Source organism: Magnolia sinica, chromosome 4, assembly GCF_029962835.1.
Source record: "Magnolia sinica isolate HGM2019 chromosome 4, MsV1, whole genome shotgun sequence".
Classification (NCBI taxonomy): Eukaryota; Viridiplantae; Streptophyta; class Magnoliopsida; order Magnoliales; family Magnoliaceae; genus Magnolia; species Magnolia sinica.
In genome coordinates this window covers 100391373-100463461 of record NC_080576.1, presented here as the reverse complement: position 1 = coordinate 100463461, position 72089 = coordinate 100391373, and the positions used below count along the sequence as shown (strand labels likewise).

The following is a 72089-nucleotide window of genomic DNA, read 5'->3' as shown; positions in this document are numbered from 1 at the left end:
AAGGAGTTAGAACAGCGGCAACGGCCATGATGCGCCCAAAACTGCTATGGCAAGGGCAAGGAGCTGGCCATGCTGGAACCGCGGCAAGGCGTGGCTGGCCTCATCACCGTCCACGGAGACCATGGTGTTGTTTACGAGTGGTAGCTCTTTGGATGCATTACGATGCCCGCCATTTGATGGTTTCTCACTGCAAAACAAATGAATGAATGTTTAACAACTGCTTCATGGATGTGATGATCCACATGTCTGAGATCTAGACCATTCATTAAGTGGGCCCACATAGAACATGCTTCGATCCAAAAATCATGTGGGCCCATTCATCAGCCCGTCCACAAATGTACATTGCATATTGGACCATTTATGGTTTCTTTAATTTTTTTTTCCACCGTTAATCCATTTCTCCCATGCAAGTATTGTTGCCCATGCATGTGAAGATCTACCGTCCCATCATTCCTGTGTTGTGGCCCACTTGAGCTTTTTACCATCCTGATTTTTTGGGCGACAGGAGAAACTGAGAGGGTACAGAAAATAGATGGATTGGATGTCAGGCGCACAACATAGTGGGCCCCACACACATCGCATTGTAGGTTAATCTTAGCCACCGAGAGGAATTATAACATGCTCAAGACCATATTCAAGAGTACACGTGGCTTGATGTACCTCCAGGGAATCATGGACCACTCTTCACAGGGTATATAACACAACAATCACATACCTTGGAGGATCCTAACCGTCTGATTATTGGACATTTTGCCTGCATAATTTGAGCCGTTGGCTAGTTTTTATTTTTCAACCATATATTTTAACGGGCCTAACAGACATTTATGATCATTTCGGGAAAAGCATTCTGGACCGTACTGAGACCCATGACTTGGACAATTTGGACTAAGGTGTATAGTGTCTGGGTCAATGCCTTGAGTGGGGACAGGTGGGCCTCATGAATTGGTGACCATAATTTTAATGGATCTAAGATACCATTGTTCCTACTAGATGAGTTCACTCATAATTATTAATGCGTTAGGATCCTATAAATACTCATGAGCCAAGCATGATGGTACGAGACACCGTGTTCAAGTTTTGACTTATGCTAGAGTGATGAACTTTCCCGTTGTGACCAATGACCACTGATGGAGGCAACAAATTATTGTTCAAACGGCTCCCATCAAATACCCAGTTGATAGTTCCATGTGAAAGTACCGTTCGAACGACCCTGGCATAAATGAAATTGCGTAATAGGCCATTTTCATTGTATTGATTTAGTTTTGAATAACAAATCTGCACCTCTGAATTGATTATTCGTATTTGGTATTTGGGTGACGACCCTTACCATTAAGGGTGTACATCGAGTCGAACCAAGTCGAGCTGGCCTCAGCTCGACTCAGCTCGGCCACTAGCTGACCTCAGCTCGAACTCAGCTCAACTCAGTCCTCGAGCTGGACTGGCCAGCTCAGCTCCGTTTGGTCAGCAGCTTGGGCCAAGTTTGAGCCAAGATCGAGCCGAGTTCGTCATTAAGGCATTTTCACAAACACCTGAACTGTACCTTCAAAATCTCATTGTATTTGAGATAGCAGCAATGGTTTTACAGGTATTTTATCAAATACCTTCTAAGCAACATAAAAATCAAGAAAAAAAGGGTGTTAGTTTCATATACATACCTTCCTTGCCACCAGCCACAATTCTTTGAGTCATTTCATCAAACACTTGGTGAGCAACATCAATATCAAAGTAACCGAGTCACCAAATTGGTTCGATCCGAATTCGATTCGAGCTGGGTTCGATCCGAGTCGAGTCGAGCTGGGGCCAGCTCGAACTCATTTTCGAGGTCAAAAACTCAGCTCGAACTCAGCTTCGAACCGAGTCGAATCAAGCTTTTTCGAGTCAAGTCGAGCGAGCTAACCGAGCTAGCTCGATTTGTATACACCCCTACTTACCATATTGATTTACATACTATTGGGCATCATGCATGTACCTTTGGAATTATTGATTTATGAGATATAATGGGTGATGAACCTTAATTTAAATCAAGGGATACTGGTGAAGAGACACTATGTGCTGCAATGAGCCACGCGATCCGGATAATGACTCGTGATATAATGACTTTATCCTAACTTCCTCAATATGCTGAAATAAGACTTAATAACTACCGGACTAATCATGCATAACAATTACACTTGTTGGTAATGTTGATGATAACCCACATTACCTTAGGTTAGGTGTTTTGTGAAAGGCATTGGAATCCTGTGACGAGGGAGTGTTGGCATTCTGCAATAGGCGTTAAAGTCGCTTATTGAAGCAGTGTTGGATTGTGAAGATCATGCATCATCTTATCATACCATTCATGCACTTAACAACTATATTAAGAAACTGTTTGTTTTATTATGTCATCATTACCTACACTTGGTTGTGTTGATAATATATGTAACTTGCTTAGTATTTGTACGTTAGAAGTAGCATGCTTAAAAGTATTACATATAAAAACGGACTAATCATGCATAACAATTACACTTGTTGGTAATGTTGATGATAACCCACATTACCTTAGGTTAGGTGTTTTGTGAAAGGCATTGGAATCCTGTGACGAGGGAGTGTTGGCATTCTGCAATAGGCGTTAAAGTCGCTTATTGAAGCAGTGTTGGATTGTGAAGATCATGCATCATCTTATCATACCATTCATGCATAATAATTACACTTGTTGGTAATGTTGATGATGACCCACATTACCTTAGGTTAGGTGTTTTGTGAAAGGCATTGAAGTCGTGTGACGAGGGAGTGTTGGCATTCTGCAATAGGCGTTAAAGTCGCTTATTGAAGCAGTGTTGGATTGTGAAGATCATGCATCATCTTATCATACCATTCATGCACTTAACAACTATATTAAGAAACTGTTTGTTTTATTATGTCATCATTACCTACACTTGGTTGTGTTGATAATATATGTAACTTGCTTAGTATTTGTACGTTAGAAGTAGCATGCTTAAAAGTATTACATATAAAAATATATATTCGTCATGAACCTGCTTATAACTAAAATGTCTCGAGTAAAATTTTAGAGATATTTATTCAGTATATTAGTATTTGACACCTTCTATTTGATATAGACAAATAACTCAGGAAGAGGACCCCAGTAGGTCTCTAATTTCTTCCCACTTGATAGTTGTATTTTCTGTTCGTGTTGCTTTTATTGTGGGTTGTATAATTCTCATATGGGTGGACACCATTTTTGAAATTGTAACTTTTGGGTGTTACCCCTATATTTTTGTATTTAGTTATCTCCGCTTTGCTTTTGATCAGTGTTCGAGTTGTCGGTATCGCTATAAGTTTCGCTGGCTAGAGATAAAGATATAATATCGTTATCGCCGATAATATCACCGATAATCGAAAATACAGGAAAAAAGGGGGAAACATGGAGAAAATGGTGAAATTTTTCAGTAAAACTTCAGGACATGCCTAAATACACATATTTACATATCCAGGAATGAAAAAATTGTAAAAAGAACGCATTAAATAATAAGTTTTCATTTAATGGGGGCTAAAAGGCATGCGTTGTTGTAAGAAATCACTCAAATAGTAATCAAAATGAGTTTATATAATACAAATGCAAGCTTACAAATTTTTATTTGCCTCATTCTTTGGTTCATACCCTAAAATGATATCTACAAATGGATGGACGGTGTGGATATAACACATACATCATAGTGGGCCCACAGAACTTGGTGACGTTACTTCAGTAGTCAACTCGCTACTCAACCTAGCAGTATCTAATCCGTGTCCGTGTACACCGGCGATTCCGTGCCGAAAACGGATTGGCTACCCCCCCTGCCACATGCCCGGTGGGTGGTTGTCGGTGCTCTGTGGGCCCCACCATGATGTATGTGTTTCATCCATGTCATTCATACATTTTTACAAATCATTTTAGGGCTTTATGCAAAAAATGAGAGGGATATAAATCTCAGGTGGACCACACCACAGGCAAATAATAGTGATTGGATATCCACCATTAAAATCCCCCTAAGACCTACTGTACTGTTTATTTGACATCCAATCTGTTGATTAGATCATACGGACCCAGATGAAGGGAAGAAACAAAGATCAGCTTCATCCAAAACTTTTATGGCCCCCGAAAAGTTTTTAATGGTCGACGTTCATTCAAAATTGTTTCTGTTATCTGGTCCACTTGAGATTGGGATATACTTCATTTTTGGTCTGATACAATAACATGATCTAGAAAAATAAATGGACGGCCTGGATGAAACATGTACATCATGATGGGGTCCACATAGCACCGATCACCAGCCATTGGTTGGTGGCAGTGGGAGTAGCTAATCCGATTTCATGCCAAAGGAAGCGGACTGCGTACTGAGTAACTCTAAGCATACTGAGTAAACTTTGTGGGCCCCACCATCGTTCATTCGTTGTATCAACTCCATCCATCCATTTTATCAATATAATTTTAGGTCTTTAAACCAAAAATTAATCATAACCAAAGCTCAAATGGACCACACCACTTGAAACAGCGTGAATCGAAGTCTGCCGTTGAAAAGTTATTGGGGGCCCACAAAAGTTTTACATTAAGATGATATTTGTGTTTTCCCTTCATCCATGTTTGTTTGATCTTATGAAAAGTTTGGATGACAAATAAATATCATTGGGGGCCTTAGAAAGGTTTCGACGGTGGAAATCAATACTTCCACTATTTCCTTTGGTATTGTCTACTTGAGAATTTGATATACTTCGATTTTGGGCTCAACCCTTAAAATGATCTAAAAAAAACGGATGGACGGTGTGGATAAACCATATGAATTCAGAGTGGACCCAACAAAGTTTACTGAGTACCATAAGAGCGTACCGAGTTACTCAATACACATCCATGCGGGAAGGCTTTTGCAGGAATTTCATGCGCTGGGATGCTTATGTGGGGCCCACCATGATATTTTCAAAAAATCCAACCCATCCATCCGTTTTTCCAGATCATTTTAGGACTTGATACCAAGCATCAGATGAATCCAAAACTAAAGTGGGCCATACAAAAAGGAAAACTGTAGAAAGAGTTTGCTACCCTTCAAACCTTCCCGGGCTCCACCTTAATGCTTATATGCCATCCAAAACATTTAAAGTTCATTCCCATCGAGATGAAGTGAAAACACAAAAAGTTTAGCCTGATACGAAACTTTTGTGGTTACATAAATGTTTAAACGATTGTCACCAATCTTCACTGTTTCCTCTCCTATGGTCCCCTTGAGTTTTAAATACACTTGGTTTTTGGGCTCATGTCCTAAAATGATCTAGAAAAACGGATGGACAGGGTGGATTTTTCAAAAAATATCATGGTGGACCCCACTTAAGCATCCCAGTACATTAAGGTTGTGCGTACACAACCCACTTATTTGAAATGGATGCGGATTAGTTACCAACATGTAGCGACTAAGTTACGTCACCGAGTTATGTGGGTCCCACTATGATGTTTTGTATCCACACCGTCCATCCATATGGAGATACCATTTCAGGGCATTAGCCAAAGAATGAGTCAGATCCAAATCTCGAGTGGACCCCACCACAAAAAATAGTGGACAGAGTAATGCCTACCATAAAAAACTTATAAGGGCTACAGAAGTTTTCAATAAAGATGATTTTTGTTAATAGCCTTATTTAATGTCACTGTTAACTTATGAACAGGTTGAATCTCAAATAAACAGTCCAATGGACCTTAGGAAGGTTTCAACAGTAGGGTCAATCTCTCCACAGTTTTCTGTGGTGGGGTTCACTAAAGATTTTGATCTACCTCATTCTTTGGATCATGCCACAAAATGATCTCTCCAAATGGATGGACCATGTGGATACAACACATATGTCACAGTGGGACCCACAGAACTTGGTAACGTTTCAAAGTTATTAGTCGCACGATGAACCTAGGTGTACCTAATCCGCGTCCTCTTAAAATAGGTTAAAAATCGAAAACCTTTCTCCAAATTCCTCCAAAACCAAAAATCCCTCCCCCTCGATCCCAAATTTTAAAAATTTCCTACGAGTCTCCGAATTTTCATAGCCTTGCCAGCGGGTTTCGGGGCTAGCAAGACGGAGAAGTCGCCATCTAAGGTTGCTGCGTCCCTCTGCAAATTGATCAGAGCGAAAAAACAAGTATTTTCTTCTTCTTCTTCTTCTTTTCTTGGATTTCGATGATTTTATCACCAAAAACCGACATTATCGGCGATATTTTGGCGATATCTGGAAGCAAAACGAAAAATTGTGTTTTTGATTTCGTTGAGCCAACGATACCGATATTATCGGCGACAATTCGATATTGTCACCAATAATTACATTGCTTTTACTCCACTAGTTGAAATGTATTAATTTGATTATTTGTGTATGTAATGAATGTATATCCGGATGAGGACACACGTGAATTTTTCTTAAGCTTATACCCAAGAACTTAGGATCGGAGTCTCCATACTCATGTACCAAATTTTGGGACATGATAGTTTTGGATCAAGTTGTTATTTGCATTTTGAACAAGTTGGATGGCAAACCATAGGAAATTTTTAATGGTGGGCATCCAATAACCACTGTTTCATGTGACGTGGTCCTGCTAAGATTTGAATCTATTGCATTTTTTTATCCATGCCCTGAGATAAGCTGATGAAACAAATAAACAATGTGGATACACAACGTATACATTGAGGTGGGCCATATGGTCAAGGTCGCGCCCACCTAACTGGATACGAGGTTGCAGCTAATCTGCGTCCATTTCGATTGCATGTAATCTACACTCGAATTAAGCAGTGACCCCTTCGATGCTGATGTGGTGTTGGTCGGTAGTGGAAAAGCTCTTTGAGCCCACCATGATGTATGTGTTTTATCAATGCCGTCCATCTATTTTTCTAGTCATTTCAAGGCAAGAGCTAAAATGAGGCAAATCCAAATCTCATGTGGACCACACCACAGGAAACAATGGTGATTGAATGCCTACCATTAAAAACTTCATGGGGCCACGACACTTTTTGTGGTGGGTGTTCAATCACCATTGTTTCTTGTGGTGTGGTCCACCTTATTTACACTCGTTTTTGGCACACCTACGTGGATCAATTGGATGCTGCCACGTGTCGGCACTACGCACTAAATGATGGACAGAATCCTACTTGCGTACTAAGAATATTATTTACACTTGGCTTGGTGCAACCACATTAAATTATCCAAAAGATACCATGTGGTAACCATGCCATATGTAGTGCAAATGACTTCAAAGAGGAGTTAGAGATGTGCACGTGAGAGAACATTAAATACTAGCGTTATATCAAAAGTACTCTTTGCAAAAGCAAAGAGTCTTGTTAAAGTAAGTCTCTATCTGCATTAAATGTCAAAATCCTATCAAAGTATATCTCTATGTAACAGTAAATGCTTGTCCTACTAAAAGCCACTTTCTACATATGCCAAAGCTAAGTGACGTAAGGACTCTAACAACTTTTCAATACAAGAGTCCAATAACATGAGGACTCCAACTAACATATGATCTAAATAAGTGAGATTATCTCTCTTATACACGTGATTGTACATGATTGACTACACTGACATATAGAATCAAGAAGATTTTCACAGTTGATCATCGAAATCCTTCATAATGTTGAAGACTATGCAAGGCCACTGTCTCCCAAAAGCCTAAATAAACAACATGTGACGAAGAGCTCCAGGACTCACGCCATTACAATCAAACCCACCTCTACTCTACCCGTCCATCATGTACATTTATCTTTTTATTTTATTGTAGTTTAGCCCTCCATTGATGCTCATTCCATGGGGTCATAGTTTTTAATCATTGGTTTATCTATCCACACTTCATCCACAGCATCCCGCTGGATCACAAGGAAGATCGTTCAATTTCAAACGAAAGGTTATGAGGTTTTCCTGTTACATGCTAGGAGATTCTGCCGGCTATCTCGCCGCAAATTTTGGTCCACACTAGATGAATGAACGGATGGTTGAATAACAACCATCTTGAAGCGACAATGGTATAACTTCAAGATGGCAGAGGGTAGAGATCTGGAGGCTTACATCAGAAACTTTAATAAATTGGTTTGCAAATTGCTGGATATAGAGGAAGTGATGAAAGATGAAGAACAAGCATATATGTTGTTGAATTCCCTTCCGGTGTCATATGAGTCATTCAAGGACACAATGTGCGCCATGAATAAAACTCTAAGTGTCGACACTATTATCTCAGCCCTTCAAAGCTTAACGACGACATGGGGACATCTTCCGATGCACTGATTATGAGGGACAAGAATTCCGAGTAAGGTACAGGATATTCAAGGTCAAGATCTAGGTTAATGGGTAAAGGCAAAGGTAAGTTAAAGTGCTGAAATTGTGGAATGGGAGGACATGTGAAGAAGGATTGTACGGGAGGATATGTGAAGAAGGATTGTACAAATCGTAAATCTAAGAGAGAAGATTCTAAGGCTTCATACCGGGAGGCCAACGTGCCACATCGGATGGATCGAGTGGATGTGATGGTAATGTTTTGTCTGTGTTTACGATTAGACAGTTTTATGATGATAGTAAGGGCGAGTGGATTCTAGACACAGGGGCATCCTTTCATATGACTCATTAACAAAGTTGTTTCGCCAGCTACAAGGAGTGCGATGGTGGACATGTGTTTATGGGCAATGGCATTGCCTGTAATGTTGTGGTTGTTAGTACGGTGCGCATCAAGATGTTTGATGGGGTGGAGCATACCTTGACTGATATTAGGCACGTTCCTAATTTGAAGAAGAATCTGATTTCTCTTAGTGTACTTGAGGCAATGGGCTATAAGTTCACAAGCATTGATGGTGCTCTTAAAGTATCTAAGAGGGTACGAGTAATCATGAAAGCGCAATGACTAGATAATGTTTACATGTTGATCGAGAGCACTTCAATAGGTAGAGCTGTAGTGGCTGTAGCAAATTCCACCTATGCACGTGTGTGGCATGTTGGGCATGGCCACATGAGCGAGCAGGACATGAAGGATGAGACATGAGAACAGGGATATAGACCAGGTAGAGCAGCCACCTGTGAGAAGAATCACACAGCATAATCGCAGGATATCGGCGAGATACATGGACGACTCCAATATTGCAAGGGATCCATCCTCTATTCAGATGACTCTTGGTGAGCTTGGTGCTAAGAAGTGGAAGGTGATTATGGACGATGTAATGGACTCGTTGTACTAGATCGACACATGGGAACTGGTGGAGCTTCCAGTGGGCCTTAAAGTAGTTGGATGCAAGTGGATCTTCAAGAGGATACAACATAGATACAGAGCGAGGTTGGTAACGAAGGGTTATGCTTAGAAAGAATGGATTGGCTTCTCAGAGATATTCGCATTGATCGACGGTATAGCAGGTGTCTATTAGATCTATGATCGGCGTTGATTGGCCAATATGATCTTGTGCTGGAAAGGATGGATGTGGAGTCTACACTTCTGCACCGAAAATTGAAAGAGCAGATCTACATGAAGAACCACAGCGGTTCGAAGTTAAAGAGGCTGAGAAAAAAGTTTGCAGGAGATAGTGATACGACCTGTCGCATAAGCAGTAGTTTGATTCTTTCATGGTAAGTCAGGAATTGTATGATAATGACATGTAGAACGCCAATTATGACATGTCTGAAATCAACGTACTAAAGACTCAATTAAGTGGGACATTCAGGATGAAGGATTGGTGGGCTGCAAAGATGGTTCTCGATAGTGAGACTAAAAGAGGAGTAGGCTTTGGTTATCTCAGACAGAATACCTTGGGTAGGTATTGATCAAGGATGTGATAGACCAGGCAAAGCCGGTGAGCATTCCCTACACATCTCTCCTCAAGTTTTCCTCAGGACATGTCCCAAAACAGATGAGGAAAAGTAAGATATGTCTTGTAAGCCTTGTTCGAATGCGGTTGGCAGTGCATGTCATGATCTGTATTAGACCGATTATTTCACAAGCTATCGGTGTTGTGAGCAAATACCCTGACAAACAATATTGGGTGGCGGTGAGATGGTATAAAGATTACATCTTACTTTTGGGAAGATAGGAGCAAATGTGATTGGGCATGTGGATTTAGATCCGACAGACATGCTTACTAAGGTCGTTCCTACAGAGAAGTTCAAGTTCTGTGTCACTTCTTTAGGCTTGGCGATGACGTAAAAGGAGACGGAGTGTGCACGAGAAGCTATGATATGATGCAGAGACAAGAGAATAGGTCAATAAGCTACACGGTTGAAGATTGAAGACATGGTGGAGATTGTTGTTAAAGGATATCTTAAATCTTGGCGCTGCTTGACCAGTCGAGGAATTGGCTTGACTAGTCAAAGGGGTCTTTCTATTGGTCAAAGATAGCTCGACTTAAAGTCCAGTAATGTTGTATTTGAGATTTCTGGGTCCTTCGACCAGTCGAAGGTTACGCAGATGGTGCGCGGAATGCATAAATTTGAGACGATTTCTGAGAGGTGCGTAAGTGGAGTTTCCTAAACTATAAATAGGGGTCCATAGGGCCTTTCTAAGTAATGTTAAGGCTTCCGAAAGGTATTCCAAGGGTTCCTAAAATGGTTTTAAGGTTTCTAAAAGGTGTAGCAAATGTGAGATTCGAGGTTGTTCGAATGGGGTAAGTCCTTTCTCCTTGTAATTTCTATTTTCATGGTAGAATTCTGTCACTTTGTGTCGTGATTTTTTCCCACAAAGGTTTTTCATGTTAAAATTTTGTGTTCTCTTGTGTGTGCTTAGTAATCTTTGATTGCTATCCTAAATCTAGATCTGTGTGATTCCATGGCACAATTCCCAACAAATATTTATTTGCCATCCAACCTATTCATAAAATTACATGGACCTGGATGGAAAGTAACACATAAATCAGCTCAATACAAAACTTCTGTGGCCTCTTAGCAGTTTTCAACTGTAATAGTTTAATCCCCGTTGTGTGGTCCACTGGTGTCTTGGATTTGTCTCATTTTTATTTTTATTTTTGTTTATATCCTGAAATGATACGGATAAATGGATGGACGGTGTGGATAAAATTCGTACATCACAGTGGCCGCTGAAAGCTCCTCCCCGTTCCGACCCGGAGACGGGGGGAGGAAGGACTCAATCGGCGTTCGCCGATTTTCCACGGACATCTCAGTGGCCCCACACGGCTTCGAGACACAGGAAATTCGTGTCCACGAAATTGCTGAAATGTCAGAAAACGACAAAAGAGTAGGATATTTGTGAGCATATCAGATACGGCCACGGCCACATCCGCGACGGTACATCTCTTACTCTGGGCCCACCGTAATGTATGTATTCTAAATCCGTGCTGTCCATAAGTTTTTTCATATCATTTTAGATCATGTGCCAAAAAATAAAGGAAATCTACTCCAGGTGGATCATACTATAGGAAACAACGGTGATTGAAAGCTCTACCATTAAAAATATCCTAGGCCCACAGTAATTTTTTTCTAAATTTTATTTTACATCTAACATATTGATAAGATCTAAAAAATCTAGATGAAGTGAAAAAACAAATATGATATTGATCTAAAACTTTATTGGCAAACAATAACTTTTTAATTGTCAATCTCCACTATTTCCAAAGGTATGGTTAAATTGAGATTTGGATTTATTTTATTTTTAGGATCATTTGCTAAAATGATCTGTAAAAACGGATGGACGGTGTGGATATAGAATAAATACATAAATGTGGGCCCCACGGTAAGGGCCGCACCGTCTTCAGTAGGGCCCGGGCCACACTTAATCCTTTCCCACGATATTTACTGAAGCGGATTGCCTGCGGCACCCACCGCACGGATATCGTCCAAGCCCTGTGGGGTCCACCTTGATGTGTATGCTTTATCCACGGCGTCCATCAATTTTTCCAGTTCATTTCAGTGCACGAGCCCAAAATTGATGAAAACCCCAAGCTCAAGTGGACCACACCAAAGAAAACATAGGAGATTGAGTGCCCACCGTTGAAAACATCTAAGGGCCAAGATAGCCTCATCGACATGGCCCTCCGTAAACAAAGGGCTAATTAGTTAATTTCGAAGAGAACGCACGTACCTTCCAATGGTAGGGCAGAAGGTGATAACGTACGCCGTGGAGGGGCACGTAAACGTGGTATTCGTGTCGTCGTACTGATTATTGTACGCCCGCGGGCACGCTTCTTTGAAGAACCGCGAATACGAAGTCGTGGTGCAGTTCGTCCCGTAAATACGCCCGCAGCAATGCTGCGGTCCACCGAACGTCTGGCACGCGCTCCTGCAGGCCATGGTCTCATTCCCACCCGCTACCGGCACACGCAGCTCCGAGGGGCATGCCGCGTTGAGGTCCCCCACGCACCCAGTGCTCCTGCAGCTACCATTACCACCCTGCGGGACCACCAAAACAGGCAAATTGAACCCATCCACCAAGCTGACGTCATAAAAGTCGAGACCAGCAAAACCATTCAGCGCAAACTCGACCAGCGTTACAGGTCGCGCAGCGTTGTCGTTGCATTCTAGCTTGCCGGATCCGCAGTCGCCAGTCCCGCAGACGAAATTGCCCAAAGGGTCGACCGAACAATGGGTGCGGCCCCAGAATCTACCGTTCCAGCCGTTGGGAATGGACAGCGCTTTGGACTCGCCCCTTTGGAGGACGAAGCCTGTTGGTGAGGGTGCTTCCCCTCTTTGAGTAGATGCACCGGGCCATACGGTGTATGTGCAGTTGTTGGTTATGGTGAATGAAGCTGATAAAACACCTGAATAAAATAAAACAAGGGAGTTGATATTTATACCCTCCCTATGTTGATTTTGATACGTTTTGTTTTTGTTTTGGGAAATGAAATGGTACATATGTGTAGGGTAATTAAGATGTGAGCGTTGGTTATGTACCTGAGATGAGTACGTGCTTGAGAGAGATGAAGAGAAGAAAATTGTATAGGCTTGTCATTTTCAAGGAAGAATCTGGTTTTTTAGGCAATGAGATTTGTGAGAGAGAGAGAGAGAGAGAGAGAGAGAGAGAGAGAGACAGGTTTTGGAAGCAAAATGGCGGACGAGGGGGGGGGGGGGGGGGGGGTGGTTCGTTTTAGAAAGACGCGGATTGGGTGCTACCCCGCCCATTCCAACCTAGGAACGGACAGGGTCTCTGAGGGGCCACTGTGATTTATGAATGTTATCCACACCGTCCATACATTTTTTAATATTTTTTTAGAGTAATAGATAAAAAATGAGGAACATCCAAAGCTTAATGGACCACACCACAGGAAGTAGCAGTGGTAATGACACTCACCGTTGAAAAAATTCCAGGGTCCACCGTGATGGTTAATTTACATCCATCATGTTCATAAGGTCATATATTCATGGATGAAGGAAAAAAAGAAATATCAGATTGATTGAAAACTTCTGTGACCCTAAAATATATTCAAGTGTAAGTATTTAATCCCTACTGTTTGGTCCACTTGAGCATTTGGTTTTTCTAATTTCATGATTTGTTTACTAAAATGATATGGAAAAATCGATGGACGGTATGGATAAAACAAATACATCATGATGGCCACTCAGATCTCCTATCCGTTACTAGCTAGTTACCGTCGGTATAGTACCAAGTGTGAATTATTTCTTTGAAAGTCAGGAATGCTGACTTGACTTTTGTGTGTCTACGAGTCAATTCGGCCCGAGCGAACTCAGTCTACGAGTCAAACTCAGGCATGCTAGTTAAGGTGGGGTAGCCTCAATAAGTTTTCAACGGTGAGTATTGAATCCCCGCTGTTTTTTGTGGTGCGGTCCATTTTAGTTTTAGATCGGTGTCCATTTATGCTAATGTCCTAAAATTATCTGACAAAATGGATGGACGGCGTGGATAAAACGTAAACATCATGGTGGAGCCCACAAGGCTTTTGACACCAACTAGCTGGCCGGTGCTGGGGTCGGCAACCAAACCGCGTCTGACTGGTGCGCCACCATATGTTGACTTTTAGGCCAAATTGGAACATTCGTCGACTCACCGTGGTATTTATGCAAGCGGATTGCGTACTGAGTAACTCAGTACGGTAAGCGTACTGAGTAAACTCTGTGGGCCCTAGTATCATTCATGCATTGTATCCACTCCTTCTATCTTTTTTAAAACATAATTTTAGATATCTATCCCAAAAATGGAGTATATTCAAAGCTCAAATGGACCACACTACAGGAAAAAGTGTGAATTGAACATTCACCGTTGAAAATTTCTTGGGGGCAACAGAAGTTTTATATCAAGCTGATATTTTTTTTTCCTTCATCCATGTCTTTCTCATCTTATAAACAGGTTGGATGGCAAATAAACATCACTGGGGGCCTTAGAAAGTTTTCAACCGTTGAAATCAATACTTCCACTTTTTCCAGTGGTATGGTCCGCTTGAGCTTTGTATATGCATCAATTTTGGGTTGAAATAATAAAATGATCTGTAAAAACGAATGGACGGCGTGGATAAACCACATGCATTCGCAGTGGACCCAACTGAGTTTACTCAGTACGATAAGAGCGTACTGAGTTACTCAGTTCGCGATCCGATTTCGGTATTTATATCGCATCCAACAGTTCAGTAGATGAACCCATATCTTTTCAAACGCAACTTGCCGGGGCCAACAGAGATGCCCTAGACAAATCCACTCCGTCCATCTGTTTTATAAGACCACAATAGGACAGGAGTCTACAATTCAGGCTGTTCAAAGCTCAAGTGCGCCATGCCACATGAAACAACGGGGATTGAATGCTTACCATTGGAAACTTTGTATCAGGTTGATATTTGTATCTACAATCATCTCTTCATCAAGAACTAAGTTTGAGTAGTTGTCCATTGTTTTCTTAGTGTGGCCCACCAAATGATTGGACAGGCCTGATTCATGGGGCATGCCATAATCATGGTGGTCTCACTCAATGAATAGCTTAGATGGCACACGCACAATATGGAGGGCCCCACATAAGGAATGTAGTGTATAAACATGCAAAGGAATTAATGAATGGATAGATGAATAAGCAGGTGAATTAGCATATCCTACCGAGCCTTGCACGGGTTCGCTCTACGAAGCTCCATGAGGCTCCCAACTTTGAAAAAAGAGTTTAAGAGAATACAAGGTATTTACGTAAAATGAAACTCTGGTATCATATGATTTCATTATATGATCTATTTTCTTATAGAATATTACGCGATATGTTCTTAGGTTAGGATTATATACTTTGTGACATCCACTTGGTCTACCAAACTCACTTTTCAATAGTTGGGTGTTGGGACCAAAAATCATTGCATTTCAATCCTCAAGCGGGCCACACCACTGTGAATAATAGGGATGGGACTTGGAAATTGACGCAGGGAGGATGTATAGAGGTCAGCACCGTTTTCCTCAAGGATAACTACTCCCAATCCATCAAGCATATTTGAACTCATCATAGACACTTCTCGAATTGAAAATAAAAAGGCAAGACTAATAGAAATAAATTCTATAAAATTTGTAACTTGATTGATATATGAATAAACGAGTTTATACCCCTTTAAATAGGAATATTAAGCTAGGAAAGAAGTTTCAGAATTAAACTACAACTAAAACTCCTAGAATTCACGACTTATTAAATAGGAATTCAACCATCGATCCGATGGTATTTCACAAATTCAGAGTAGTGGGGTTGGGTGGCTAAAGTAGCTTGTCCTACTCCAAAATCATATATGGTACGATCTAATAGCTCATTCCGATTTGTAAGATACATGTGTTTTGAGTTCTAACAGTCCGGATCATCTCCATCTCCATCTTCGATCATGCCTTTTTTAATCCATCTTGGCCATGAAAGTGTCCGCAACCCGAGACTAAAACATAAGCCCTTTTATTAGTTGGTCCAGGGTTAGGCCATGTATATAGTGCTGTACACGAACCGAGTTAGCTCGGTTAGCTCGCTCGACTCGACTCAAAAAAGCACAATTTGACTTGGTTTGAAACTGAGTTCAAGCCGACTCAAATTGAACCCAACTCGAATCGAACTCGGATCGAACCAGTTCAGTGACTTGGTTACTTTGATATTGATGTTGCTCATCAAGTGTTTGATGAAATGACTCAACAAAGTGTGGCCGGTGGCAAGGAAGGTATACCCGTTTTTTTTTTTCTTGATTTTTATGTTGCTTAGAAGGCGTTTAATGAAATACCTATAAAACCACTATTGTTGTTTTACATACAGTGAAATTTTGAAGGTGCAGTTCATGTGTTTATGAAAATGTTGCACAGGCCAACTCGGCTCGAACAAGCCCGAGCTGTTGACCAAACCGTGCCAAGCTAGCTAGTCAGGCTCGAGGACCGAGCCGAGCCAAGTTCGACTCGTGTACACCTCTACATGTATAGTAATCTGTTGGCCCACTCTAGCCAATTTAGGGTTTCAAGGGCATTTTTGTCATATACAATGCATGGTGGGTCATGCTTCATTAACGGCTCAAATCTTACACAAAATTGGGTAGCCAAGCTTGGGCTGGTTTCTATAGGCCCATAACGAGCCTGGCCCATCTCAAGCCTAGGTTTCACTTGGTGGGCCCAGCTTGGTTAGACCTTGGCCCAGTCGGGGCCCATTCCTTGGAACCCAAGTCTTCCAAATGGGCCAAAGTCGCATCTAAAGGGTAACAATGTCCACTACCAGATGTTTGGGTAATGGGGAATTATTCACATTAGGAGCTTTTAGACGCATAGATGATGGAATTGATGATCTGGACCGTTCCTTAGGTTTAACTGCTTTTGATGTCCCACCATAAAAAGTCAGTGATTCAGTAACTTTCCTATCGTATCAATGCCATTTAATATATATGGATGGTGGATCAAAACGAATAGAATCTGCTTCTGGATGAAATACTTGCAAGGAATCATTTTGACCTGACCAGCCCCTGGTGGAAAACCAATGGTTACGAAAGGAAAGGCTAAAATTTAAAAGGTTAGCATCCTTTCATGAATGTCACCTTTTTCTTATTGTCCGCCGTGAAAACCGGGAGAACATAATGGACGGTCCACATCAAAAGTCAAACTAGTGTTGTAGATATTTTTACTCCTTAATTAGCTATCCAACGTTTTACCTATAAAGAGCTAATCTCATCAATTGATTTATCCCCATTTCTTAAAACTTTTATGTGTGTGTGTGTGTGTATATACACATATACGGAAACGTTCACCTGCGAACCAGTTCACTTTAGTATGTGTGTGTGTGTACACGGAAACGCTCACCTGCGAACCAGTTCGTACATACTACGTACAAACTTTTTTGAGAACCCATCCTACGTGATGTGGATCCAAAATCTGATCCGTTCATGTGAAGCAGCACCTCGTGAAACCTCCCGGCCCAAGTTTTACTTTGATCTAAAACTTTTATGGCTCATGAAAAATGAAAACATTTTCCTCCCTTGATTTGCATTTCTCTTTGCTATGGCCCAAAAGAATTTTAGATCAGGGTAAAAATTTGTCACATGAGGTTTCATGGAATTCCGCATCACATGGACCGTTCAGATTAGACACCCATGACACGTGTGCAAAGGTGCGCACGTGCGTAGGTGCGCAGGGGAGCATGACTCTATATATATATAATGCATAAACCTTATCACTTGGACAAGGTAAGCTTGTGGTTAGAGTTGGGCACAGGTTGACTCAGACTTGTCCGACTTGTTCAAACCTGTCTCAATCTGAATTGAGTGAGTCGATCCGAACCGAGTAGACTTTGTCTAATCTGAACTCAAACCGAGTTGAATTCGAGTCACCAAGTAACTCGACTCAATCCGAAATCCAACTTGGTACTAACTTGACTTGATCTAAAACCTAACTCGTGTGTGTGTGTGTGTGTGTGTGTGTGTGTAGAGGTGTACATGAACTGAGCTAGCTCGATTGACTTGCTCGACTTGACTCGAAAAAGCTTGATTCGACTCGGTTCAAAGCTGAGTTCTAGCCGAGTCGAGCTGATTCCAGCTCGACTCGACTTGAATTGAACCCAGCTCGAATTGAACTCGGATCGAACCAGTTCGATGACTCGGTTACTTTGATGTTGATGTTGCTCACTAAGTGTTTGATGAAATGACTCAAAGAAGTGTGGCTGGTGGCAAGGAAGGTATGTATATGAAACCAACACTCTTTTTTCTTGATTTTCATGTTGCTTAGAAGGTGTTTGATAAAATACCTATAAAACCATTGTTGTTGTCTCAAATACAATGAGATTTTAAAGATGCGGTCCAGGTGTTTGTGAAAATACTGCAATGGCAAACTCGGCTCGATCTTGGCTCGAACTGGCCCGAGCTGTTGACCGAACCGAGCCGAGCTGACCAGTCAGGATCGAAGACTGAGCCGAACCGAGTTCGAGTTGAGGTCAGCTAGTGGCCGAGCCGAGTCAAGCTGAGGCCAGCTCAACTCGGTTCGACTCAATGGACACCCCTATATATAACCCCATATTTGATGTTTCAAATGTGAGATGCCATATAACCGATAGAGAAGCTACAATTTCAGAGGGTGCATTTAGGTTTTAGCTTGTGATCTCAACCTGTGGATACCCGACTCAGTACCTGTGACTGGGTCAAACTCGCTCTGGATTAGTCTAGGCTAGACATGGACTTGAATCGGGTCAAGCATGATGGGGTCCTTGGTTCTTGTCACATAGGATGACCATAAAACATGATCATAAGTTTCCAAATCGCACTACAGTATTCATGACATTTAGGATATTGAGATTCATGCATGCAACTCTCCCCTGGCTAGTGGTTGTTATGATAACTAGAGGAACACCTCTCTATAACTCATACTATTCAAATTATAATAACTAGAATTACCTGAAGTTAATCACAATGAAAAACCATCATGCCAATAATCCTTTAAACCCAAAGGTCTCTCCTAGATCTATCTTAAATAAAGGAGAAGGTAAGAGCCAATACATCGGCCTTAAGCAAGAACAAATGAGACACAAAGGGTTCTTTAAGGTCAACCCCACATGTGTGAACATGTAATGAAAGAAAGGAGAGAGGCTTCTCCCTCTTTTTCTCTCTCTATAGAAGTGCCCTAGGGGTGGTGCTAGTGTTATGTGCCTTGCAAAACTAATGTATTAATCTTAACAGTGGATTTTATGACGTAACATAATGCCATAAGTGTAAGAACTTTGTTTAGTGGGCCTTACTGATCAACGGTTTGGATTGTCATTCAGTTGGACTGGATGATTGAGTAGAACAGTGGGCTCCACTTCAGGTGATGCGCTGCGCAGTCTATCTGCGTAGCTTTGCGTACTAGGGCTAGAATGTTATAACTGTCTTACGCAGACAGCAATTTGAGTTGTACTAGGATGCTACAATGTGGAGCGTGGGAGAGAGAGTTGTGATGGGTTTCAAACTCTCTCTCTACAGATTCTATAAAAGAGAGCTGGGTCCCCAATCCTACACCACGGCAGAAATTCGAGTCCCATCTTGTGAATTGCAGAAAGGGTGTGAAGAAGAGGAAGATCCTAAGCTCTATAGGTTTTCTGGTATTCTTATCCGGCTTCCATGGCGGCGTCTCAGCTAGGTAAGCTATCCGACCCCTGATCGCCATCTCCCATGCACAGACAGATCCGTGGGCCTATTCCGCATATAGATAAGATCCCACATTTGGTATCAAAGCTGATCTGTGCATAGGTATGGATGATCGCATCCAGCTATATCAGATCAAATTAGGGATTTTTGAATTCCTGAAACAGATCTGCATCAGGGATTTTCGAATTCCTGAAACAGTTGTAGTTAGGGATTATTTTAATCATAAATATTAATTAGGGATTTGAATTCGATAAACCCTAAATACAGTCATACCGATTAGGGATTTCGGATTCAGAATCCCCAAATCACCTACTAAGGATTTCAGATCTGAAACCCTAAATCCAAAAAATTAGGGATTTTCGAATTCCCAAATCCGTTAATTACGGGAATTCCAGATTAGCCCCGATCCAGACAACGAATTAGGGATTTCAATCCAAATCCCTAATTCGAAGTATTGGGCATGCATATTTCGAAACCCACTACCTGTGATTTCGAATCCTAGTCCTATATTAGGAATTTCTATTCCATATAGACCGGATTAGGGATTCGACTTTGAAATCTGGGATTTTGTTTCCCAGATTGGGAATTTTGGATCGGAATCCCATCATCTTCCATCACCTGTACGATCGAGTGGAGGTAGCCATGGATACCCTACCTTCCACCGGTGTCGTCTACTATTCCGGATTCTAGCAGATCCATTGATTATGATCTTTGTTAACGGCCGATTGGATTCCTATCACCTCGCATTGCTGACGGTAGTGTCCTCCAGCCGCGGCAACCTTTGTCACGCCTGGAATCGTGTCTGGAAGCGCTTCATTCGATCTTGAGATTAATGGGGTCGTCCGGTCTTTAGGAAGAAGACAGCGGCGAGGATTCTGCACCAGGAATCCATTTCAGAGGCTGGGGCATTCAGCCCGTTTTGTTTTGGGATTTTAGGTCGTGAACGACCTTAAGACATTACGGGCATTTGGACCCGATGACTTCAAACGGGTCCGGTTGATGGACCGGTATTCTGATATGCAATCTGAGCCTAACACTGTTATCTGGGCCCACATCTAATTCGGATCTACTCAATCAGGTTCTGGATCTGATTCGATTTTTGGGCCCACATCTGATCCATTTATACTATTCATAATGAGAAATCAATGTAGCTGGTTCGCTACATAGATGATGCAAATCAAAACCTTTATTCGAAATATGGGCTGATCCGTTCATATTGTAGACACCCACGAATGGATTTGCACATCTAGTTGTTAAAGGTTAATGCTACTTATCCATCATGTAAATGATATAGGCTAGATCCGTTTTACTCATTAATGAAAACCTGACAAATTGGAGTTTTGACTAGGCCCAACTGTAGGCCCACTACCCATCCTTAAAGGTCTTAATAGACCATTGGATTATAGAGAACGAAACATGTCCGTCTGTTTCTATCAAAAGTTTCTCTATCCTCCAATGATTAATATTGACCATCTTGTGGGCTATGTCAAAATAATATAATTCATTGAGGCAGGATTATAATAGCAATCCTAAAGTCTATATTTGTAGTTTTGGATTTGGTTGTGTTAGCCACCATAATGACCTCAATCAATGAAAACTTTACAAGTACAGACTTGTAACATTGGGATAAAAAGGATTGAATACAGTTGCGTTGACATTTTCCTACGTACGGTAACGAAAACACAGACGATTACTGTTTGGCAGTCACGTGAACGGGTGAAGTAAATGGTGCTGGTAATGTAAGGCTGAAAGACTCATCTCACCCACAGGTGTTGAGTATCTCAGATTTACATGACTGACATTACTTAGCTTCATGTTCGAGAGAATCACTAACATATTATTATTACCACCCACAGGAGGAATGATGATGATGTAACAGATTCTCACCAAGATGAGATGGTTGGGCCCATCTTCATCTTGGATGATTCAGTCAATGCCTCCCTTAGCAACTGAATCAGTTATCTTTGCCTGATATTTTGTTTACTAAACTGTTTTGTGAAATAATGAACTAATGTGAGTATATGTATATCTCTTATATTTCAGTCTCAATTCCAACTAATACGCATCAAGTCCCTGCCTTAAATGGGTCTAATTATACTCAATGGAAGAACGCCATTGAAGTTGTACTGGGCTGTCTTCAATTAGATCTTGCCCTGATAACACCAGAACCACCAAAACCATCTGATAATGCCACTGAAGCTGAATATAATCAATGGGTTGCATGGTTTAGATCAAATGATACATGCCTGAAAGTCATTAAGTATTCAATTTCTGAATCGATGAAGGGTGTCATGCCTGAAACAGATAAGGCTAAAGTTTTCCTGACTGAAATGGGAAAACGATTCAAGAAATCTGATAAATCTGAAGTGGGCATTCTTTTGAATAAATTGACTCACTCGTTTTACGATAGAAAAGGCAACATCCGTGAATACATTGTAGAGCATATCGAAGTTGTTTCTAAGATCCGTGCTCTAGGGCTTGTACTCACTGATGATCAACTGGTTCATTTGATCATGAACAACTTACCTCCCCAATTCGGTACGTTCCTGGTAAACTATAACACTCTGAAGGACATGTGGACATTGGATGAACTCATCACTCAGTGCGTCCAAGAAGAAGACAGGATCAGCAAGGGAATAAAGGTAGAAGGAAGAGGAAACAAGGTTCTAATAATGGATTCTCTGGTCCTCCATTTGGAAACCATGAGAATCAATCTGGAAATGGATCTAAACATAAACGGGTTAAAGGCAAACCGTGTTACTTTTGTAAAAAGACGGGTCATCTAAAGAAAGACTGCGAAGGTTTTAAGGATTGGCTCATAAAGAAAGGTAATCATTCTGTTCTTGTCTGTTTTGAATCTAATCTGACCGATGTGTCAGTGGATTCCTGGTGGATAGATTCAGGAACTACTATTCACATATGCACTTCTATGCAGGAATTACTATAGGCCAGGCCACCAACTGATGTGGAGCGCTCAGTATACGTAGGCAATGGTGTCAAAGTTGACGTGGAGACAATAAGAGTCTATAGGCTTAAGTTGAAGTCTGGTCATTTTTTGAATTTAGTTAATACATTCTGTGTGCCATCTATAAGGCGCAATTTAGTTTCAATTTCCTGTTTAGATAAGTTGGGATATACGTTCCACTTTGGAAATAAAAGTTTTAGTATTTACTTTAATTCGATTAAAGTTGGAACCGGCTCTTTAGTAAACAACTTATACCAGTTAGACTTGATTGCCTCTCACGTCTATAATATTAATACCTTGCATGGAAATGTAGTGGGATCAAAGCGAAGACTAGACTATGAGAATTCCTCCATGTTATGGCATAGGCGGCTATGCCATATATCTCGTGAGAGATTAGACAGGCTTGTGCGAGAAGGAATTTTGCATTCTCTAGACTTCTCTGACTATAAAGTATGCATTGATTGCATAAAAGGGAAACAGACTAGAACGAGAAAGAAAGGTGCAACCAGGAGTGTAGATCTATTAGAGGTTATACATACAGATATCTGTGGACCATTCCCTACAGCCTTATGGAGTGGCCACAAATATTTCATTACCTTTATAGATGACTACTCTTGCTTTGGGTACCTATACCTTATCAGTGAGAAATCAGATGCCCTGGATGCTTTTAAAATCTATAAGGCCGAGGTTGAAAATCAACTCGATAAGAGAATTAAAGTTGTCAGATCTGACCGTGGTGGTGAATACTATGGCAGATATGACGAATCAGGATGCAATCCAGGGCCATTCGCTAAATACTTGCAGGATTGTGGCATTGTTGCTCAGTACACTATGCCTGGTACTCCAGAGCAGAATGGAGTTGCTGAGAGACGTAATCGCACCCTTATGGATATGGTGCGAAGTATGGTCAGAAATTCAACATTGCCAGAATCTCTGTGGGGTGATGCGATTAAAACTGCAGTTCATATATTAAACAGGGTTCCCAGCAAAGCAATAAGCAAAATTCCTTTTGAGTTGTGGAATGGGAGAAAACTAAGTCTCTGATATCTACATGTTTGGGGTTGTTCTGCTGAGGCCAAAATTTATAACCCGCATGAAAAGAAGCTTGATCCTAGAACCATAAGTTGTTTCTTCGTTGGATACCCAGAAAGATCAAAAGGCTATCGATTCTACTGTCTTTCCCACTCCATCAGGATTGTTGAGACTGGGAATGCCAGATTCATTGAGGACACTGAAAACAGTGGGAGCACGAACATAAGAAATTTTGTATTTGAGGAACAAAGGATTGTGACTCCTGTCATAGTCAATCCAAATCACGTGGACATTAATGATGCAGTCGACTCTGCAGTCACTACAGAGCACCACGTAGAACCTCATATACAAACTACTGATAAGAAAAATCAAGATCAAACCCAACAAACTGAACCATTAAGAAGATTTGAAAGAGAGAGAATGCCTGTAAATCGAGACGATTATATCGTATACTTACAGGAACACAACTTTGACATAGGGATGGAAAAGGATCCTGAATCCTTTACATAAGTCAAACAAAGTGCTGATCCTTCTCGTTGGTTTAATGCCATGAAAGATGAGTTGAAATCCATGCAGGACAATAAAGTATGAGATCTTGTAGAGTTACCCACTGGAATAAGGCCGATTGGTTGTAAATGGATATTTAAAACCAAACGGGATTCTAAAGGTAATGTCGAACGATATAAAGCCAGACTTGTTGCCAAGGGTTTTAACCAACATGAGGGCATTGACTTTAAGGAGACTTTCTCACCAGTATCCAAGAAAGACTCATTTAGGATCATAATGGCTCTTGTAGCTCATATGGATTTAGAGTTACATCAGATGGATGTAAAGACTGCATTTCTCAATGGGGATCTAAATGAGAATGTGTACATGTTGTAGCCCGAAGGTTTTGTAGCTACTAGCGCAGAACATTTGGTTTGCAAACTTAAGAAGTCCATCTATGGGTTGAAACAGGTATCGCGGCAGTGGTACCTTAAGTTTCATGAAGTAATTTCTTCATATGGCTTTATAGAAAACACTGCAGATGAATGCATCTACATTAAAACCAGTGGGAGTAAGTTCGTTATGATGATTTTGTATGTTGATGACATTCTATTAGCTAGCAGTGATACCAGGATGTTGAGCGACACCAAGAAATTTTTATCTCAAAAGTTTGAAATGAAAGACCTTGGTGAAGCTTCTTACGTCATCGGCATTGAGATTCACCGTGACAGAACACTTGGACTGCTCAGTTTGTCACAGAGGACCTATATTGCTAGGGTACTCGAAAGGTATGGCATGCAAAATTGTGCTTTAGGAAAGTCGCCCATTGTGAAGGGCGACAAATTTGGTTTATTTCAGTGTCCAAAGAATGATTTAGAAAAGAATCGAATGAAAGAATTTTCGTACGCATCAGTAGCAGGGAGCATCATGTATACTCAAGTCTGTACGCGACCGGACATTGCCTTTGTCACTGGAATGTTGGGAAGATATCTATCTAATCCAGGAATGCAACATTGGATAGCTGCAAAGAAAGTATTAGGTATCTTCAGAGAACAAAAGACTTCGGACTCACATACAGAAGGTCTGATCAGTTGGAGTTGATCGGATATTCAGATGCAGACTTCGCAGGCTGCGTCGATACTAAGAAGTCTACTTCAGGATACATCTTCATGATGGTGGGAGGAGCTGTGTCGTGGAAAAGCGTGAAACAATCTACCACAGCCTCATCTACTATGGAAGCTGAATTTATTGCCTGCCATGAGGCATCTAATCAGGCACTGTGGTTATAGAGTTTCTTTTCAGGTTAGCGGGTACTGGAGCATATCCCGAAACCATTGAGAATATTTTGTGATAATTCGGCTGCTATTTCCTTCTCTAGTAACAACAAGCATTCATCAAGGTCGAGGCATATCGACATCAAGTATCTTGTTGTAAAGGAAAGAGTTCAGAATCATCAAGTGTCCGTGGAATTCATCGGCACTAAGCAGATGATTGCAGATCCGCTCACTAAAGGGCTCCCTATCACGCCATTTTCGGAGCATGTAACATCCATGGGAGTCATTAATCCCACAGATGTTTTCAGTTAGTGGGAGTTGAGCGTACTTTGATTTTCACAGACAAGAGATCTCGTTTTATACAGTTTGTTTGGATGATTTTGATATAAAGATTTATTTCTGCTTATTTATATATATGCGCAAATTTTGAATAAGTGGAACTACAGTTGTGTCTCGTTGGAGACATGAAAAAGCTTCAGGACCTCTTAAGGATAGGCACTTATTATCACACTAAAGTGTGTAATCCTTATACCACATTTCCTAGTTCGTGATCTATGTCGTTAAGATTGAAAGTATTTGTGATTGCGCTTAGACTCACTTCGCCTAAATTAAATGTTGTGATGACTACCGCGTTTCGATACTAACTGTCTTAATGGACCAGATTGAATAGCATTACTCATACTGTCCAACTGTTTCATTGGTTAACCATTTAGATATTTTCTTAAATGATCAAAACTTGTTTTCAAAATTATTCTATATGACCATCATTGACGTTGCTCAATGAGGCCCAAGTGGGAGAATATAAGAACTCTGTTTAGTGGGCCTTAATGATCAACGGTTTGGATTGTCATTCAGTTGGACTGGATGATTGAGTAGAACAGTGTGCCCCACTTCAGGTGATGCGCCGTGCAGTCTATCTGCGCAGCTTTGCGTACTAGGGCTGGAATGCTATAACTGTCTTACGCAGACAGCAATTTGAGTTGTATAGGATGCTACAATGTGGAGCGTGGGAGAGAGAGTTGTGATGGGTTTCAAACTCTCTCTCTCTACAGATTCTATAAAAGAGAGCTGGGTCCCCAATCCTACACCACGGCAGAAATTCGAGTCCCATCTTGTGAATTGCAGAAAGGGTGTGAAGGAGAGGAAGATCCTAAGCTCTACAGGTTTTCTGGTATTCTTATCCGGCTTCCATGGCGGCGTCTCAGCTAGGTAAGCTATCCGACCCCTGATCGTCATGTCCCATGCACAAACAGATTCGTAAGCCTATTCCGCATATAGATAAGATCCCACAATAAGTAGTATATAGGAATATCTTAAATAGTACATCTTAAATAGTACATGCGGATGAGATGGATTTCTCTAGTTGTCATTGGAAATTATAGATTGGACACAATGGTCATTGGTTAAGGTAGAGTTGTGTTCCACGAATTCCAGTGTCCTATTGTTCTATGACCACTAGCAGATTGTATAATAGTCATGTAGTTGTTATGATTTTTATGCGATCATCCTTGGTGAAAGAATGCCGATGAAGTGGGATGGAAGATCTTTCTCATCGGGTTTGATGATGAGTTGGTATGATTGTATCCTACCCTATATAAGATTGTAAGTGTATCATGGGAATAAGCTCCTAATATTGGACTTGTTGAATGCTTGCATTGGAGGATCAATTCAAGTCTCTAGATCGAGAGACACATCATGCCTAGAGTATGATTGACTTGTATATGTACTAGCTTTGAATATTTTTTAGACCTAAAAACGTATAGGGAGTTCAAGTTTTTGATGTAATATGCTTGACCATCTTACAAAGTTAATTTGCAATGGTTCTTATGTTCGTGTTACTCGGTTCAACCATTAGGATATGGTGGAGGTCTATATGATCTAACAGGGATCCACTAGTTTCCTAGGGATACTCTTATGGCCAAGATCTAGTAAATTAGACCACCCATCAAGAGTGATTAAAACATTTTTCAATGGTTAAACAAAAGTTTAATAATTAAAAATATTTATAAAGCTTTATAAAATCTTTTGAACGTTGTGTTAGAAAAAACTACTTGACAAATGTCTATTTCTAAGATCCAAGCCATAGGATAGTTCATAGGAAACTAGGTGATTCTTTGTTAGTTCATGTGAGCCACAACCGAATCTTGATGTATGTGTATAACTGCATTCAGTTTTATTAACCACATTTTGACTTTGTAAAGTGAGCCAGTGCACATGTACTCAAGGCCTTGAACTCCTCACATGTTCTCAGGTTTAAGAATTAATAAAATAAATAAATCATCAAGTCAATTATATAATGCAAGCAGGATGGGTCTTCCAATCTAGAGACTTGAACTTGATCCACTAATGTAACTGCCCAAAAGTTTCAAAATCAAGAGCCTATTTTTAAGACACTATCTTACTCATAGAGCTTTGATGGTTAAGACATTCTATCTTGACTTATGGTCATTCCCGCACACAGGATGACCACGTAATAATAATAACCACAGGTCCATCTTATAGCTTGCTAGTTGGTCATAGAACACTAAAATATTGAAATCCATAACTCCCAACTCTTTCTTGGAGTGACCATTATGTTTACTTTAAGTTCTCAAAGACAACCAGAGGAATACCTCTCCTTATCACCCATTTTATGCATGTTTAAGATACTCCTACATATTAATTGTGGCATTATAACATGTCCACTTCTAACCCACGACCACGATCTACAAATAAGATCATTAATATTACATCAACATCACCAATAGACAAGTTCCATATTAGTATTTCAGGAACAACTCCAGCATTTTGACTTCATTATGTAATGTCAATCACCTCTCAATCTTAAGAGGGAAATGGCCCTTAGTTCTCTTACATAACTCTATGAATTTCAATTAAATCCTCAAAAACTCAATTACAATGCAAGGATATCCCTTTTATACAACTCCTATGGTCTTCATGATATAAATGATCACTATACTAACCCTAAGAATCTCATCAAATCCGAATAATTTTGATAAAAACCACCACCAAACCATCATTACAACTAACCTAACAAACTAAAACAGAAAGTAACAGAAGTCAAGGACCTGATCCAACCATCATATGAAGCCACTGGCAGGTAAGAATCTGTTTCCTACCAACTAGAAGTAGTTCACTAGTGAGCCCAAAACAGATTTCGCCTGCTAATGACCCCTTGGTTTGGTACATTTTGCGTTATGGAATGACCGTCCATCATAGGTCCACTTGGCTCAATCTCAACCCTCCACGTAGTTGCATGCGATGTGGCCGGTTCACATCAGTCTCCTTGAGGTGGCGAGAACTCACCGCCAAACTAACGCCACCCTCATTACTTGTGGAGTCTTCATGGTACGACATTAAGTGTTTGATGTCGTTGATTTTCTCAGTAACCTAATAAAGATCAATTTTTGTGATCTAAAGTCTATTATATTCATCAATGGGGAAGCTTTGATCATGAGTCAATACATCCCAAATGCATTCATCAATGCCAAATACAATTCGATTTGGCCGCTTCTCTGAATTTTCCCTATACTCTGCATTACTTGCTTTGATTTGGCATTGCACTGCCTATGAATACAGTCGATATACTCTAGCCACATCTTCCACCTTGCTCTTTGAAGCTCTTCGGTGCAATTTTACATTGTTCCTGCTAGTGTAACTCATGTAAGTTTTTATTGGATTAATCTTCTGTATGTTTGGTGAAAATAAGGGTTATGATATGATGGATAGATTGGATTTTGCATATACAACATAATGGATAGATAAAGCTATTCCAGTCCTCTATCTATGCATATCCAGGTTTTTGTGCTCCTTGCAGATATTTACACTTTCTGCAAAGGTAGATGATATATAGTAAAGCAATTGCTGCATTACATGAGGAAGGGAGCATCCTTCAATCAAGATTATCCATATAGTAGGACCCACTATATATAAAATTTGATTAAAGATAAATATAGATTGTATGATCTTAGCCATCTAAACAATGGTCTTCAAATTGATTAATGGTGATATTTCTAAAGCAGGCAAGGAGAATTTAAGTCATTTTAACAGTTTGGGAGATGGCTGAGATTTTATCCTCTCAGCCCTTTTCTATTGTTTAAGCATACAAACAGCTAGTGGCTCTCTTCTCATTGCATGTACTGTAAATGAGGCATATTAATATATTACTAGGCAACAGGTAACAGGGTTAAGACACAACAAGGCCAACATGTGAGGATATTATCTAAGGCCGAACATAATATCAAGAAAATAAGATAAATGGGTCACCCACCATTGAAAACGTTCCACTTCCCTTCATACAAAGTCAAGCTTTCAGTTTGGACAAACCGGGCCATGGCTCAGTGATCAAAATGGATGGACCAATACTCAAAAATATTTGTTGGGTCCCAACAGACCAATTGCCTGGATCAATGAAATAGTGGGCCCCACTTAAGACTTTAAGCATACATGGCATGTGTAGGACACATCCAACCTGCCCCACTATGCAGAGTGACCTGACCCAAAAGTCGAGCCAGTAAATTCATCAATGAAAGATCAAGAAAGCTTGGATTAACGTACTGATTTCTCCAAAAATAGGGATGAAGAGTATTTTTACTACAGATTTTCCAGATATCACTGGGAGAAGACCACCCTCACATTTTACAATTTTTTCTGAACATTTTAATTGTATCCCTATCTCATGCAGTAATTTCAAGCCGTCGAATCAATAATCAGCAACTATCTAAGGCCATATATATTGTCCACATATATACACACATGTACCTACAATCAGGCCTTATCACATCTGCCAAAATGGTGGGCCACAGCCTAATGTATCACATGTACAAGCTTTCTTAAACTAACACGGATTTAGAACAGCGGCAACGGCCACGATGCGCCCAAAACTGCTACGGCGAGGACAAGGAGCTGGCCATGCTGGAACCGCGGCAAGGCGTGGCTGGCATCGTGACCGTCCACGGAGACCATGGTGTTGTTTACGAGCGGTAGCTCTTTGGGTGCATTAGATGGTTTCTCACTGCAAAACAAATGAATGAATGTTTAACAACTGCTTGATGGATGTGATGATCCACATGTTTGAGATCCAGACCATTCATTAAGTGGGCCCACATGCAACATGCTTTCGTCCAAAATTCATGTGGGCCCATTCATCAGCCTGTCCACAAATGTACATTGACTATTGGACCATTTATGGTTTCTTTAATTTTCTTTCCACCGTTAATCCGTTTCTCCCATGCAAGTATTATTGTTGCCCATGTGAAGATCCACCATCCTAATTTTCCTGTGTTGTGGCCCACTTGGGTTTTTGACCATCCTGATTTTTTGGGGGCCAGGAGAAACTGAGAGGGTACACAGAATAGATGGATTGGATGACAGGCCCACAATATAGTGGGCCCCACACACATTGCATTGTAGGTTAATCTTAGAGCCGGAGAGGAATTTAATTATAACATGCTCAAGGCATATAGTGCTCATGACCATGCTCAAAAGTACACGTGGCTTGATGTACCTCCAGGGAATCATGGCCCACTCTTCACAGGGTATATAATACAGCAATCACATACCTTGGAGGATTATAACCGTCCAATTATTGGACATTTTGCCTGCATAATGTGATCCGTTGGGTAGTTTTTATTTTTCAACCATATATATTTAACGGGCCTAACAGACATTTAGGATCATTTCAGGAAAGGCATTCTGGACCGTACTGAGACCCATGATTTGGACAGTTTGGAGTAAGAAAATGCCACGTGTACAGTGGCTGGGTCCATGCGTGTGTTATTCCCTCCTAGTGGAGCGAGCATATGCACAGCATACTTTCCTTGTGCCTTCAACAGGTGAGCATCATGGATGGGTGACCATACTTTCAATAGATCTAGGATACTATTGTTCTTACTAGATAAGTCCACTCATAATCATTAGTGCGTTGTGATCCTATAAATATTTGTGAGCTGAGCATGATGATATGAGACACTATATTCAAGTTTTGGCCTATGATAGAGTGATAAGATTTTCCGTAGTGGCCAGTGAGCACTGATGGAGGCAACAGATTGTTGTTTAAATGGCTCTCATCAAATACCTAGTCGATGGTTTTATGCAAAAGTAGTGTTCAAAGAACTCAAGCATGAATGGAATTACATGATGAGTCATTTTCATTGTATTGATTTAGTTTTGAATGACAAGCCCTCACCTCTGAATTAATTATTTATATTTGGTATTTGGGTGACGACCCTTACCCATATTGATTTACATACTATTGGGCACCATACATGTACCTTTGAAATTATTAATTTATGAGGTATAACGGGTGATGAACCTTAATTTAAATCAAGAGGCACTAGTAAGGAGCCACTACGTGCCATAACGAACCACGTGATCCGGATAATGACTCATAATATAATGATGGTATCCTAACTTTCTCAATATGTTGCTTGAATAAGACTTAATAACTATCAGGCTAATCATACATAAGAATCGCACTTGTTGGTAATGCTAGTGATGAGCGACATTACCTTAGGTTATGTGTTTTATGAAAGGCATTGGAATCGTGTGACGATGGAGTATTGGCTTTCTACAATAGGCGTTAAAATCGTTTATTGAGGGAGTGTTGGATTGTGAGGATCATGCATTATCTTATCATACCATTCATGCACCTAACAACTAGATTAGGAAACTCTTTGTTTTATTATGTCATCATTATTTATGCTTAATTGTGTTGATAATATGTGTAACTTGCTTAGAATCTATGCGTTAGAAGTAGCTTGCTTAAAAGTATTCCATGTATAAATATATATTTGTCATGAAGCTGCTTATAACTAAAATGTCTTAAATAAAATTTTGTAGATATTTCTTCGCTATGTTGGTATTTAACACATTCTATTTGATATATGCAAATGACTCAGGAATAGAATCAGATGGTGGCACGCTTGGGGCGCCCCAATAGGTCTCTAATTTCTTCTCACTTGATAGTTGTATCTTCCGTTCGTGTTGCTTTTATTGTGAGTTATATAATTCTCATATAGGTGGACATCATTTTTTAAATTGTAACTTTTGAGTGTTAGCCCTATATTTTTATATTTAGTTATCTCCGCTTTACTTTTGATCCGATAGTTGAAATGTATTAATTTGATTATTTGTGTACAGAATGAATGTGAATTTGAATGAGGACACACGTGGATTTTTCTTAAACTTATACCCGAGAACTCGGGATCAAAGTCTTTATACTAAGGTATCGAATTTTGGGATATGACAGTTTTGGATCAAGTTGCTATTTGCATTTTGAACAGGTTGGATGGCAAATAAACACTACAGCCAACCCTATGAAGTTTTTAATGGTGGGCGTCCAATAACCACTGTTTCATGTGATGTGGTCCTACTAAGATTTGAATCCACTACATTTTTTTATCCATGCCCTGAGATAAGCTGAAGAAACAAATAAACAGCGTGGATACACAATGTATACATTAAGGTAGGCCATATGGTCAAGGTCGCACCCACCTAACTGGATACGAGGTTACAGCTAATCTGCGTCCATTTCAATTGCATGTAATCTACATTCAAATTAAGTAGTGACACCTCCAATGCTAACGTGGTGTTGGTCAGTAGTGGAAAAGCTCTTTGAGCCTACCATGATGTATGTGTTTTTATCAATGTCATCCATCCATATTTCCAGTCATTTCAAGGCAAGAGCGAAAATGAGGCAGACCCAAATCTCATGTGGACCACACTACAGGAAACAATGGTGATTAAATGCCCACCATTAAAAATTTCGTGAGGCCACAAAAATTTTTGTAGTGGGTGTTCAATCACCACTGTTTCTTGTGTTGTGGTCCACCTTATTTATACTCGTTTTTAGCACACCTTGTGGATCAATTGGATGCCGCTACTAGTCAGCAGTATGCACTAAATGATGGATAGAATCTTACGGGCATACCAAAAATATTGTTTACACTTGGCCTAGTGCAACCACATCAAATTATCCAAAAGACACCATGTGGAAACCATGCCATATGTAATGTAGATGACTTCAAAGAGAAGTTAGAGATGTACACATAAGAGAACATTAAATGCTAGAGTTGTATCAAAAGTACTCTCTGTAAAAGCAAAAAGTCTCATTAAAGCGAGTCTCTATCTGCATTAAATGTCAAGAGCAGTTGAGTTCCAGAACTCAATCTTAATTGGTCCATCTCAATGCGAGAGACACCAATGTTTAATAAGACATTAAGTCAAGTACAACTCTAGCACACCTACCCTTCCTAATAACTCGCAAATTCAAATACAAGTTGTTAACACGTGTGGTCTAGTCTTTGATTGAATTACACAAACACACCAAGTCAATGCTAGAAAAGCTCAGTTGGACCCACCATGATATATGGTGTGACCCATTTATGGTAGAGTTACAAGCAGGTCAAGAGAGTGGGAAAGACAATACTGCATGTGATCAGCACCCCATAATGTCCCATTAAAATAGGAGCGCATTAGCTGTCACCCCAACCTCACCCAACATACTGTCGTCCAGACCGTGGGGCTCATTTTAGGGCAACATGTGACCTTACCAACAGGTTGGATGACGAAAAACATTACCACGGGCATTACAGTAAGCCTTAGGAAGTTTTTAGTGGTAAGATTTCAATCACCACTATTTCTTGTGGTGTGGTCTACCTGGGACTTAGCCTCACCCGACACGGTGTCATCCTGACCATGGAGGCTCACCTTAATTTGTATATCGTATATACACACCATTGACCCATTTTAAGAGCTCATTTTAAGGCATCGCATGACCTTACCAACAGGTTGGATGACAAAAAACATTACCATGGGCATTACGGTAAGCCTTAGGAAGTTTTTAATGGTAGGATTTCAATCACCACTATTTCTTGTGGTGTGGTCTACTTGGGACTTAGCCTCACCAAACACGGTGTCATCCTGACCATGGAGGCTCACTTTAATTTGTATATCGTATATACACACCATTGCCCCATTTTAAGAGCTCATTTTAAGGCATCGCATGACCTTACCAACAGGCTGGATGACAAAAAACATTACCATGTGCATTACGGTAAGCCTTAGGAAGTTTTTTATGGTAGGATTTCAATTACCACTATTTCTTGTGGTGTGGTTTGCTTGGGACTTAGCCTCACCCAACATGGTGTCATCCTGACCATGGAGGCTCACTTTAATTTGTATATCGTGTATACACACCATTGACCCATTTTAAGAGCTCATTTTAAGGCATCGCATGACCTTACCAACAGGTTGGATGACAAAAAACATTACCATGTGCATTACGGTAAGCCTTAGGAAGTTTTTTATGGTAGGATTTCAATCACCACTATTTCTTGTGGTGTGGTCTACCTGGGACTTAGCCTCACCCGACACGGTGTCATCCTGACCATGGAGGCTCTCCTTAATTTGTATATCGTATATACACACCATTGACCCATTTTAAGGCATCGCATGACCTTACCAACAGGTTGGATGACAAAAAACATTACCATGGGCATTACAGTAAGCCTTAGGAAGTTTTTAATGGTAGGATTTCAATCACCACTATTTCTTGTGGTGTGGTCTACTTGGGACTTAGCCTCACCCAACAAGGTGTCATCTTGACCATGGAGGCTCACCTTAATTTGTATATCGTATATATACACTATTGACCCATTTTAAGAGCTCATTTTAAGGCATCGCATGACCTTACCAACAAGTTGGATGATGAAAAACATTACCATGGGCATTACGGTAAGCCTTAAGAAGTTTTTAATGGTGGGATTTCAATCACCACTATTTCTTGTGGCGTGGTCTACCTAGGACTTAGCCTCACCTAACACGGTGTCATCCTGACCATGGAGGCTCACTCTAATTTGTATATCGTATGTACACACCATTGACCCATTTTAAGAGCTCATTTTAAGGCATCACATGACCTTACCACCAGGTTGGATGACAAAAAACATTACCACCTTAGAAAGTTTTTAATACTAGAATTTCAATCATTACTATTTCTTGTCACATGGTCTACCTGAGACTTAGCCTCACCAAACATGGTGTCCTCTTGACCATGAGCCATTGTATATCCACACCGTTGACCCATTTTAAGAGCTCGTTTTAAGGCATCGCATGACCTTACTAACAGGTTTGATGACGAAAAACATGAACATCAGGGTTAAGGTAAGCCTTGGAAAGTTTTTAACAGTAAGATTTCAATCGCTGCTATTTCCCGTGGTGTACCCCTCACCAAACACGGTGTCATCCTGACCGTGGAGCTCACCTTAATTTGTATATTGTATATCCACACGGTTGACCCATTTTAACAGCTCATTTTAAGGCACCTTACCAAAATGTTGGATGACAAAAAAACATTACTATGGGCATTACAACAAGCCTTAATAAGTTTCTAATGGTAGGATTTCAATCACCTATTTCCTTTCGTGTGGTCTACCGGAGACCTAGCCTCACCTACCACGGTGTTGTCCTGACCGTGGGGGAAACCTTAATTTGTATATTCTATATCCACACCGTTGATATGTTTTACCAGCTCATTTTAAGGCATCCCACGACCTCAATATTGAAACTTTTCTAGGGCCCACCATTATGTTTATTTGCCATCCAACCTATTCATAACATTACAGACCTGGATGGAGAGTTACACATATATCAGCTCAATCCAAAACTTCCGTGGCCTCCAAGAAGTTTCAACGGTAAGAGTTTAATCCCCATTGTGTGGTCCACCTGTTTCTTGGATTTGTCTCATTTTTTGGTTTGTATCATGAAATGATACTGATAAATGAATGGAGGGTGTGGATAAAATTCATACATCACAGTGGCCGCTGATAGCTCCTCCCCGTTCCCAGCTGGAGACAGGCGGAGGCAGGAGTCAATCCGCGTTCGCGGATTTTCCACGGACATCTCAGTGGCCCCACACGGCTTCGAGACACAGGAAATCCGTGTCCACGAAATTGCTGAAATGACAGAAAACGACAAAAGAGTAGGGCATATCAAATGCGGCCATGGCCACACCCATGACGGTACATCTCTTACTCTGGGCCCACCGTGATGTATGTATTCTAAATCCGTGCTGTCCATACGTTTTTTCATATCATTTTAGATCATCTGCCACAAACTAAAGGAAATCTAAATCTCAGGTGGACGATAATATAGGAAAGATTGAAAGATCGACCATTAAAAATATCCTAAGGCACACCGTGATGTTTTCCTAAATTGTATTTTACATCTAAACTCTTGATAAGATTACATAAACCTAGATGAAGTTAAAAAAAAAATATATGAGATTGATCTAAAACTTTTTTGGGCCACGATAACTTTTTAATGGTCAGTCACCATTATTTCCAATGGTATGGTCGAATTGAGCTTTGGATCTATTTCCATTTTTGGATCATATGCTAAAATGATCTGTAAAAACGGGTGGACGGCGTGGATATAGAATAAATACATCAACATGGGCCCACATGGTAAGGGCCGCACTGTCTTGGGTAAGGCCCGGGCCACACTCAATCCGTTCCCACGATATTTACTGAACCGGATTGCCTGCGGCACCCACCGCACGGATATCGTCCAAGCTCTATGGGGCCCACCGTGATGTATATGCTTTATCTACGGCGTCCATCAATTTTTCCAGTTCATTTCAGTGCACGAGCCCAAAATTGATGAAAACCCCAAGCTCAAGTGGACCACACCAAAGAAAACATAGGAGATTGAGTGCCCACCGTTGAAAACATCTAAGGGCCAAGATAGCCTCATCGACATGGCCCTCCGTAAACAAAGGGCTAATTAGTTAATTTCGAAGAGAACGCACGTACCTTCCAATGGTAGGGCAGAAGGTGATAACGTACGCCGTGGAGGCGCATCTAAACGTTGTATCCGTGGCGTCGAACTGATTATTGTACGCCCGCGGGCACGCTTCTTTGAAGAAATTCGAATACGAAGTCGTGGTGCAGTTCGTCCCGTAAATACGCCCGCAGCAATGCTGCGGTCCACCGAACGTCTGGCACGCGCTCCTGCAGGCCATGATCTCATTCCCGCCCTCAACCGGCACACGCAGCTCGGAGGGGCACGCCACGTTGAGGTCCTCCACGCATCCAGTGCTCCTGCAGCTACCATTACCACCCTGCGGGACCACCAAAACAGGCAAATTGAACCCGTCCACCAAGCTGACGTCATAAAAGTCGGGATCACTAAAACCATTCAGCGAAAACTCGACCAGCGTAACAGGTTCCCCACCGGTCTGAGTGCATTCTAGCTTGCCGGATTCGCAATCGCCAGTCCCGCAGACGAAATTGCCCAAAGGGTCGACCGTACAATGGGTGCGGCCCCAGAATGTACCGCTCCAGCTGTTGGGAATGGAGAGCGTTTTGGACTCGCCCCTTTGGAGGACGAAGCCTGTTGGTGAGAGTGGCTCTTTGGTTTGAGGATATACACCGGGCCATACGGTGTATGTGCAGTTGTTGGTTAAGGTGAATGAAGCTGATAAAACACCTGAATAAAATTTTAAAAAAAAAATTGAAAAACAAGGGAGTTGATAATTACACCCACCTATTTTGATTTTGATACGTATTGTTTCTGTTTTGGGAAATGAAATGGTACATATGTGTAGGGTAATTAAGATGGGAGTGTTGGTTATGTACCTGAGATGAATACGTGCTGGAGAGAGATGAAGAGAAGAAAATCGGATACGCTTGTCATTTTGAACGAAGAATCTGGTTTTTTAGGCAATGAGATTTTGTACAGAGAGAGAGAGAGAGAGAGAGAGAGAAATGGCGGACGAAGGGGGTTGATTTAGAAGGAGGTGGATTGGGTGTTACCCCGCCCATCCCTAGCTAGGAACGGACAGGGGCTTTGAGGGCCCACTGTGATGTATGAATGCTATCCACACCGTCCATCCATTTTTTTCATATTATTTTAGTGTAATCAGACAAAAAATGAGGAGCATGCAAGCCTCAAGTGGACCACACCACGGGAAGCAGCGGTGGTAATGACACTCACCGTTGAAATATTTCTAGGGCCCACTGTAATGGTGAATTTACATCCAACATGTTCATAAGGCCATATATATACATGGATGAAGGGAAATCCGAAATATCAGATTGATTGAAAACTTCTGTGGCCCCAAAATGTTTTCAAGGGTAGGTCTTTAATCCCTACTGTTTGGTTTACTTGAGCATTGTATCTTTCTAGTTTTAGGGCTTGTGTCCTTAATGACATGAAAAAATCGATGTACGGTGTGGATAAAACCAATATATTGTGATGGCCACTCAGAGCCCCTGTCCGTTACTAGATAAGTTACATACGGGGTAGTACCAAGGGTGAATTATTTCTTTGAAAGTCAAGCATTCTGACTTGGCTTGGTCAGTCTACGAGTCAATTCGACCCGAGCGAACTCAGTCTGAGTTGGGACAAGTCGACCCAATGCCGGTGTTTGCGACTCGTTCATTTAAACATAAGAGGCCAAGTTTTGTACCATTACTGTATAGGCCATAGGGGTGTAAATCGAGTCCAACCGAGTCGAGCTGGCCTCAGCTCGACTTGGTTCGGCCACTAGTTGACTTCAACTCGAACTCGACTCGGCTCGGTCATCGAGCCTAACTAGCCAACTCGGCTCAGTTCGATCAACAGCTCGGGCCAGTTCAAGCCAAGTTTGAGCCAATATCGAGCTGAGTTCGCCATTACAGCATTTTCACAAACACTTTGATTGCACCTTCAAAATCTCACTATATTTGAGACAGCAGCAATGGTTTTACAGGTATTTTATCAAAAACCTTCTAAGCAACATAAAAATCAAGAAAAAATAGTGTTGTTTTCATATATCTACCTTCATTGCCACCAGCCGCACCTCTTTGAGTCATTTTATCAAACACTTGGTGAGCAACATCAATATCAACGTAACCGAGTCACCGAACTGGTCTGATCCGAGTTTGATTCGACCTAGGTTCGATTCGAGTCGAGTCGAACTGGGCCAGCTCGAACTCATTTTCGAGCTCAAAAAATCAGCTCGACTCGACTCAAACTCAGCTTCGAACCGAGTCGAATTGAGCTTTTTCGAGTCGAGTCGAGCGACCTAATCGAGCTAGCTCAGTTCGTGCACTCCTCTAGTGGTCCCACACCATGATCTGCATCTCAAAGCCATTCCATTCCAGAAACGAGGCCGATGGTCGATGCTCTGTGGGCCCCACCATGATGTATGTGTTTCATCCATTCCGTTCATCCATTTTTTCAGATCATTTTATGGCTTGATCTAAAAAATGAGAGGGATATAAATCTCAGGTGAACCACACCACGGGAAAACAATAGTGATTGGATATCCACCTTTAAAAGTCTCCTAAGGCCCACTACACTTTTTATTTGACATCCAATCTGTTGATAAGGTCATAAAGACCTAGATGAAGGGAAAAAATAAAGATTAGCTTAATCCAAAACTTTTATGGCAATCATAAAGTTTTAAATTGTCAATGTTCATTCAACATTGTTTCCTATAATGTGGTCCACTTGAGATTGGTGTATACCTCATTTTCGTCTCATACCCTAAAATGTTCTTAAAAATTAGATGGACAACATGGATGAAACACAGACATCATGGTGGGGCCCACAGATCACCTACACCAGCTATTGGTCGGTGGCAGGGGGAGTAGCCAATTCGTTTCCATTCCATTCATATTTTGAGGATGCGGTTTGGATGATGACTCGAACACGATCCACCTAGCTAGTGTCAAAGCTCTGTGGACCTCACCATGATCTATGTGTTTTATCCATGCTATCCACTCATTTTTCCACCTCATTTTAGCTCATGAGCCCAAAAATGAGGTAGATCCAACACTCTGGTGGACCCACACCATACGAAACACTAAGGAGGAGGATGTCCACAATTGACACCTTCCTAGGGCCAACAGTGATGTTTATTTGTCATCCAACCTGTTGATAAGGCCACACATATCTCGATGAAGTCAAAACACACATATAAACTTAAACGGAAACTTTTGTGACCCTCATGAAGTTTTCAACGATGAGCCTTCAATCCCCACTGTTTCTTGTGGTGTAGTCCACTTTAGCTTTGGATCTACCTCTCTTTTTTTCTTAAAAAAAAATAATGAATGGACAACGTGGATTAACACAAACATTGTGGGCCCACAAAGCTTGGACAACCGCTAGCTAGTGTTGAGGGTCAAATATTGCATATTAGACCCCAGTTATTGCTTGAATTTACGAACATGGTACCGTTTAATGGCCCGCTTTAATCATGTTTGTGATGCAGAGTGTATTTACGAGCATGGACTGAAAAGGAAGCTTAAAGCATGGATTTAACGCTCTGATGACACTAAAGGCAAGGAGACTCCAGGGGACCAAGATCGACGGAATTACACGCTAGGGATCTGTGAAAATCGAGAAACTGAAGCTCAAGCGACCTGAAAGTCAGCCAGAATGCAAGATCACTGGGTTCCCACCATCCGCTCAGCTCAAAACTTCATAGATGGCCTAAGGAACATAAATTAACCGTACATGTCGAATTTCATCCGTTCGATCCCTGTGAAAATGGCCCAACGAACAGATCAGCCCCAAAACTCTGATTTTGGGCCTAGCTGCTATTTGGATATGCTTCAAATCTGCTCTCAACTGTTGAAATGAGATGAGAAAATGGACGAACGGAGCGGATTTCTCGAATACATCACCTGGGACCCACACATGTGATGCATGTGCATAGCACACACACTAGTCGCGCCGCACCGGACGGTCAGCCCAGTCAAAGCCGGGCTGACCCGACTCTTACCAGGACTCAAACAGCGTCCGACGCTGTTTCCGCCGGGTGATTGTTATGGGCCTCACTCATTATCCAGTTCGATGATCCGACCCGTTCACTTGTCTTAAAAGATGGCCAAGACTAGCGCCTAGGTGTCCTTTTGCCACTATGCAAGCGTCTTCACGATCCCAGCCGTTAAACGCAAGATGGACAGCGGAGTAGAAGATCTTGTGTACCCCACCGATTTCACTCCAAAAATCACCATTCCCGAATGGTTTTTCGAGCATAATGCAGTGGACGACGTCGATTTCTCAAAAAAAGTAGTAAAGTGGGCCCCACCAACGTCACAACGCCGACTGCATAGGCTCTGTTCGCAACATGAAAATCCGGGCGAAGCTCGGTGGGCCACTACTATCATACCATTCAATGATCCAATCCGTTCATTGAAACTAGGGGGTCAAACCGACCGTACAGTGATCGACAGCCTGAGTATCTCGAACGTTGCACGAGCATGTAGTAGCAAATGTTAATCGAATGGTAGAAGCACGAATCCCCTGGGCCACTTCAACGGACAACCAAAACCATCCCTTCCTAGCTTAATTTCCGAGACAGAAATAATGATCGGACTGGATTTCCAATCCAGCAACGATCAGGGACCCCATATCTAACACAAAGTGGCTCGGTTGCATGTGTTACGCAGAAGGCTTCGCGTCTGCGGAAACCGAACGTTTCGTGTCCGTTCTACGACCATGGCTAGGATCGGCCCAATGATCCTGGCCGTCCAACCCCTTCATATGGGGCAATCGATCACCCCCAAGAAGACTGAACGGAGCAGATCACGTGATTAGTTCCCCGTTTCTGTTTCTACTGGTTGCTGTGCAAGAAGGTTTCTGGAGTTGTAGCTGCGCACCGACTCCAGCTGTCCACGTCCGATTTCCAATCCACCTCCAGCAGCTACAAAAGGGAGGGACGTGAAGAGAGAAGGGATTCACTTTTCTATCCAACCGGGGGGGGGGGGAGATCAGATTCAAGGAGGAGGCTTGACTTGGGGAGGCCGTCAGATAGAGAGCAAGTTTTCTATTTTGTTTTGCTTTATTGTCTTCTATTATGAGTTTTGAGAGATCTAGCCTTCCCATGTCAGGGTAAACCTCTTAGCTAGGGCTAAGAGGTGAAGCTTGTATCTGATGGGAGAGACTTTGCTTGTGCCTCTTATTTAGACTGACTGATGTTGATTTTAGTTCAATTAAAGAGATACTTTCAGTTTTTTAATGGTTTGTTGTGATTGAAATTACAATAGATCTGCGATGGCTTTGAATATTTCTTCCTCCTTTTGATGTTTATGACGTCAGGAAGCCCTGTTGTTCACCATCGTTTCATGGGCATAGTCGGATGACGGTATCCTTCCTAACCTTCATGCATTGTTGATTGGTTGGTAATTAGTTTAATTCTGTTGTTTGCTTTGTCTTCTGGGCATGGTTTGGTGATGGAATCCATTCTAATTCATATACCTTTCATCTCGTGAAAACTAGATCAAGTAAGTTCAGTTTAATTTCCATGATTCTTGATGCAGGCATAAGATCTCCCTGATCTCAACAAGTGGATCCTCTGAATCCCTAGTTTCCTTCCTCTGAATTTCTTAAGTTTTACATTAATCTCTCACCATCATTCATCAATTTATATTGATTTAGATTTCATCTTAGACTAGTTCTATTTCTATCTAGTTTCAGGTAACATACAAGTATCAGTCCGTTGGGATTCGACCTCGGTCTCACCGAGTTTATTACTATATCACAACCCTATACTTGGGGAGTGAACAGCCGGCCCTTGCAGGGTCACTAGTAAGGGTGTACACCGAGTTAAACCAAGTCGAGCTGGCCTCGGCTCGGGCACCAGTTAACCCCAGCTTGAACTCAGCTTGGCTTGGTCTCCGAGCCTGACTGGCCAGGTCTGCTCAAGTCAATCAACAGCTCGAGCCAATTCAAGTCGAGTTCAAGCCAAACTCGAGTTTTGCGGCATTTTCACAAACACATGCTATGCACTTTCAATTTCTCATTGTATGTAAAATATCAGCAACTATTTACAAGTATTTCATCAAACACCTTGTAGGCAATATCAAAATAAAAAAAAATATTGATATTTGTTTCATATACATATATTCATTACCACAAGCCGATACTTTTCGTTGAGTCTTTTCATCAAATACTTGCTAAGCAACATCAATGTCAAAGAAACTAAGTCACTGAACTAGTTCGATTCGAGTTGGGGTTCGATCCAAGTCGAGTCAAGCTTAGGCAAGCTCGAACTCGGATGGAAATTTTTTCGAGCTAAAAAAATCAGCTCGACTCGACTCGAACTCAGCTTTGAACCATGTCGAGTCGAGTCGAGTCGAGTGAGCCAACCGAGCTAACATGGTTCGTGTACACCACTCAACCGGTAAACCGCGTCCACCTTATTCCGCCTCCATATGTTGACTTTCATTCCACAAATTGGGTCAAATTAGGACTTTTGTGGGCCCTTATTGGCCTCCATATGTTGACTTTGATTCACAAATTGGGTCAAATTAGAACTTTTGTGGGCCCACCAAGGCATTTATATGGCATCCAACAGTTCATTAGATTAACCCCACCGGTATTAAGAAAACACTAAAAAAAATTAAATTAAATTAAATTTAAAAAAAAAAAAGAAAAAAAAAACAAGTGTTAGTTTCGCACCATCTGATAATGGTGGTGATTCTCACGCGTGGCGTTTATTTGTTGTTATCCAGGCCATCCAAACTGTGGGTCCCATTATGGATAGAGAATATCTCTAAAGTTACACAGATCAAGCAATCACAGCTGTCCCACTAGTTGCTATAAAATGGATGTTCTTTTAACCATGGAATGTCTGGTTAAAGATAAAATGCTGAGTGGATCAAAGTGGGAGGGAAAAATCAAACGGTTCTTTTTTATCTTCTTAATAAATAAATCAATTATGCTCCACTTGTAGTTGAATCAGCAATTTGGACGGCCTAGATTGAAGTACAATTATGACATCCTTTTACTACTGAGGAATCCACATCAATTTCTAAACTGTGTAAAACTAACACACAGAATTAGGTCGTATGTTCTATCAATTTGGTAAAACTCACTTTTGGTGCATCGATAGAACGATCCACACCGTTCATCCGATTTGCCCGATTTGATTGGATTGTTTCCAAAAAACCCTTTTGGAATTATGATCATCCAGAACAATTGAATTAGACAATTTGTATTTCTCTTCTTAACCGTCTATCCATGGGCCACAAATTAAAAGTGTTAAAAAAGTCGCACGGATGAAATTTTCTTGGAATAGTTGATCTACGGTGGACCCAACAAAACAATGTTCTGAATAGACACAGCATCGAAACCGTTCATAATGTCTTCTTACTGGATTCGGATTCGGTAGTGGTCGGTACTGGTCTGAGCTGGAAAAGCTATGTAGGCCTCTCTAAGACGTGTTTGTTTTATCCATTACGTCTACCCATTTTCCCATCTCCTGTTAGGACATGAGTCAAAAATTGAGGTAGATCTATATCTCGGATGGACCACAATACAAGAAACAGTGGTGATTGAACACCCATCATTGAAAACTTCTCTGGAGCATCCAAGAGTTTTGGATGAAGCTGATGTTTGTGTTTTCCGTTGGTCTAGGTCATTGTGATCTTATCAACAGGTTGGATGGCAAATAAACATTACATCAGCCTCAGGAAGTTTTTAACGTTGGACATTCAATCACCACTATTTCTTGTAGTCTGGTCCACCCAGGGTTTAGATCTACCTCTTTTTTTATTATGATATGGTAAAATAGATAAACCTTACGGATAAAACACATACCTTATGGTGGGCCCACAGCATCGACAAGTACTGAGATCTCAGGTCACTACTCCGAGTCCCTTCCCACTAGGATGAACTGAAAACACAAAAAGTAATAGCCCTCCACAAAACTTCAGTGGTCCAAGAATGTTTCAGTGGTTGGCATTTCCCTCCCTACGTTTTCTTGTCGTGTGGTCCACTTGAGTTTTGGATCATCTTCATTTTTGGGCTCATGGTGTAAAATGAGCTGGCAAAATGGATAGAGGGAGTGGATATCTCACAAAAATCGTGGTGGCCCCACCTAGCTTCTGACCAGAGTCTCAGGAATCCGCGTCCCTCGTCTGTTGAATTAATCTCAGCGAGGGTCCTATCATTCAACCGTCTGATCAAAACCAAGCCAACTTCAGATACAGATCCCTCTACGGCGACCCCACTCTTCCCATTAAATACCCACCTTACAATGCTCGTGGCTCATTAAATGAACATGTCGGCTCATCGAACGACACCCAACATCATCCAGCTAATCCCAGAGCAGATTCGGTGAGGCTGTGACCCACCGTGATGTATGTGTCATATATCCATGCCGTCCATCTGTTTTTCCATCTCATTTTAGGGCATGATCCCAAAAATGAAGCATATCAAAATCTCAGGTGGACCACACCATAGAAAATAGTAATGATCGAACACCTACTATTTATTTGCCATCCGACCTGTTTATAAAGCCACACGAACCTTAATGAAAGGAAAATATAATATCATCAGCTTATACAAAACTCTTGTGGCCCACAAGAAGTTTTTAATGGTGGTCATTCAATCACCACAGTTTCCTGTGGTGCGGTCCACCTCAAATATTTCGATCTGCTTCATTTTTTGGCTCATGCTTTAAAATGAGCTGGCAAAACAGATGGACAGTGTCGCCATACAACACAGAGATCAAGGTGCCATGGATCCCTGGCAGTGTGGCCCTACATCCACTCCGTCCATCCATTTTGCCCGCTCATTTTAGGACATGATCCTAAAATCAAAAGAGATATAACTATATGGTGGATCACACCACAGGAAAAAGTGGTGAATGACCGTAAGATCAAGCTGATATTTGTGTGGTCCCTTCATCCGGTTACCCCCAGGAAGTTTTAATGGTGGGATTAAATGGTTTGGAATTATATTAGATGGGATTAACACCATTATTGCACAATGATTTCATGTCCCATAATACCATGGTATTTGGGCCATCCAATCCTCATGTTTTGGATAAATTTCTTGAAAAAACACTGGATTAAGCAAAATCCTATTTGGTGTACGGCACGCATATAATACATGCATCAATGTGGAGCCCACATCTGCCAGAAATCCCACATGGGACCAAATGCAATTCCATCCCACCTTATCACAACCTTCCCATCCTTCCCAAATGTGGGATGAAATTTACACAGGACCAAATGTAATCCCATCCCATCTAATCCCACATACCAAAGGGGCTCTTACTGTGGTCTACCTAAGAATTGCATTTGCTTCGCTTCAGTATCATGCACTAAAACGAGCTGCAAAATGGATGGACAGCCCAGATTAAGGCACATACATCACGATTGGGTCCCACAATCAAGGATCAACCGAATTCTGTGCCAAAGTGGTATATGATTGAGGACCCACCCAAGCTCAATCCAACTTTCATGAGTCAAATGGGGCCCAACCTAAGCCTAACCCAAGCTCAGCACAATTCATATTCGATCCGGTCGGGTCGGGTCGGGTTGGGTTGGGTTGGGTCCAGGTCAGGTCAGGCCATGTCGGATTAACACTTACAACCAGTACACTAAATCATCATTCACTGTCAAATAATATCAAGAAATAAATAACTGTAATTATTGAAGTAGCACTAACAAAAGAAAGTTTATAATTATCATTTTAAATAATTAAAATTAAATAAATAGATTTAGAACATCTATTTAAAAGGCATCGAACCACTCAACACATGGCCACACATAGCCTCGGGATGGTTTCAGATCATGATTTTACATTCCATGTAATCAAATATACTCTATTTTCCATGTATGCCATGATTTTACATTTATATCATATGCGTTAGTCATAACTCATATACGCATTTAAGGTAGCTTTCAGGTTAAGTTGGACTCAAACTAATATAGGTCTTAGTTAGAATTGAATTTTGAATGTTTTTCATCAAACACGTTTGGGTTGGGTTGAGTTGCCTGAAGCATCAATCAGTACAAAGCTAATCTAAGTCAACTTATGTATCGATTCTACAATTTGCAGAAAATCGGCACCATTGGTTAGAAACTACCATTCAACATAAACAATGGCCTAATGCACCATTGGATTCTTCATGTGACCATCTAAATCCAATATAACCAATTATACTCTTTTTTTCCATGCAGATCATGATTTTACATTTATATTATATACATTAGTCATAAATTATATCTAGGTCAAGTTATGTTTGAATTTTAAATATTTTCCATACAAACTATGATTTTTTTCCAAACTAGTATGGGTTGGATTGAGTCGCTTGGAGCCTCAGCAAATCCAAAGCTAATCTAGGTAAGTTATGTAAGGCTGAGGATTTTCAACCCAAGACCAATCCAACCTCCGCATCTATCCTTCAATTTGCAAAAATTCAAAGTCATCTTCAATCTCTTTAATAAGCATTGTCTAAGATAATCCAACAACAATAAGAGATACCTGTAATTTCATTAATATAAAACAAAAAGATATATTCATTAATATAAAACAAAAAGAATATCCAAAAAAGCATATTCCCCACCCAAATGAATATTCGGGCTCGGACTTTCAGCTTTAGACAGGTGGGGCCCATCACTCAGTGATCATCATGGTGTCCCGACAGACCGTCTGGATGGCTGAACCCAATGGGCCCCACTTAAACAAGCTGAAAACGTTTAGTACGCTGAAAAAACCCTATTTATATCTACTAATTCTAAATATAGACAAATCACTTTTACTAAAAAGGTGGGCCAGAGATCCTTCCTCCAAGCGAAGGATTCATCAGGCCCACCAAAACCGTGGGCCCCAACCTAATGTAGCCATGATCACATGTACAAGCGTCTTAGGCTACACTGGTCTTAGAGTAGCAGCAACGGCCATGAAGCACTCAAAACAGCTACGGCTAGGATAAGGATCTGGGCTTGCTGGGCCAGTGAAAAGGCGCGGCTGGCCTCTTCACTGCCCGTGAAGATCATGGTGTTGTTTACTAGTGGTAGTAGATCAGCTGCCTTTGGATGCCCGCCATCTGATGATTTCTGACTGCAAAACAAATGAAGGGTTATAACTGCTCCACGGATGTGATGGATCCGTGTATGAAATCCAGACCATTCATCAGGTGGGCCCACATTGAAAATGCTTTGCTCCAAGAAATCAAGCAGGTCCACTCATTTACACTGAATGTGGACCATTCTTTGTTTCTTGTCATTTCCAAGGGTCCATTTCTCTGGTACAAGTGTGGCCCATGTGAAGGTGGTCCACAAACCCCATCATAACTATCTCCTTTGGTGTGGCCCACTTGAGTTTCAGATCATCCTGATTTTTTAGGCGCCAAGAGAAGCTGAGAGGGCAAACATGATGGATAGATTGGAAGTCTTCCACTCATCATTGTGGGCCGCACATATGATGATCTAGGTTAAGCTTAACCAACATAGCTTGCAAATCCAAACATGCCACAGATCGCATGCTACATTGCTTGCACTAATATTGGTACAGGCGAGACTTGGCGAGATTTAATTGGACGGAAAGCTGTTGCTAGATCTATCCTCTAACAGTAGCCTACTGTCCAATCAAATCTCCCCACATCGTGCCTATATCAACGCAGAGCAATACCTAATCCCCATTAATTATACCATAGCTTGCAAATCCAAACTCTACAAAGTATGTGGGCCACAGATTGCATGCTATATTGCTTGCACTAATATTGGTACAAACGAGACTTGGCGAGATTTAATTGGATAGAAAGTTATTGCTAGACCTAGCCTCTAACAGTAGCAACCTACTGTCCAATCAAATATCCCCATATCATGCCTGTATCAACGCAGAGCAATACCTAATCCCCATCTAATTATACCATACTCCCACCACATTGGAGATTGGTACTGACTCCTTGGACTGACTTTCTTTCCCCCTTGAAGGTGACAAGATACAACCATGGCCCATCTCTAACAGTGCCCTACTATCCCATCAAATCTAGTCGTCGAAGCATGACCTTAACCTTGTCTAATCGTATTATACTCTGCTGGGATGCAGATTGGGTATTACTACCATAGACCCAGCTCCCTCTCCTCCCTCAAACAGACAAGAATTGATTGGACCACATGCCTTTATTAGATATTAATAATCAACCAAACACATGCTTTGTGTAACTTCATTTCTAACTATTGCCTTCTTGCTGTCTAGTCAAATCCCACCGCATTGATGGAAACAGGGGCAATACCCAATCCACTCAATACGCTCAAGATAACTCCATATATTCTCATGGAGTCGGGATCCTCTGTTATCAGGTCAACAGAGAATTCCTGTTACCCTAATGGTTTGGCAAGCTGTTTTTTATTATTTTTATTTTTTTAGTGAGTGGTGACGTGGACCAATGAGGATTAGGGTATCAGGAATTCTCTGTTGACCTGATAACATAGGATCCGGACTCATACTCATGCGCTCTCCAATAATACCATCCTCCAACGTGATTGTTGGAGGATCATAACCGCCAAATTATTGAACAATCTGACCGCTGAATTTGAGCCATTGGATGGTTTACATTTTAAACAATGGCCTAGCCATCATTTAGTCGTGGGCAAAGTGTTTGGGTCCATTCTAAGGGACCACATATCCCATACATGGGCAAAGTGTTTGGGACCATACTAAGGGCCCTGGAAGAGGATTGGCTGGTGTACCACACATCACCAACTTTGGTGGTGTGTCGACATCACCACGTTTAGTAGGTCCCACACCATGACACGTGTTATATCCAAATCACCTGTCCATTTGGCAAAATCATTATAAGACTTGAGCCCAAATATAAGACAAACCCAAAGATCAAGTTAAGCACACTACAAAAAGCAACATCTACCATTGAAACCTTCTTGGGGGTGACAAAAGTTATAGATCAATCTGAATTTTTTTATTTTTTTTTTTTTTCTCTTCATCTAAGTCCATGTGACCTCATGAACAGATTGAATGGAAAATAAATATTATGGTGGGCCCTACAAATGTTTTAACGGTGGGAATCATTGTCCCCATCGCTATTTATGTTGTAGTCCACTTGAGCTTTGAATATGACTCATTTCTGGGGTCATGCTATAAAATTATCTCACCAAATGGCTAGACGGCATTGATATTATAACACATCATTGTGAGGCCCACGCAACCCTAATCTCCTTTTAACCGTTCATGCATTACATTGCTCAAAGACCTGACACATTGGTCTTTACATGCCACATACACATTGTGGGGCTTACGTGACTTTAATCTCCTTTCAACCATTCGTACGTTACGGAGCTCAAAGACTTGACACATTAGTCTTTGCACACCACATACACATTGTGGGGCTCACGTAACTTTAATCTTTTTTCAACCATTCATACATTGCGAGGCTCAAAGACTTGACACAATAGTCTTTGCACACCACATACACCAGCCAATCTGCTTCCTCTTGTCTAGGGTTTCTACTTATTCTGGATCATATATCAATACGAGTCACCAATCCAAGGGCCCCGCATGTCCCTACACAAGGGCTATGGATACTGTGCCAGTGTGCAAAGATGAGTGCATCAGGTCATCAAGCCTTGGAATGTACTAACGGTTGAAAGGGCCCATGTAACTTAAATCTCCTTTCAACTATTTGTACATTACGGGGCTCGAAAGCTTATGCATTCATCTTCGTACGCCACATGCATACACTACCAAGGTCGATGGTGTGCGGTACACTAGCCAATTTGCTTACTCTAATCCAGGGTTTCTACTTATTCCGAGTCATATAGCAGTACGAGTCACCAATCCTAGGGACCAACATGTCCCTAAACAAGAATCGAGGATATTGCGCTCCTGTGCGAAGACAAGCGTAGGTCTTCTACGCCCTGGAATGTACGAACGGTTGAAAAGAGATCAAATTTACATGAGCCCACAATAATGTATGTATTATATCTACATTGTCCATCCATTTGGCAAGATCATTTTAGATTATGAGCCCAAAAATGAGTCATATCCAAAACTCAAGTGCACCACACCACAAATAGCAGTGGAGACAATGATTTTCACCATTAAAACATTGTTAGGGCCCACCATAATATTTATTTTCCATCTAATCTATTCATGAAGTTAAACAAACCTTGACGAAGATGAAAAAACAAATATAAGATTAATCTAAAACTTCTGTGACCCCTAATAGGTTTCAATGGATGTTCAATCCTCACTACCCTACTTTTATGTAGTGTGTCGTCCACTTGATATTTGGATCTATTTTATTTTTGAGTTCAAGCTTTATAATAATCCAGCCAAATGAACAGATATAACACATACCTTGTTGTGGGGGCCCACAGAATTTACTCTCCCGTGTATTTAACTGGTGCTCAACAGCACCAGGAGGATCATTTGGGGCAAATTCAGCTAAGCATACAAAATCAATGGCCCAAAAAGTCAAAATCAATCAACAGCCATTGGTCTTACACAACAAACAGATATAGGTCCAACTCCATCGACTCGACCTGATTTCAACTGCATGTAATCTACTCACTGTGGCCCATTTTTTGCATGGTTCAGATGCTGTGGGAAAGAACGTGATCAGTGTCGTTGTTGGAGTAGAAGACAAGGCAGAGTAAGATGGATGGATGATACACACGCACTTTGAAACCACCAAAATGTAGCATATAATTCAAATTCAACTGTCCAAATTATGAATCCAGTCCAGATGTATCATGAACAAAAAAATCAAGATTATTTGATAATCTGAGTATCTGATTCATGTACAATGATTGGACAGTTATAAGTGAAAAGCATCCAATGACCCTATTTTACTAAAACATGTGCAAGAATAAAAGGCTAATACATATGACTTGCACAATTTCTAGGTGCCTGCATATCAACTGCCATATGCTACCAGAGCATTAAAAAAAAAATGGCCTAAGCAGGAGTTATGCCGCATTAAAAAGAGTAGGATATATCTGCTAGCAAACTAAAAATCTCCCTAATGAGTGGTCATGGTTGACTAACAGCAAATATCCACAGCCAACCAGAACATCTTAGATGGAGCCCATGGCAACATAAAAATCTAGCTGTTCTTGTCATAGGTGGGCCAACAGCCTATGAAAGAGATATGGTGTAATAACAAATGGTCCACATTCAACAACATTCACGAGTTGCTTGCCGACTGAATTTAACACGACCGGCCGGGCCGCCCGCTAAATGTCCTGTGATTGCAACGCGAGCACATGCCGCACCTAACAACGGGACCCACAGCTAAGATATGTTTAAGTGATCTTAACTGTCTATATTCTAGTGATACAATGGATGACTATAGTAATGGCTTGTTTGGTAGCAACAGAAGTTTTGTTCTTGAATAGTTTAGTAGAAGCAAACTCTCTTCTAATTTTATTAAGGAGTTTATCAAGGGCTAAGGGGAATAAGGATTTCTTAGTCCACATTTCTTGCTTGAAGATATAATATATAACATGTGGGACCCATGATAATACATGTACATGTATAAAACTAATGCATTACATGTATAACTTGGCACATGTGACAAATGTGGCACATAAAGGGTATTTGAAAATTAAATGTATTGCATTTACAACACTTGAAGATGAGATGACATTTGTGATACATTTTGCAAATGTAGTGTATGGCTCCATGTTGCATACATATATCTTAAGAGTGTAGTCTAGCATGTACCAAACAAGAATAAGGTCCGAACATTTTTCAGAACAACGAATGCTTAATTAAGAATTAAAAGACTTGGACAAAATACTCATAGAGACTATTAAACTTTTGTTGCTACCAAGTAACCCTAAACAAAATTATATTGAAGGGTTGACTATTATCTAAATGTAGACCATTAAAAAAAAAATTTGGTGGTATCTTCAATTCCACTAATTAATGGTCCAATATCTTTTTAGCATCATTATTGGAGCACAAGGGATCCAATACCAACCATGTGATGGATGGTGCTGATTATCTAAGCATCTCTTCAACAGGCTTAGGTGACCTTTGATTGTGATTATCACCATAAGCAGCACAAATAGTGACCATGTATGATGGTCACCATGTATGATGGGTGGTTTCGATTGTTTTGCCATCTCTTCATGTGAGCATCCCCAAATGGTTTGGATTAGTATTCTTGAGTTGTGACATAAACAAAAGAACTGTTCTTTCGTACCTAGGAGCACATACTGGTTTAGCTATGGATAAGCCTACTCATCTCTTCAGGGGAGGCTCACTGAACAAAGAACAAGCTCGCTCCGATGAGGGTATGGCCCACCATCGATGTAACTCATATCAAAATTTTATCAGCAAGAACAACTCATCCAATTTTATTTTTTTATTTTACCATTGCAAGGTCTTTGTTGTTCTTTTTGTTGTTCTTGAAAAGCTCTAAGACCAATTGTTGCGGTATAAATGTAAATGTGCCACAAGTGTCATTGTCCATCTTCAAACATTATGAATACGCCACATTCAACCTTCAAATATTCTTCAAGTGGCTCATTTGCCACATGTGATAAGTTATACAAATAGCGCATGTGTCATGTATACATGTGATGTATGTGCCACATGTACTATCGTCATCAAACACACTACTTGTGTCACATGCCATCATGCATCTTCAAGCACTCCCCATGCACCACATGGCATCATATATTTTCAATTGTCACATGCACCACATGTGCCAAATTTTAAATATGTGCACGTAGTACTTCATTGCTAGATAATTATTCCTTACTCAAGGTGCTTGATAAATAGCATTGAATATGACTTGAACAAACAAGCCCTAATACGCTTGACCTAGACATTGAATATGGCTAAACTTTTGCTGCTACTAAATGAGATATTTAATACTCACGATGGCCTAACCTATGCCTTGAGCTATGCCCATCACTTGTAGAAAATCCAAATGGCGAACCACTAGAACCAAATCATGAAGGGGTTCTTTTAATTTAGGAGGATTTGAGTTTGACGCACCTAAAAAGAAGGGGTGTCTATCACCCCATACCTCACGCATGTTTTCTATGAATATAAGGACGTGGGAATGTAAGCAATTCCTGTAACTACAAACGTGGTGTGGCCCAATAAAAAAGTGTCACATGTGCCGCCTATCAAATACAAAGTCCGTGGTGAAATACGGATTCCATTTTCGATAGACGCATGTGGCACTTTTTCATCAAGCCATACCGATACATAGGTAATCCAAGACCTAAATATACCTTCCAGGTATTAGTGAGAGACAATTCAATAAAGCTATGTGGTTAACCCGTGTAGGCCCCGATGTCACCAATGTGGTATACAATGACGATGCCAAAAGCGAATGCAGCGAATTGCCTATCACCAAAGGTAACCATGGCATGGTTACCCGAGCCCAATGAAAAGGCTTTGCATGCGACAAAGGTGGGAGCTATAGTGAAGAAGCAAAACTATCATACGTGGATTCAATGGAACGGAGGGATTTGATTGGACCACATGCCACTGTCAAGGGTGGGCATCACAAAGCATGTGCTCAACCTAACAATTTTGGTGCTTTAGGTGGCCTCATCTATGACAGCAGCACGTAGCCCAATCAAATCCCACCACATGTTGGAACCATCGTACAATCCTACAATCCAGGTATAAGAACATTGTTCGGCAATCTTTGCTTTTCACTGCAGGCCCCACACTTTCACACGCGCAGGTGGCGCCTTTTATTGGATCATGACAACAGTTACAGCGGCTTTTGTAACGCCGATACAAGCGACTTGCCGCGGGCCAAAGTTAGACTCCGAAAAGGGAACAAACCATACATATGTTGTAACGGTTAAAGGAAAAATGATTAACAATTAGCATTCAACCCGGAAGTTTGATGGCTAGGATCATCGATTCAGCGCGATTTTCCATTGCGGGCCCCATGCAGACAGGATCCAAAAGTTGGACAGTCTGGATCCACTTCTCAATCTTCTACGTGTGGGGTTTTGCCTGAAGGACTTCTTTTTTAAATAATGGAAAGCCGCCGCACCATATTGAAAACCCCACCGATCATCATCAGCGAGTCAGACGGCTAGGATCACCCAACGAAAGGGTAGTCTAGTGATTTCGAGGGGGTACCCACCATCCACCTTTTTCTACTCGACCCAAACAAAACCTATCTTACCAATCTAGACTCTATCAGTACGGATGAACCAATGAAGACAAAAATGCCCCTACTTTTTCCAGCTGCTTTACCCTACAACCCAGGTGTATTTTTGTCCAGAACTTTCTTTTCGTACCCAAAAAATCTACTTTCTTCACATAAGTTTTCGGCCTTTCATTGAAAAAAATAAAAAATTTTAAGGAAAAATTAGCACTATATATGCCCCTTTTCATGTTCTTTTTTTTTTAAATGGCCAAAAACTTGAGTAGATTTTTAAGGTATGGAAAGAGGATTTTGGATAACAATATCCTTGATTTTAGGGTAAAGCAACTAGAAAAAATAGAAATATTTTCGTCTTTATTAGTTCATCCTCGCAAAAAGAGTCTAAATTGTTAAGGTAAGCTTTGTTCTATTCGGATAGATGTTTGGTCGCATCTATAATAAAAAATTACCCAAGAAAAGGCATAAACAGGGCGTGTTTGGATAGGCAGATTGGAAGAGCAATGCCGGGATTTGTCAGGACACTTGAACTTACGCCTAAATATAGCAATCCCATGCAATCCAGTGACATCACCATCATTACCTTGAAATCCACCCAATCCCTCCTAATACCGTCTATTTTGCCTGGGACATGTTTGGTTTGACGGATTGGAAGGGATTGGCCGGGCGTAATCCCAGGATTTGCCAAGCGTGCCAAACAGACTCGGTGGCAAAATCCCTGGATATAGCAATCCACTGACGTAGCCATCGTTACCTTAAAATGGCTGCCATCCACCCTAATACAATCTAATCCCATGGAATCTGCCCGGCCAAATAGGCCCTGAGCGTCTAATTTTTTCATTTCGAAGAGAACGGACGTACCTTCCAATGCTAGGACAGAACGTGATAACGTAGTCCGCAGACGCACACGTAAACGTGCTCGTCCGGTCGTCGTACGCATAACTATACGCCCGTGGACAGGCCTGCTTGAAGAAGAGCGAATACGACGACGGCTTGCAGGTGTTCGGATTCCCGTACTCCTCCCTGCAGCAATACTGCGGAGTACCGAACGCTTCGCACGCGCTCCTGCACGCCACGCTCCCATTCCCACCCGGCCCCAACACCCGCAGCTCCGACGGGCAGGGCCCATTGAGCTCCACCACGCACCCGGTGGTCCTGCAGCTACCGGTGCCGCCCTGCGGGACCACCAAAACAGGAAGATTGTAGCCGTCCACCAAGCTGACGTCGTAGAAGTCGAGACCACTGGAACCATTGAGCGTGAACTCGGCCAGAGTCGCAGGAGGAGCAGCACCACCGGCGCATTCTAGCTTACCCGAGCCGCAGTCTCCGGTCCCGCACGAGAACTTCCCAGATGGTTCGACCGTACAATGGGTGCGGGCCCAGAAGCGGCCGGACCACGTAGTGGGGGCGGAGAGCGTCTTGGACTCGCCCTTTTGGAGGGCGAAGCCCGTCTGTGAGAGTGGGGTCGACCCGCCATTCGACAATACACCGGGCCATACGGTGTATGCGCAGTTGTTATTTAAAGTGAAAGAAGCTGATAAAACGCCTGAAAGAAAAGAGGAAAAAACAAAAGACAGCAGAGTTGATATTCACACCCCACCATTTCTGTTTTGGGAAATGAAATGGTACAAAAAAGAAGCGAGTTTCTGTAACCCAAAGCTCTGTGGGGTCCACTGTGAAATCCATTCCGTCTATCGGTTTCGTCTATTCAAAAAAGGATTAGAGTAAAAAAAGTGAGGTAGATTCATGAAAGAACTGGGCCACGCCACAAAAATTAATGTGGATTGAATGGCCATCATTAAAACATTCTTAAGGCCCACAGAAGTTTTGGATGTTTTTTCTCATCAGCTACGTAGGAATCTCATTATGAACGGGTGAGAAGGTCTCAATGATGAACGGTTCCAACACCACTGATTCATGTGGTGTGGCCCACCTGAATTTTGGGTCTGTCTTGTTTTTGGGCTTTCTTACTAAAAGGGCTGGAAAAACACTGATGGACGGAGTGGATTTCACACGGACACCGAAATGAGCTCCACAAAGCTTTTGATTACTAGAGATGGAAATGTTGGTTGTTTACCTGAGAAGAGTAGGGACTGAAGGGAGAAGAAGAGAAGAAAATGGGATACAGTTGTCATTTTGAGGAAAGAATCTGATATTTTAGGCAATAGGAATTTGTGGGGAAGAGAGTGAGAGAGGGAGGGAGATTTTTCGGGGCGTTTGTCTCGGTTTTTATTAGCAAAAGAGGGTTAGTTTGGGAATTTTAGCTCGCAAATGTGTGTATGGCGATTCTGTCGAGGCCTGGGGAACTGGCGGACGAGGGGTGCTCGGGAGTCGCACCTGTCTGCTTTCGAACGGATTGGTGACACGTGTTCTTTTGACCGTTGAGAGTGTAAGTACGCATGAAGAGAGCCTTTTGTAAGTAGTCGCATCAATCCCGACCGTCCAAATGACGTGCCCCAGTGTAAATGGGAAGTGGATTGGCTGGTGTACCACACCAGCTAATATAGCTGCTGTAGGTACGTGTCGTTCGAAGACGAGCAACTACACTCCTCGAGCTCCGAGTTGTGCGAACGGTTCAAAGGAGATCAAAGTTACATGGCCCACATTGATGTATTTATTATATCTACACCGTTTATTTATTTTCAGAGATTATTTTAGAGCATTATCAAAAAAAAAATTAAAAAAAATCATACCCAAAGATCATCCGAGCTACACCACAAATAGCAGCTGAGATAATTATTTTTCACCACCTTTGGTTACTTAGAACTCTTGACCTGGTGTTGAAACTCTTGTGAATCTTTTACAGGATAAAAGTAAGGACCCAAATTGAGCTAACTAGATGGATGATAGATTCTATAACACTAAAAGTACAGTCCAAAAATCAGGTTTATGGAATAATTATAGCCTTGATTTGTATAAATTTATTTGTTAAAGCAAGTAGGCCTTACACATCTCTCTGTAGTAAACTCATAAAAATTTCAACAAAGGTGTTGTGGGTTGGAGTACTCATCCTGTTGTCTGTGGGTGTGAGCGTGGGTATGTGTAAGAAAAAAAAATTAAAAATTAAAATTAAAAAAAAAAAATTATAAAAAAGGTGGATAGTTCGATCCACTGAGTTGGGTGAAATTCCCGAGTGGGGCTCGTTGTAATGCAAGTGACATATATCCGTGCCCATCCATCCGCATTGAAAACGCAGTTAAAGTCCATAAAGGAAAAGTAGTAAATCATAGTTTAAAATTCCTTGTCGGCCATAGAAGTTTTATATCACCATTATATCTGCATGGTCTCTTCGTTCAGTTCTTTTTAACCTTATTAACAGATTGGATAGCAAATATGCATTCCGTTGGACCTTATGAAATTTTTAATGGTGGGGATTAATCAAGACTTTTTCATGTACTATGGTCCGCTGAGATTTGGATCTGCTTCATTTTTTGGATCATAGATGAGTTTTCAATGCGGTCAAAGGACCTAGATATAAGGCACGTATATTAAGGTGGGCTCCACCATCAGTGATCCACGGTAGAGCTGTGTGGGTTGAAGCAAGGCCGTGAGACATTTTTGTTTTCAACGGTCAAGATCAATTTACAGCGATCCATAGTCAAGTGGTAAAATAATATTTATTCCTGCACATGACCGGGAGGTTTGAGTGGATCCCGTATCCACATAGAGCCATGGATCCCTTAACCGTGGGCCCACTGTGATGTATGTGACTTACGTCCACACAGCCCATCCATTTTGAAAGCTAATTTTAGGGCATTATCATACACATCTTAAATGGACTATATACCACGGGAAGTAAAAGTGATTGAATTCCTTAATAACTTATTGAAGCCTAAAGAAGTGACCATACAAATATCAATATCAGCTCGATCCAAAACTCCATGTTTTATGTGGTGCGGCTCACCTGAGTCATGGGTATGCTGCATTTTTGGGCACTTGTACTAACAGAAGCCGGATAAAATTGATGGACGGAGTGGATTTCACACGGACACAAAGCTTTGGATTATTAGAAACGAAAATGTGAGTTGTGTACCTGAGATGAGTAGGGATTAGAGGGAGAAGAAGATGAGTAAATGGCATACACTTATCATTTTGAAGAAAGAATTTGATTTTTTTTTTATTTTTTTTTTAGGGAACAGGCCTTTGAAGGGGAAGAGAGTGGGCAGATTTTTTTTCTTCTTTTTTTTTGCGTTTGTATTGGTTTTTATTGAGAAGGCAGGGGTAGTTTAGGAATTTTGGCAGCAAGCTCGGTGGATCCTAGGTGCATCCCTGATTGTGGGTTCACCAAGATCTATTCATCTAATTTAAAAGATCATTTTAGTGGATGATTCAAGAAATGAAGGATATCCAAATCTCAGGTGGACCACACCATGGGAAACAATGGTGATTGACCATTAAAACCTTTTTATAGGCCACAAAAGTTTTAGAGCAAGTTCATTTTTCTGTTGTCCCTTCATCCAAGTCCTTGTGACCTTATCAATGTGTTGGATGAAAAATAAACATTCTGGTAGCCCTTAAAAAAATTTTAACGATGGGTATTCAACCAACACTATTTCCTTAGTGTGGTATACCTAAATATTGGTTTTGCTTCATTTTTGTAATCGTGTACTAAAATGAGCTGTCCAAATGGATGGACGGCGTAGATGTAAGCCACATATATCACGTTGGTCCCACAGCCAGGGATCCACCCAAAACTCTGCCCAAGTAGGATAGGATTAAGGACCAATCCAACACGAATAAGGCCAGGCCTGATCCTAAGCCTAACACAAAGCGTTGAATATTCAACCCCAACACAATTCATGTTTGATTAGGTCAGAGTGAGTTAACACTTACAACTAGCACCTAAAACACTACATGAAAACATCCCTAACCATCAGATCATTATAGGAAATAATAGCTCACCCATGGCATTTGACATCCGGACATGGATGCCAATATGTGGTGTGGTCCACTTAACATTTTTATATGCTTCATTTTTGGAAGCATCCACTAAAATTATCTTTCAAAATGAATGGACGGTGTGGATGTAAGGCACATACACCAAGCTGGCCCCACATAGTCATGGATCCACATAACACCTTGCTGGAATGGGGTAGGATTGAGGACCAACCCAATCCCAGTCCAAACTCTCATGAGTCAAATGAGGCCTAACCTAATCCTAATTCCTAACCCCTGCCTAACACAGCGTTGAAAACTCAAGCCAAACACAATTAGGTTGACTTCGATGTAGTGTGGTCTACCTAAGGGCCCGTTTGGCCGGTCGGATTGAAAGGGATTGGATGGCATTGGAAGGGACTGAAAGTTAAATCCTGGGACTGGCCGGGCGTGCCAAACAGAGTCGGTGATCTGATCCTAATCCCATGGATCGTAAGGCAATCCACTGACAACACCATTATTACCTTTAAATCCCATCCAATTCACCCTAGACGTGTTTGGCTCGAGGGTTTGGAAGGGATGGGAAGGTTTAACCCCGTGAATGGCCGGGCGTGTCAAATAGACTGGATATAGCAATCCAGGGATAGAGCAATCCCATGGATCTCAAGAGAATCCACTCACAACACCATCATTACCTAGAAATCCATCCAATCCACCCCAGTACCATTCAATCCCTTCCAATCCACCCGGCCAAACGGACCCTAAGGTTACAGGAAATAATGGGCCACCCATGGCATCTGGCATCCGGGCTTGGATGCCAGGATGTAGTGCGGTCCACCTAAAATTTGAATTTTTATAATTTTTGGTTTCATTTCCTAAAATGGTCTTTCAAAACGGATGGACGGTGTGGATGTAAGCCACGTACATCATGGCCCCACAGTCACGAATCCATCCACCACCCCCGCAAAACACGTGTGTGGCGATTCGTGTCCACGCACAGGGATCTGGCAGACCAGTAGGGCTCGATAGTCGCACCTGTCTGCTTTCGAACGGATAGGCGACACGTGTTTTCTTGACCGTTGAGAGTGTCAGTACGCATGCAGAGTGCTTTCTTTAAGTACGCGTGCAGTCGCATCAATCTGGACCGCACAATTGATGTGGCCCAGTGTAGATGGGGTATATCCTCAAATTAGTTAAATTTGGATGTTTGGTTAGAATGAGCATGGTTTTTGAATATAGTCCCTCTTGATTGATAAATAATTTGAACGGTTTAGATTGATCTCCACGTATGCCAATGACGGTGCGCATGCCTACGATTCTCAGATTCCGACACTGGTATTTTACTGTAGCAATTTTAAAATGGGGAGTTGTTTGATACTCTGGCAGCGCATGAAGCTTGATACGCGGTCACTAAAAACTTGGGCACGTGACTAAAACAGATCTGACTCGATAGTGGAATTGTCTGACGCTAATGGGACAGTTTCAAAATTAGTTTAATAGAACAATAGTAGCCTTGATTTGTGGAAATTTGTTTGTTGAATCAAGGCCACTGCGTGTTTTCATTTTTAACCGTCCAATCAATTTACAGCGATCCGATAGTCAGGTAGTAAAATAATCTTCATTTCTGCTTCGTGACACATCTGTAGTGGGACCCATTATTCTGACATTTCATGTGAATTGATTGTATGCCACGTCAGCAATATGTAGATAGTTTCTAGTTGCCTGCTTATCATCCACTGTACTCCGCTACAGTACCAAACTTTTTATGATTTGAATTTTGCACTGTTCACGAGTCTCACTGGCCCATTCTCCCTAGGGACGCGAATTGCCTGCAACTACGACAGATGATTGCCTGCAACGACGACAGATGATTGACTGCAGCACAGGCAGGAAACGGATTGGCTACTCCCATTGGCTGATGATCGGTGCTCTGTGGGCCCCACTATGATGTATGTGTTTCATCCATGCCGTCTGTATATTTTTCCAGAACATTTCATGGTATGATACCAAAAATGAGATATATCCTGATCTCAAGTGGACCACATTATAGGAAACAATGTTGAATGAATGTTGACCATTAAAAACTTTTTGGGGCCATAAAAGTTTTGGATCAATCTAATCTTTGTTTTTTCCCTTCATATATGTCTTTATGACCTAATGAACAGATTGGATGTCAAATAAACAGTACAGTAGGCCTTAGGAGGATTTTAATGGTGGATATCCAATCACTATTGTTTTCCTGTGGTGTGGTCCACCTGAGATTTATATCCCTCTCATTTTTGGGTTTAAGTCATAAAATGATCTTTAAAAATGGATGAACGGCATGGATGAAAAATATACATCATGGTAGGGCCCACTGAGCACTGACCGCCAGCCACCGGGCTAGTGACATGGGGAGTAGCCAATCCGTCCCCGCATTGGCACTGGACACGGATTGTGTCCCACCTAGGGGTGTATACGAGTCGATCCGAGTCGAACTGGGCTCAACCCGGCCCGACCCGATCACCAGCCACACCCAACTCGAACCCGGCTCGGCCCGATCACCAGGCCAACATGTCTAGCCCGAACTCGGCCCGGTCAGCAATCGGGCGAGTTGGGGCCAATTTCGGGCCGCTCCATGTACAAAGGGACGGATGGCGTTCTCACCTCTCTGTCTCAAATGACACAGCGATTCAGAAATGCGGGATCCCTTTTGTTTCTCGTTGCGAATGTTGTTCTTCTTCTCCCGAAAGCAGCTCACCTTTTGCTAGCACGCTGAGATATGTCCTCCTTCAACTGAACAGGGATCAGCTCAGCCATCAGCAGACGCTGAGCAAGGGTGATTTTAGCAACCCTCAGACGCAGCACCAACACACCTCTGTCGAATCTTTGGACCACCTACTTAGCATTGGCAGCACCGCTACGATGGTGTGGGCCCACTTTAGTGCGTTATTTGACATTCCTTCTCTCCAAAATGCTTTTATTCTGCAGCGAATTGAACAGTGGTAAGCTCTGGCTAGTGACAGGTCCCGGGTTAAGACGCTGATTGGGTTTCTCCCCTGTTTTATTATATGGGAGTTGTGGATCGGCCATAATGCGGCCCATTTTTAAGGTCGCAAAATGTTTGTTTCAGGCATCATATTCAAGGTTCTCCATTGGCTGTGTGAAATCGGCTCCCTAATCCAAGCTCCGGATAGCAACTCCATGACAGAAAACCTGATCATTCAGATTATTAGACTTCCTTCCCCTCCCATCATCCCTACCTCAAGACCTTCAGTTGTTAGATGGGCGAAACCCCCCGGATTCTTGGTTGAAACTTAACACCAATGGTTCCTCAAGAGGAAACCCAGGGGAGAGTGGTGGAGGAGGAGTTTGCCGGTATCATCTTGGTCGGCTTGTTTTTGCTTTTCACCGATATAACAGAAAGTCTTCCAACACTTTTGCGGAAGCTGTGGCCATTTTGGATGGCCTCAATATTTGCTACAACCTTGGCCTTGTAAATATCATTCTTGAAATTGACTCTAAAATCATTGCGGATGAGTTGAGGGACTCAGGATCGCCCAACCTTTAGAACATCTGGAACATTTTGGGGAAGATTAGAGCTAAGGCCAGTAACTTAAATATGGAGGTCAGACACATCTTTCGTGAGGGGAATGCAGTAGCCGATGCGCTAGCGAGGTTGGCTAGCGAGCGTCGCCCGGATAGCATTTTCTTCCGCCACTCTCAGCTTCCGAGGTTAGTCAAAAGAGCTTTTGTTTTAGATAATGCAGGGGTGAGAGCTCTCCGTCGTCAGTGAAGGAAGCGGGGTTTTTTCTTTCCTTTCTTATCTCGCCTTTTGCTTGTGGAGTTTTCTTCTGTTTTCTTGTAACTTAGTTGTTTATATCCTGTCTAGTTTAGATCATGGTATATGATAAGTGCGACTGCCTCTCTTTTTGTTGGGCCCACCTGATGGCTATACATTTTTTTATCTATGAAATATGCTTCAGTTTTTGAATATATATATATATATATATATAAAAGCCGAGTCGGGCCAGGTTGAGCTGGGTTTTGGACCGAGTTGGGCCGAACTGGGATATGTTTGAACTTGGCCCGAGCTCAGTTTCGGGCTGAAGAAAATGGTCTGTCCTGGCTCGAACTCAGTTCCGGGTCGGGCCAAGTTGAGCTTTTTCGGGTCGAGTCGAGCGAGTTATTCAGGCCAGCCCGAATTGTGTACAGCCCTAGTCCCACCCTTGCCCGGACGGTGACTTTGTGGGGGCCACCATGATGTAAGTATTTTATCCATGCTGTTCATTGCTTTTCTCGTATCATTTTAAAGTATTATCATAAAATTGAAGTAGGTACACGCTCCAGTGGACCACACCAAAGGAAGCTGCAGTGATAATAACACCCACCATTGAAACCTTTCTAAGGGCTACCCTGGTGTTTTTTTACCATCCAACCTATTCATAAGGTCATGTAGACGTGGATGAAGTGAAAAAACAAATATCATCTTGATCCGAAACTTCTCCAGCTCCAAGAAGTTTTTAATGATGAACATTTAATCCCCACTTTGTAGTCCACTTAAGCCTTATACCTGCCTCATTTTTTGGATAATTCCTTAAAATGACATGAGATAAGCAATGAACGGCGTAGATAAAACACTTACATCACGGTGGACCCCACAGAGCCCTACCCGGACGGATTACTGTCCGGGCGGGTTGGACGCAATATTTAGAAGCAGATTGGCTAGTGTACCACCCACCACCGACCTGGCTGATGTGTTGACGTCACCAAATTCAGTGGGTCCCATCATGAGGTATGTGCTATTTCCAGGCTGTCTTTCCTTTCTGCTAGCTCCTTGAAAAATATGACACATCCAAAGATTAAGTGGACCACATTGGAAAAGGAAGTGGAGGATTGAACGTCTACCATTGAAACCTTTTTTGAGATTACAGAAGTTTTTTATCAATATAATATTTGTTTTTTCTGTTCATCTAGGTCTTTGTATCCTTGGGAACAGATTGTATGGAAAATAAATGTTGCAGTGGGCCCTATGAATGTTTTAACTGTGAGAATCATTGTCCACACTTCTATTTATGGTGTGGTCTACTCTAGGTTTACATATGACTCATTTTTTGGTTCATGCTCTAAAATGATCTAGCCAAATGGATGAACGGTGTGGATATAATAAATACATCATTGTGGGTCCCATGTAACTTCAATCTCCTTCGAATCTTCCGTAGAACTCGGAGTTGCAAAATAACACACTAGTTAGGTCAGCAGTGTGTGGTATACCAGCCAATTTGCTTCCTTTGTATTTTACCCAAGCCGTTGGTAGAGCTAAGCATCTAGTCAAGTGGACCAATTTATGGCTGACCTGACCCAATCTGGTTTTGAAATAGGCTTGACCTCTAACCCGATCTGAGTCTGAGTTTAGCCTGGACTAATCTGGACCGAGTCTGACCTAGTTAAAAGTACCAAGTTGGGTCGAGTTGGTACCAAATCGAATCGAGTAGAGAGAGAGAGAGAGAGAGGGTGGTGATGGTGGTGGGTGGCTGCTGGGCTTGGAAGAGGAGGGTGGTGATGGTGGTGGGTGGTTGTCAGGCTTGGAAAAGGCGAAGGATGAGAGAGGAAGAAAGAGAGAGTTTGGGATCGAGTCGGGGTCAGAGTCAGGTGTGGCAAGGTTAGGGTCAGAGATGCTTAGAAATTATGATTTTTTTTATTATATATATACTCGAATCCGAGTCGAGTCAGGTTTTGGATCTAGTCGAGTCTGATCAGATTAAGTTTCGGGTCGAGTTACTGGGTAACTCAGACTCGACTCAGTTTGAGTTCTGATTGAGCAAAGCATACTCGGTTCAGACTGACTCACCCATTTGGTTCAGATTAAGTGGGGTCTGAACAAGTCGGACGAGTCGAGTCGTCTCATGCCCATCTCTAACCGTTGGTCTGCTTTGCTAACTCATTTTAAGAAATGAGCACAAAATTAGAGAAGTCGTATGGGTTGTCTACCACACACTGCTGACTTGCTGGTGTGGGTACATGTCTTGGGAAGTCGAGCATTGACACTCTTTGAACTCCAAGTTGCATGAACGACACAAAGGAGATCAAAGTAGATGGCCCCACATTGATGTATTTATTATATCCACATTGTTCATCCATTTGGCACTATCATTTTATAGCATAAGCCTAAAAATAAGTCATATCCAAAGCTCAAATAGACCACACCACAAATAACAATGGGGACAATGATTCTCGCCATTAAAACATTCATAGGGCCTACCATGACATTTATTTTCCATCTATGTTCATAAGGTCACACAAACGGGTATGAAGAGGAAAAATAAATATCATGTTCATCCAAAACTTCTATGAGCCCAAAAGGGTTTCAATGGTAGACATTCAACCCCCCAATGCTTTTCGCAGTGTGGTCTACTCGATCTTTGAATCTTTTCTTCTCCAGCTTTAAAAGGAGCTAGCCAAATTGACAAACAAGTTGGATATAACACATGCCTCATGATAGGATCCACAAAACTTGGTGACGTCAACACACCAACTAGGTTGGTGGTGTGTGGTACACCAACCAATCCGCTTCCCAAAAATAGGCACATAGTAATCTCAAGTAAACCCCACACACCATAGGAAGCTATTGGAAATGGAGGGGGTATTGACACTCACCATTGAAACCTTCCTATGGCCTACTAGGATGTTTATTTTCCATCTAAACTATCAATAAGCCCACATACACCTTGATAAAGATTAAACACAATGTCAATATAATCCAAAACTGCACTAACCCTCAATAAGTTTTTCTTAGACAATCCTTGATGCTTCCTATAGTGTGATCTACTTGAGCTTAGATCTACCTCGTTTTTTTTACTTATGTTCTAAAATGAGGGGCAAAACCAAAAGCATGAAATAAAATAGTGACACATGCTTTTAAAGGCCCATTTGGTATGATTGTCATTTACATCCAGTCAATCATGACCATATCAAATGTTTCAAAAGATACCATATGTATAGAAAAACTTTAAAATGAGTTAGAGGCATACACATGTGGGAATATTAAATGCTAAAGTTCTATTAAAAGTAATTCTCTGCTAAGTAAATTTCTTTCAAGCATTAAATGTTAGAGTCTTATTAAAAGTAACTCTCTTACATGCAAAAGCCTAGTAATGTTAGCAATATTTTCCATGCAAGAGTCCTAACGTGGAAACTCCAAGAAATTTTCTTACACACGATCGAAACAGCAAGACGTATAAATGATCTTTTGTACACGTGACCTAATATGATGAGTTATGTTGTGTAAAAAATCAAGGAGATTTGCATTATCAACTATTCAAATATCCACATTATGGAAACTTATGCAAGGCTACCTCTTCTCAAAAGCCTATAAGAGCAACACAAGAAGAAGAGCTCGAGGCCCTTTTCACAATCAATCAATTTCTCCATAGCATAACAATGTTTATCCCTTTATTTTAACTTCTTAATTTTAAATGCTTCACTTTTGTCCAATCATGCTACAGCAAGTCCTGAAGCCATTGGAATAGTTTAGATTTGCTAGTATCCAACATCTTTGCTGCTGTACGCCCTACAAGTACATTAAATATTTACAACCACTATCGTCTTCTTTTTTTTTTTCCGATTATCAAGTTCATACTCGATACATCGCCAGTCACATCTTGCTAACTTCGTAGTACAACCATTTAGTACTTTCCATGACCGTTTTACCAGCACAAGCTATCATAGATATTTATCTTTTCTTTTCTGCTTAGTTTACTTTTCTTCTTTGTGATTGTGCTGATTTTATATTCTAAATAATAAAATTGACTATCAGTCTTAGTTTTAATCATGCCCCTTCATTATTAATTCACTAAAAAACTTGATATACTATCATCATTGAAAAAAAGTCCTTAGCTCAAGGTAAAAAGATTTTATTTTGAATGATTAATCCTCCTTAAATCACATGATTATCGTAACAATTGGTGGTTCAACAATCATGCTAACTCTTTCCAAGTCTAATTCTAATATGACTAGTTTGGCGCTTCGGGTCGCAAGCGTTTACTCAATTCAATTTGAGTATGACTCTAGAATGCCTACACTATTCTTAATAGTACAAGTTTGAGCAAATTCAAACAATTCGTTACACATGTGGTCACGTGTTGGATTAAATAACAATAATTACAATAATTGGTGGAAGTGTTGTAAGCTATTACTATAGAAATAGTGATTGCCAATACCATGTTTGGAATTAAAGACTTGAAACTTTTGTTTTCAGGTGAGTTCATGTTTGGAAACGAATATTTAAAAATATGTATGCTATTTTGGGGGATAAAGTTACTTTTGAAAACCAAGTTCTGGGCACCATGATGTATGTATTTTATCCGTATTGTCCATCATTTTCACCGGGCCATTTTAGGGCATGAGCATAAAAATGATACAGATCCAAAGCTCAAGTGGACTACATCATAGGAATCATTAGAGATTGAACGCGTATCATTAAAAACTTCATGGTGACCATAGAAGCTTTTGGATGAAACTTGCTCCATGTCTTCCCTTCATCCAGGTGAGTGTGACCTTATGAATAGGTTGGATGGCAAATAAAAGATCATCATGGCCCTAAAAAATTTTTAATGGTGAGTGTTCAATCCCACTCTATTTTCTATGGTGTGGTCCACTTGAGCTTCAGATCTACATCGTTTTTGGGCTCATGCCCTAAAATGAGCTAGTGAAAAGAATCATAGGCATGGATAAAATGCATACATCACGGTTCACCAAACATGGTTCAAAAATCTTTTGATTTCCAAATCCCCCATCCTTACATCCCATCATCATCTATTTTAAATTTCTCTTACAAATGGCCAAAATGCATGGTGTGGAATATGAGATATATACATCTCAAACCCTCGCAGCCTAACCCCATATGGTATTTAAATTAATCCTACCAAATGCAATACACTACATTACAATATTGCATTACAAACACGCCCTAAGATTTTAGCCCAAACATAATTGTCATTTAACATGTGGAAAATGTTGGATGCTTGTGTAGTAACTCACTATGCTAACTCTCTGAGGCCCATTGTGATGTATGCGTTGTTTAATCCATGTTGTCCATCTATTTTTCCGATTCATTTTAGCGCATGACTACATGACCCTAAAATTGAAGTATATCTGAAGCTCAAGTAGACCACAAGAAACAGTGGGAATTGAACGCTTACCTTGGAAACTTCTTGGGGGTGATAGAAGTTTTGAATCAAGCCAATATGTGTTTTCCTTTCGTCCATGTCTTCGTGACCTTATTAACAAGTTGGATGACAAAAAAAAAAAAAAAAAACATAATCGGAAGACTTAGGAAAGCTTTAGGTTTCAACGGCATCATTATCCCATCGTTTTCTGTGTTGTCCTCTTGAGTTTTGGATCTGCTTCAATTTTGAGCTCATGCCCTAAATAAGCTAGAAAAACAAATGGATAGCATGCCTAGACCTTAGGAAAGTTTCAACGGACATCATTACCCCCATTGCTTATATGTGTTGTCCACTTGAGCTTTGGATCTGCTTCAATTTTGGACCATGCCCTACAATGAGTTGAAAAAAAATAGATGGATGGCATGAATAATGACACATACATCACTATGGGCCTCACATAGTATACTCACCATGCTACTCACTACACAATCCACCTCAAAAAATGTTTACTTTTAGCTGCATGTCCCACATCTCATAAGAGCACAAAATTCCTTCACCAAGCTATGCAAGGGATGTACAATGGTTCCGAAACCCTTAGTTATAAGCAATTCTCATTCTCTCCCCATAACTTGAAGGTGCTTGGCTTCCATAAAATTTGGAGCTTATATGGAAACCCTCTTGACCATAGTGACTCGGTGCTTTAATAAGGTAGGCAAACACTGTTGACTCGCTCTGACTCAGCATGACTGGTCCTTACTCTTGCTCAGCAGGTAGACTCTCAGGAGTTTCAACTCCCGGTCAAGGGTTCGAGTACCCATAGGTGGTGAAATTCCACTAGCGTGAGTGTGTGGGGTGTGCGTGCGTGTGTTTAAAAAATTAAATAAATAAAATTCATTTATGTATTTTTTTTCACAATTTCACATTTTTTTTTTCACAATTTCACATATTTTTCATTACGATAATTATTTAAAATATTTATTATTAATTTAAATATTTTGAAAATTATATATTAAACATGGAATTGAGTTACCCATCCTTGCGTCAGTTGAATCATTTTTGGGTTTTTGATACATGATTTGCCTATTGATGGTAGTGATTTATAACAACTGATCTACGTTGCCCACTGAGGCGATGATTCAAAATGTGCCTACAATACTCCGAAATGTCATATCATTTTTTGGGTTTTGACCATGTTTTATGCAGATTGTAGAGTTTTCGAGGATTGATTATTTTTTATATAGTATCAAATCATCAATTGGTAGGGTAGAAGGTTCGATTTTTTAATGTGTCTACGACGTGGCTCTCTATTATACTCGATGGCTCTTATTTTGGTTATTTTGATAACTCAAGGAGTTTGATGTAGGCTGCAACTTGGGTCTTGGGTCAATCCAAATTCGACTAACCTAACTCGAGTTCAGGTCAGGTTGTCAAGGTCCTCGGGTTCACCAACGTTATTTGGGTTGAGTCTAGGATGAGCAAATTTGAGTAGGGTTGGTAATAATCACATGTATTTGGGTCGAGCCAGGACAGGTGAATCAAGCATAAATGACTTCTAGACATGTTGAGGTTGGATCCTCTTTGAGGTAGGGTTGGGATAAGGTTGACCCTCAACCAGACCCAAGCTGCCCCAATTGCACCTTAGGCCTATTTGCTTCAATATAAGTACATGTAATTATATGGTAAAAGCATCGTAATTACATTCCTTCTCTATTTGAAACGAGAGAAAGTATTCTAACAAAACTCAACCTTATTTCGTCATTAAAACTCTGTGAGCCCCACCATGATGTATGAGTTATATCTACATTGTCCATTTATTTTATCAAATCATTGTAATGTATGAACCTAAAAATGGGGCAAATCCAAAGTTCAAGTGGACCACATTGAACAAAATAGTGGGTTCAATGCAGGTGTCCTTATTCCCACCACTTTGGATCTGCCTCATTTCTTTTTTCATGCTTTAAAATGAAATGAAAAAAAATAAATGGACAATGTGAATACAATGCATGCATCATTTTTCTAGTTAAGATATCCAAAAAAAAAGTATAAATGTCAACATCATACATTAATTGCTATGGGTATTTACCATTGTGGCTAATAAATGCTAAAATCAAGGAAAATATAAGTAATTATATTGAAACAAACATGCCCTTACCCATCAACAAAGGGCCCGAGCGACTGGGCTGCCTAACCCGCTAGCCAGCACTCCTACTCCCAGCTACTAAATATTGCATACGTGTCCTATTATCACCCTTTAAAATTCTGTTAGGTAGTTGAATGAAAAGTGGCCCCTTAAGGGAAAATTCAATTACTCAAGGAACTCTAGTTTAAAGTAGTTTCTTTTTTTTTTTTTAATCAAGAAATTTTATTTAAAAATGAGTTGGGACCCTGTTTCCATTCGATTGTCTCTTGCATTGCCATTTTTTATGGTTAAATAGTCATAGATTAACAATCCACCCAACCCAAAAGCACTCTTATCGTGCCGTTGGGGTCACTTAAAAAAAAAAAAAAACTTTGTGACTGCAGTGGTCAGTTCACTGGTTTAATAATATACCAAGGACTACATATTTGAGCACAAACAAGCCATGAATCCAAACCATCCGAACTATCTTTAAGCATCCTACGACGATCTCCTAGATATCAAAACAATGTCCCTGGCCCAACCCAAGTTGCACTCCTAGTAGCAACACTCAATTCCTTCTATTATGCTGGGCTCATCTTAAGAATTTGTTCAAATGGAGTGAAAAGAGCAATTGATCGATGGTGGCAAGTAATAGCTCCTTCTTTTACAGCTAGAGGAATAGTCACATCTTACATGCTTTCCCTACTATATTGTTTTGTAAGTTATAATTTTTATTATGTTCGAGGGTTTTGGGGTTTGGAAAAAAAAAAATTTATACTTAAAGTCTTTATTTGAGT

At 41.1% G+C, this 72089-nt stretch overlaps 3 protein-coding genes across 7 annotated transcripts in view; all 3 read right to left on the bottom strand.

The window, feature by feature from the left end:
- The window catches only part of LOC131243514 (thaumatin-like protein 1b), a 13242-nt gene extending 260 nt beyond the window's left edge, over positions 1–12982 (bottom strand). The window contains exons 1-3 of one of the 3 annotated variants that reach the window (XM_058242911.1): positions 12853–12982; positions 12033–12719; positions 1–179 (exon numbers count right to left, since the gene is read on the bottom strand). The exon at positions 1–179 is cut by the window's left edge and continues 260 nt beyond it. In XM_058242911.1, the coding sequence (XP_058098894.1) occupies positions 7–179; positions 12033–12719; positions 12853–12910 (918 nt within the window). In that variant the 5' untranslated portion in view covers positions 12911–12982 and the 3' untranslated portion in view covers positions 1–6. Of the gene's footprint in view, positions 188–12032; positions 12826–12852 lie in introns of those variants that run through there. The other 2 variants (XM_058242909.1, XM_058242910.1) reach the window with 2 other exon arrangements.
- A 16887-nt stretch (positions 12983–29869) lies between these two features.
- Positions 29870–38014, bottom strand: LOC131244616 (pathogenesis-related thaumatin-like protein 3.5). Its single transcript, XM_058244123.1, has 3 exons — positions 37895–38014; positions 37070–37745; positions 29870–30270 (listed from the first exon to the last, which is right to left on the bottom strand). The coding sequence occupies exons 1-3, from the start codon at positions 37950–37952 to the stop codon at positions 30105–30107; spliced, it is 900 nt and encodes a 299-aa protein (XP_058100106.1). The 5' UTR covers positions 37953–38014; the 3' UTR covers positions 29870–30104.
- Positions 38015–47542: 9528 nt separating this feature from the next.
- Positions 47543–57356, bottom strand: LOC131243513 (pathogenesis-related thaumatin-like protein 3.5). Of its 3 annotated transcripts, none has more exons than XM_058242906.1 (3): positions 57230–57356; positions 56014–56698; positions 47543–48104 (listed from the first exon to the last, which is right to left on the bottom strand). In XM_058242906.1, exons 1-3 carry the CDS (start codon positions 57285–57287, stop codon positions 47924–47926), a joined length of 924 nt encoding a protein of 307 aa, XP_058098889.1. In that variant the 5' UTR covers positions 57288–57356; the 3' UTR covers positions 47543–47923. The 3 variants fall into 3 exon arrangements, with proteins under 3 accessions (XP_058098889.1, XP_058098891.1, XP_058098890.1); XM_058242908.1 differs by lacking the exon at positions 47543–48104 and adding an exon at positions 51269–51605; XM_058242907.1 differs by lacking the exon at positions 47543–48104 and adding an exon at positions 54969–55123 and having other exon boundaries at positions 56003–56698.
- Positions 57357–72089: the final 14733 nt, after the last annotated feature.

Excerpts from the sequence above, each read along its gene's own strand:
- LOC131244616 (XM_058244123.1), bottom strand. The coding sequence starts at position 37,952 with ATGACAAGCGTATCCGATTTTCTTCTCTTCATCTCTCTCCAGCACGTA. Across the intron at positions 37,746-37,894 it reads CCAGCACGTATTCATCTCAG|GTGTTTTATCAGCTTCATTC; the intron begins GTACATAACCAA and ends AATTTTATTCAG. Across the intron at positions 30,271-37,069 it reads TTCTGCCCTACCATTGGAAG|TGAGAAACCATCTAATGCAC; the intron begins GTACGTGCGTTC and ends TTTGTTTTGCAG.
- LOC131243513 (XM_058242906.1), bottom strand. The coding sequence starts at position 57,287 with ATGACAACTGTATCCCATTTTCTTCTCTTCTTCTCCCTTCAGTCCCTA. Across the intron at positions 56,699-57,229 it reads TCAGTCCCTACTCTTCTCAG|GCGTTTTATCAGCTTCTTTC; the intron begins GTAAACAACCAA and ends CTTTTCTTTCAG. Across the intron at positions 48,105-56,013 it reads TTCTGTCCTAGCATTGGAAG|TCAGAAATCATCAGATGGCG; the intron begins GTACGTCCGTTC and ends TTTGTTTTGCAG.